Below are 72,089 nucleotides of genomic sequence, written 5' to 3'. Positions count from 1 at the left end.
TGGGAGGATAAAAAAGATTTTAATTTCCTGGTTAGGAGTGGAAAAGTGGAGGGATGAAAAAAGTAAGTTTGTATAAATTTACTAATATACCCTTGTTAAAAAATGATGCCCAATTAGAACAAAAAAGTGGCAAAAAAAAAAAAACAATCACCCAAATTTATTAAAAAAAAAATCATGTCCTGAAAAAAAAAAATCACTATCATCCCACGACCCTAGGAAATCAAAAGAAAAAAAAAGGCATCAACGTCCAAGAAAGCAAAAAAAAAAAAAAGAGAAAGAAAGAGATTGAGCACAAAAAACACAAAAAAAAAAAACTTAAATCTGGAACTGAAAAAAAAGAAAAAAGAAAAAGAAGAAGCAACATACTAGATGAAGCCCATATGTAGGTACAAATGGGCATTTTCTTCATTTATCCATCAGACTTCCCTCACCCAATTTTTTCTTCATTTTGGGAAGAAAACTTTTCGGTGGACTTAGGGAGAAAACACGTGGATCCCACCATCTTTTTCCCTTCCCCACTTCCCAACCAAACACCCTCCAAAAAGTTCTCTCATTTCTCTCTCTCTCTCTCTTAATTTTTTCATCCTCCCTAAAATTCACTCTACCAAAAACACCCATGTTTGAGCTACTACATGATGACAACAAATCAAGGGACAAAGCAAAACTACTAAATTTTTTTGATTAAGAGATGACGACAAAAATTTGCAAGATCTAAATTCCATCCTAAAAAATTAAATGCAAGATCAGAATTCCATCCTACTGGAAGTTAAAATTTAAAAACCCTACTTCCAAATGTATTGAAACTCTAATGGAAGTTAAAAATAAATGGAATGTTAAAACTCTTGCTATGGAATATGTTGGAGGTATAAAGCCCAATTGTAGTGTAGGACCAATCCCAATCCTTGATGTGTAATCCAATAATACTACTTGGGCTAATATATCTTTAACTGTCCATATTCAGATATAAGAAACAATTTGAACATGAATTTTCCATATTATGTAGCAGATGCAATAATAAACTTTAATACATTTTTTGTTCTTTGATGGATGCAAATAGAACATAGATTTGACATCTCCAAAATTTTTGATGTCTCTATATAGCAGCCGAGACTTGAAACCCAGTAGTGTTGAGGGAGTTATGGATTCATGTTGGTGTAATGAGGGTTTACTGGGGTGAGCTTTTGATAAGTACTATAAGATTATAAATTCATTGAAGAAGCGAGATATAGAGCTATCCTTGTACATAGGGTGTATGCATAAGTACTCACTTAGATGGGGAAAAGCTTTAAGTGTTCTCTTGCTTTTGTTGCTATTGTGCATCATATCCTGTTACAAAGAAATCCTCATGTTCTAAGGGGAATATTAATTTTTTTTATTGGTAAAACACACACGCCTAATAGATTTTGAACCCACAATCTCACCCTACCTTTAGAACTTGTAATGAGAAGAGTTGCCAGTTGAGCTAAAGCCCATTGGCTTAAGAGCAATATTATAACTGAAGAAACTATTCTTCAGCAAATAAGGGGGGAGATATTAAAGCTAGAATTGAGTTTGGCATGAGTGAAGAAGTCTCTAATCAACAGAGAAATTTGATGCAATTGGGGTACTAGCTTATCTGTTTTTAAAGATCATAAGAGCAGTATTGTGTTGTATCTAACCTTTAGATCTCTGGTGTAGTTGCTGTTGGCCAAATTTTTGTCTTGTTAGCAGGCTTTGTATAATGTATAGTGACTCTAAAGGGGATTCTTTGTTGTCTGAAACTCTATTTTGTTCACATTAAAAAAAAAAAGAAACTCTATTTTGTTGAAAACTTCACAAACGAGATGTAGGACAACTTCACCCATTTTATGAAAAGGCAAAGCTCTATAAGGCAAATTGTAAAATGTAAGATGAGAATCATTTGAGATGGCTTGGACATATAAGATGACTGTGCTGCTGGCCAGGGATATATTTTCATTTACATTGGAAGGTGCTACAAGGAAAATAAATACAAGATTGACTCATAAACGAAACAGCCCTGGTGCCTCATGATTTAACCTGCATTACATGGTCCTCAGAATTCTCTGCATGTATGGAGCCAACTGTTGAATTCACCTCTTTAGAGATTTTACACCATTTTGGTCTGAAGCCATTTGATTATCTTTGACATGCCACTGCATATACATGGGCATGGCGTGTTCGACCATAGGGTTTGGGTAACGCAGGATTACAGGATTTTAAATGAAAATATGGCCGCAATTAAATTCGATTGTTGAAAATTGACACGTTGCCAACCCCAAATAGTTGTGTTCATCCCATAGTATGCTGCAGTTGAATCAAGAATTTTGGCTAATATGTCACATAAATCTAGAGAGCATCGCCATGCGTTTTATTGATACCTTATTTTTGTGTACTTTCTATTATTATTTTGCTATCTTTATTGTGGTGGTTCTGATATACATTCATTGTTTTTGCACCAGATCAACTTCAAGAGCAGGGGAAATTGTGATTGCCTGATTATTGGAAATCTCAAAATAAATTTAAGATGGAGAAACTACAAGTGGAGACATGTGCACGTAAATTATGTACACAATACCTTTTTGGTTAGTACTTTCCTGATATTGTATATGAAGATCTTCCAAATTTAAGCAGAAAAATAAACTTGTAATAATTCATTTTTCGACCGGGAAGTGTTACTTACAAGGGGGGATAGACTTGGATCCGAAGCAAATACACCCCATATGTTTTTGTTTTTGTTTTTAACGAAGAATACACTCCACATGTGAAACAGTTAAATAGGATTACTGACATTGAGCTAGGCCACCATTCACGTTCAGGGGAGAAGTAATTATATGATTTTTATATTTTTGCCATTGAAGAGTCTCTTAAGAGATGACTTAAAAGAGTAAAACTATTAGTAAAATAAAGTCTGATAAAGCAGGCATATTTTTACTCATTTTCTGTGCAATGAGATCATGGTCTCAGCCTTGATGCTAAAAGATCTGTTGGCACAAGCTTTGGCAATTTGGAAACTAATGATTGTTTGTCAAGGGATTCTACATTTGTGCCATGGAATTAGGGAGTCTGTGCTACAATTTATTTAACACGGCAACATCAACAAGTTGTCTGTTGGCTTAAAAAAACAGTTCTGATAGAGGTGAGAAAACAAAACCAATAGTTTAAGTGTGAGAGAGAGAGAGAGAGAGAGAGAGAGAGAGAGAGAGAGAGAGAGAGAGAGAGAGAGTATTTTATTAGTTCAATGAAATGTGTAAAATGTAAATTACAATCAGTACTAAAAATTAAGAAGTAGAAAACATGTGTGAAACCCAAAATAAGAAAAAAAACTAAAAAATCTTAACCAACAGAATTTTATTGATGTATTCACCATCAGCATGGTGATATAACATGGACAACAACACCTTTGCCACTAGCCATGGAGGCAAAAATCCTTGCGCACAAATATCCTCCAATATAAATGACCATTCACCATCCTAATCACATGGTCAAGGAATGAAACATTGTACACCATCTTTTTTTTATCTTTTTGCTTTTGAATATGCAAGAAATTTGTTGCATATATTGGGTTTATATAGGCCTCAACAAAAGTTGGAATATTTATGACTCAAACTTTCGAATGACAATTCATATTATCACAACCAATATATTATGATATGTTTCCATACTAAGCAAACGTAGGGAGTACACAACCTTTAGTATTCACATTGCCCTTCTATATATTGTAAGTACCAGATTGTCTAGATAAAATGCTAAAAATGTCATGGTATAAACATGATTTTCACATTTTTTTTCATTAAATAGGTTCCCATTAAATAGCAAATATAACTAATCTAAAAATTATATTCTCAGTTGGCTTTTTTATCCTAGAAAATTGTTCATAAATGTGTCCAAGTTCCTTTGCATTCATAGTTGTTATTGAATTTTCATGTTAAACTCTTGCCATTTCAAGCAAACTCTGTGAGCAAGTAACGAAAAAGTTAAACCTCATGAATATAATATTATTAATAAACTACTAGATTTTAGGATATGAATATTTATAAAATAAAAAATTAGGATAGAGATGTAAAGTTTTGTTGTAAAATATGGGACCTTCCGACCACCACCAAAGATTTTTCCTTTTTTTGATGGAAATTGTTAAAGAAAATTAATCACATTTTGCCTTGTTGCTGTAAATTTCATAGGCTACTAAATGGAAATATCAATAGATTATGAAAGATTTACGACCATAAATACTTGGCCCCTCAAAAATTTAGAGGAGAAACATGAAAAAACTAAAATCCATTACATATCCGAGGTCATACCTCTGTATACCACTAAGTTCATAGTTTTTACAAGATTAAAGTATAATTTTAGTCCTTAAAGTTTGGTTTGAGGTTATTTTTATGTTTGATTCCATTTTTTTTATTGGCTTTTTATTGTTTTTATATAAGAAAACCAAAAAAAAAAAAAACTTTTGACATACCTAATACAGTTTCTTTTTAAAGAAATAAAATATTTGTTTATTTGAACTATAGCTTTTTTGCATCTTCCTCCTATCAATGCAAGGGGATGACAATATTTAAAAACTATATTATATATATGACAGTTGTATGTTATTTTTGTAGAATTTATACAATAAAATCAATCTCTCTCTCTCTCAATTTTGATAATTAGTCCTCTAAATAATAATACTACATACATAAGATTTTTAAATAGTTGACAACTTTTCATTTTTCTGTGAAATTCGTTGTGTCGTTTATTGATAAAGTGACACAACAAAAGGAAAAGTCTTTTTGAGACAAAATGATTTACCGATTTTCTCACATCTTCCAATCGACAATATTTTTTCAAACGGTAAATTAAGGGAAATACTCAATTTCATAACATACTAAAATAATGGATACTTTATGCCTACTACTTTTTGCATGGACTTACAATTTTTTCTTCACCGCTGTATGTCGTAAAATCAGGTGTCCTATGCACCTCTCTTTTGCTCATTCCAAGATTTGTTCAACAAAAAAGTGAAAAATCTCTCTCTTTCTGAGATTTTCTTCTTCCTTTTGGTGGCTTTTTAATGTTGTTTCTAAAATCTTTATGGTGAGTTTTTATTTTTATTTTTAATGTTGCTTTGTGTTAGTCATTTGAACCAAGTTTAAACCATAAAAAATTTTTATTATAATTTTATTCCTAAAAAATGCATTATGTTACACTCACCGACAAAAAATATAATAAAAATAGATAGATAATGGACAATAAATTTTTTAGAAACAGGTATACATCCAAGCCTTAGTCCCCAATTTTTTGGAGTCATATATCAAACCAAAAAGAATATTTTTACCAAAAATATGCATTAGCCATGAGTTTAAATCATCTTCATTTCTTTTTTTTCACGGCTAGAATTATACAAGTAAAAAAGGTTAATGTTTTATTATATTTGGCATTTTTTTTTATAAAGATGGATTGTAATTAGGATGTTCCATTGTAAATAATAATAATAATAATAAAATAAAAGCAAATAAAAATCTATCACTTAATATCTATTGTAAAAATAATATATTTTAATTGTTCTAAATAAACTAGCCTCATCACCTGTTTTTTTTTTAGTCTAGTGTCATAATTTTTCTTTTTTATATTTAATTTTGGATAAGTTTGCTTTGAAGACATTTTAAAATATATTAGTGGAGTTGGATATATATAGGCATTTTAAGTGGAGTTGGATATATATTTTTGAGAAATGACATGTCCACAATATTTTCACAACATTTTTACATCAAATTTTAATTAGCAGATTGTTACTGGTTATTATTGTTGGGGTAAAAAAGTAATTTTAGTATTAGGTTCAAATTTGAACCAATAATAACTAATCACCTATAATTTGTTGTGAAAATGTTGGAAAAATGTTGTGGACATAGCATCTCTCTATATTTTTACCAGATTGTCCTCAAGTTTTTCCCTAATTAAAAGTAAAATTTAAAGGTATTTTTGAACCACATAAAATAATTATATAAAAATTCTTGAACCCATGCGCGTGTTTAGAAGATACTAATAATTAATATAGATTCTTTGACCCATGCGCGTCCTTAGAAGCTCTTCTATTTTTCTTTTTTTCTTTAAAGATTAATAATTTCTATTCATTATGATTCGGGGTTGGGTTGCTATTTTTTTGAAAAACCTAAGGGGTGTGGTGAAATGTAATACAAAAACAATCACACCCAGAAATGCAGAAATCTCACCACTCCTAGATTTTTTTTTTCAAATAACGGAAAATGTAGCAATCCAAATTAAATTAAATAAAAATTATTAACTTTTGAGAAAAGTTAGAAGAGACAAACTAACAAAAGTTGTAGTTAGATAAAGCATCCGCTATGTAAGTCTCATTGCTTTTGAACTTAAGCTTAGTTTGGATAGTGCGTTTTGTGGCCACGTTTTGAGATTCTGTGTTTTTTTTTTTTTTTCAACGTGCATGAACAGTAATCGGTACTGTTCATGCACGTTATTTTACTGTGCGGGAGACCATTTATTACTGTTCACGCATTGTAGCTGCACTGTTTGCGCACTGTTCATGGGACCCACAAGCACTTTATTCAGAAAAAAAATATTAAAAATAGGTCACACAACACTATTCACACATTTAAAAATTATTTTGCTACAGTGTTTTCAGTTTTCAGTTTTCAGTAATAAGCTCTATCCAAACGGACCCTAATTAATATGCTGTAAACATCAAATTCCAAAAGTAATAGAATAGTGGTATTAAATAGAATTTGGTGACAGAGGTTCCAAAAACATAAAAGCTTTAATTATTTAACATGAATGGAAATTAAATGATGAGTAAATACCTTTTTGAGTCACTTATCACCAAAATGCAAAAATGTTTATTCTTCTTAGTATAAAAAGAGGGGACTTGAGGATGGAGATTGAAAGAGATTTGATAGCATTATAATACCTGCTTAATGATAATTGGGAGTTTTAAGAAACTTGTGTTTGTTTTAATTTTTAATTTGAATTTTTTTATAAGCAGATAAAGTAATTTGAAAACTAAGAAAGTGATCCTATTTTGGAGACAACGTTTTTTTTTTTTTTGAGAAAGTTATAGACAATGTTCTAGTGGGAGTTAAAGATGTATTTTTATCGAGTTGTCTTTTAGTTTTGTCTTTACTTAAACCTAGGGATGTAGGGGTATTTTTGTACCAACAAAATGTGCATACCAAAACTAAGGGAAGCCCCTTAAATAGCAGTAAATAGTAGTATATACTGCTATTTAAGGGGCTTTCCCGGTTTGGAGGAGATATTGTTTGGTTCCAAAATAGTCTTACACCCCTAGGTTTAAGTATAAACAAAACTGAAGAATAATCTGGTAAAAATACATGTTTAACTTGCATGATTGTCTACAAAATAGAAACATTCTCTCACTAATTCATTTCTTTAAGCAACTATACATTTTGTAAGTGCACAATTGCACCTGGACCCAAAGACAATCACGGGCTCAGGCCCAATGAGCCTTAAACAATAAGATTTGTAGAGGGTGGGCTTGAAACCTAGGTTAGAAATGCTGGGAGCTTGATAACAGGCTTTTATAGGCAAACACAAGTAAATAACGAACGATAATGACAAATGGATCTCCTCGGACTTGAGCCGAGGACTACTTCTTTATTATTTCTCTTTCTTCCTTCAAAATTACAAGTTCTTAATTTCTTTCTTAGTTTCCCGATCCCCATTTTCTTTGGCCTTTACCCCCCTTTTATACTTCCTTCCCTAATACTTTTTGAACAGTGACTAGAAGTTTCCATCTCACTGTTCAGGGGTCACCTCCCCATTAATGCGGCCAGGGAGGTAGGTGCAGAGCCTTTAATGCAGAGGTGGCAGCCTTTATTTTTGATATTTTCTTTAATACTGGTGCATCTAGAAGATTCAGGATGTCCCCTTTTAACCACTGGTCTTTCCAGAGTTGTGCTTTGACCTTCATAATGAAACTTTGAATTCTCTAAGGCTTTTCCGAGGAGAAGTTCGTCCTTGGCTGTATCCTCGGACCCTCGGCGTATGGGCCAACTCATAGAGTTTTAACTCTGGAGCAGGTCGGCCCTCCATGTTACAGCCCAAAGGTCCATATGCCCACTTGGGTCCTTTTACCCCCCACAATAGCCCCTCAAAACTCTATTTTTCATCATCCGAGGAGAAAAAATAGGGTTTTGATCCAACGAACACCTCCTTCATACTTTCTGCAAATAACCACACGTGTGAAAACCGTTTCGCGTTCCGGATGGTGACACTTGGCGGTTTTATTTTAAAAAACGCGCGCATTTATTACCATAAGTTACGCCTTGTCCCCCACATTTAACGATGAGATGAACATCCAACGATCCTTATCATTCCATGAAAATTTGGGCGGGACAAATATAATTTTGAGGCCGCTTCTCGCACGTCGTGACGCTTCGGGAACCTGCGCCTTCATTTATTTCTCCAGAGACTAATCCCATCAAAACATCAGCAATCACTTTTTGTCAACACAACTCCGTGGAAACTCGCACAACTTCAAGTCTGTAAGTTCTTATTCCTTTTTTCTCTTAACCCTTTCTCCTCGGACCCTGTCCTCGGCTCTTCTTATAATCATTCCCCCTTTTAGAATTTAACCTTTCGTTCACATTTGATGGGAAAGTTCAAGTGTCTAGTTGATACCGCCGCTGGAATGGAAGGCTTCAGAGCCAAGTATCACATTCCCGGCGATATAGGTTTAAAATATTGCCCGGCAGAAGCCGTGGCTGGCTCTAGAAAGGAGGGAGAGGTTATCATCCCAATGGTAGCCTTTGTAGAGGGTGGGATGACCCTCCTAATGAAGCCTGTAACTAGGGAGTACCTTCGCAACCACCGGTTGTGTCCTGATCAGTGCCTCCCAAACGTGTTTAGAGTTTTAGGTAGCGTCGATGCTCTAAACGAGCAAATGGGTCTAAACCTCACCTGGCACGATGTCGTCTTTCTGTACGAGTCCCATAAACTTACCAATTTAGGTTACTACATTAAATCTCGCTCCAGTGTCGTTAGGCTAATCTCCTGTCTGCCCAAATCCAACAAAGGCATGAAGGACGACTACGATCGTCTCGGGAGGCACGACGGCCTCCACGCCCTTGATTGAGTGGGGAGATCCGGAGTGCGACACCTTAGGATTAAACTCCCCACCGCATAACTTCCTCTAACATTCACAAAAATGCGTATTCACATGTATTCATATCTATTTAAGTTTATTATACATTGTGTGAATCTGACCAGGTTCGTTTGCTTTGACGTCTTTCTTTGCAGATAAGCAACACATGCGCCCACGCTTGAGCCACTGCAACATTGCAGATCTAAACCGGGTACTGAGATCCGAGGTGTTTGTCAGCGAGGACCTACAACTCAGGGCTGCTCACTTGATTCTAGGGTACGACCCTGTATCCTCGGACTTCCAGGCAATAGAGAACGCCATTATTGCAGGTGACCGGCGGCGTAGGAAGATCAACGTAGCCAGACCTCGCTTCCTGGACGATCGCGACCTCCCTGACAGCCCTAACACCATACTGTATTTACAACCGATTGCTGCGGTCCTTCTAGCTACACACTCCCAGGCAACTATTGTCCCAGAGGAGCAAGTGTCTTCTTCAAACACGCTAGACGAGGAGATAGAACAGTTCCAACTTGAAGACACCGAAAGACCTCGAGGGAACCAGTTCGTTGTACTTTCTGATGAGGAAGAAGAAGCCACTGAGGCCTCTGGGATTGCAGGGTTAGTCGTTGCCCGACGAGAGGACGAATCCGAGGAGGACATGGACGGGATGGCGGGTCTCCTAACTACGAGTGGCTACGAAGGTTCTTGAGAAGAAAGACGGGGGTCCCAAGCTCTTTCATCTTTTACCTCCTCCCTCCTCAGTGAGAGCCAAAACTTCCGGTAGGGGATCCCAAAAAAGAAAAGAAAGGCGGAGGCCGAGGAGACGAAGCCAGCAAGGAAGAAATCGCGACAACAACCGCCACCCGTTCGAGCGGCGAAGGCCGGATAAAGGCAAAGGCAGCGGGGGCCCGCTCGGTTGAAAGCGAGGAGATCGGGGAACGTGGCCGAAGTGCGCCGAGCACGGTCACACTGTCCCCCGATTTAAGAGGCCGGACGGCGCACCTATCTCTGCCGATCCGGTATCGGCAGCGGCCCGGCAAGGTCATGCCATCACTTGGCGAGAAGTGTTGGAACGCCCTCTTCGTGCCGAAAGATATGGAGACCTTGGAGAGGATGAGCCAACCTCAATTATTCCTGTCTCTAAAAAGGGATCTAGCCCTGGTAAGTTTAACTTTTTAGGAAGATTACATATTTAACAGCATTGGATTATTCATGAGTGTCCTGCTATACCTAATTTCCTCATACTTTATTGCAGGCCGTTCAGGAAGTCTTCATGGCCGAGAAGTTTATAGAAGATACTAGGAAGAAGGCCAGAAAAGAACTTGAAATTCGGATGGAGACTGAGAAGTCCTTAGGCACGGCCATTGCTGAAAATGAGAAGCTTATCTCTGAGGTGGCTGAGCTAAAAAGAGAGAGAAATGGGGTCGAGGCAAGCCTGAAGACCATGAAGACCCAGATAAAAGGGCAGCGCAAGCTCCTTCATGAAAAAGATGATGAGCTCTCCCGAGTCCAAAGGGAACGCTCGGATTTGGAAAAGGAACTTGCGCTGATGAAGAAAGAAGTCGGCGCATTTCAACGCTCTTTAGAAGCTGCCAAGCAGGCGAGTTACGAGGAAGGGGTAGCTGCTACCGAGGAGCAACACAGGAGGCTTTCGCGGCCTTGTGCGAATGCGTCGAGAAAGTCCGGGGGAAGCTCTAAACATAGCAGGAGTTCCTCTAGCCTCGGAGCTGAGGAAAGCCAAGAATGTTTGGCTTCCCCTGGAGATACAGGAGATTGAAGAGGCTCCTGTTGTTGTTCCTACCCCTAAAACAACTCTTCCTGCTCTTCCTCCTATGGTCCCAAAGCTAATTCCAGATCCTACAGAACCTTCAGGTTCCAATAAAGAAAAGGAAGGAGGCGGGGGTGCCGAGAAGGGCCTGAGCCAAACCATAGAATCCAATGTCTCTCCAACGAAGGCAGCGGACAAAGGAAAGCAAGTTCTGTCTCCTTTTGAGTTGGAGCTGAAAGAGACCGAGGCCACCAGCACTTCTCAGCAAGACCCTCCTCCAAAAGCTTAGGACCTAGCTTAGGACTTCTTTTTCTCTATATTCAGACTTAATATGTAATGTATATCTAAATGATTAATGAAGAACAATTTTGTTTGATTTTGATTCGTGTTGTATTTGTTTTTACTTTATTCTTTTTGTACTTATCGCAAAAGTTTCCCATTAGTACATAGCTAAAAAAAAAAAAAAGTCAGAGTAAACAAATCTAATTCCAAGGATTGCACAATCATAACCTCCACGCAGTCATACGCATGTTTTAGTATTAAAAACTTAACAGCAGACGACATGGTTGAGATATTTTAAACAATGCCTTGGTTAAAAAAGAGAAGACCTCATATAACGATTAAACCCTTATAATGTGTGGTATTGTTTTCAGTAGGACGTAAGATCCGAGGACCATTCCTTGTATAAATTTGCTTAACGCTTAAAGATATAGAACTTAAGATCCGAGTTAATGACCAGTAAGACACTAATTTTCAGGCACAATAAGAAATTAACTTTAATCAAGTTTGTGGTCCGAGGACAAGACTTAACCAATTTCCTATTTGATTCTTAAGATCAGTAACTTTAAATGTTAATTTTCCCAAAGTAGGAGGTCCGAGGACTCGGCATAACTAAGGTTCTGTTTAACAAATGAAAAGATATCAATTTTCACAAGGTTTGTGGTCCGAGGACGATACTTAACCAAGTTTCTGTTTGATTCTTAAGATCAGCAACTTCAAATGTTAATTTTCCCAAAGTGGAGGTCCGAGGACCCGGCATAACTAAGGTTCTGTTTAACAGATGAAAAGATATCAATTTCCACAAGGTTTGTGTTCCGAGGACGACACTTAACCAAGTTTCTGTTTGATTCTTAAGATCAGTAACTTTAAATGTTAATTTTCCCAAAGTAGGAGGTCCGAGGACCCGGCATAACTAAGGTTCTGTTTAACAAATGAAAAGATATCAATTTTCACAAGGTTTGTGGTCCGAGGACGACACTTAACCAAGTTTCTGTTTGATTCTTAAGATCAGCAACTTCAAGTGTTAATTTTCCCAAAGTAGGAGGTCCGAGGACCCGGCATAACTAAGGTTCTGTTTAACAGATGAAAAGATATCAATTTCCACAAGGTTTGTGGTCCGAGGACGACACTTAACCAAGTTTCTGTTTGATTCTTAAGATCAGTAACTTTAAATGTTAATTTTCCCAAAGTAGGAGGTCCGAGGACCCGGTATAACTAAGGTTCTGTTTAACAAATGAAAAGATATCAATTTCCACAAGGTTTGTGGTCCGAGGACGACACTTAACCAAGTTTCTGTTTGATTTTTAAGATCAGCAACTTCAAATGTTAATTTTCCCAAAGTAGGAGGTCCGAGGACCCGGCATAACTAAGGTTCTGTTTAACAGATGAAAAGATATCAATTTCCACAAGGTTTGTGGTCCGAGGACGACACTTAACCAAGTTTCTGTTTGATTCTTAAGATCAGTAGTTTCAAATGTTAATTTCCCCAAAGTAGGAGGTCCGATTACCCGGCATAACTAAGGTTTTGTTTAACAAATGACAAGACATCAATTTCCATAAGGTTTGTGGTCCGAGGACTACACTTAACCAAGTTTCTGTTTGATTCTTAAGAACAGTAGCCTCAAATGTTAATTTCCCCAAAGTAGGAGGTCCGAGGACCCGGCATAACTAAGGTTCTGTTTAACAAATGAAAAGATATCAATTCCCACAAGGTTTGTGGTCCGAGGACGACACTTAACCTAGTTTTTGTTTGATTCTTAAGAACAGTAGCCTCAAATGTTAATTTCCCCAAAGTAGGAGGTCCGAGGACCCGGCATAACTAAGGTTCTGTTTAACAAATGAAAAGATATCAATTTTCACAAGGTTTGTGGTCCGAGGACGACACTTAACCAAGTTTCTGTTTGATTCTTAAGATCAGTAACTTTAAATGTTAATTTTCCCAAAGTAGGAGGTCCGAGGACCCGGCATAACTAAGGTTCTATTTAACAAATGACAAGACATCAATTTCCACAAGGTTTGTGGTTTGAGGACTGCACTTAACCAAGTTTCTGTTTGATTCTTAAGAACAGTAGCTGCAGATGTCAGAGGTACTCATAACTTTGAAATATTAACTGACAAAAGCCCATTTTATTAATAATAATACATTCTAAGATTATTTACATTCCACGGACGTGGTACAATTCTTTCGTCTAGGTCAGCTAGCCGATATGACCCTATGCCTGCTACTAAAACAATGCAATAGGGGCCTTCCCAGTTGGGTCCCAGCTTACCCCAAGCTGGGTTCTTAGAAGTGCCTACAACTTTCCTTAGTACAAGATCACCAGGTGCAAGTGGTCTTAGCTTCACGTGGGCGTCATATCCCCGTTTTAGCTTCGTTGATAATAAGCCATTTGGACCATAATGCCTCGCGTCGTTCCTCGAGTAAATCAAGACCTTTCTCCAGGGAGTCCATTGTTATTCTCGGGCTAAAGGAGCTCGTCTTTAGGGTGGGAAAACCGGATTCCGGAGGTATCACCGCCTTGGCTCCATAAGTCATAGAGAATGGCGTTTCTCCCGTGGACTGGGGCGGTGTGGTCCGATACGTCCAGTAGAACATGATGGAGCTCTTCTACCCATCTCGCCCTTCGCATCGTCCAACCTTTTCTTAAGCCTTGACTATGACCTTGTTAATGGCCTCGGCTTGCCCATTTTCTATAGGATAAGTCAGGGTGGAGTATCTCGTTTATGATACCCATGTCACCACAATATTGCCTAAAAGGCCTTATTGTCAAATTGAACGCCATTGTCGGAGATAAGTGTGTGTGGTATATCGAATCTAGTGACAATATTTTTCCAGTACAAACTTCTTGGAATCAATATCTGCGATATTTGCTAAGGGCTCGGCCTCAACCCATTTGGTGAAATAGTACGTTTCACAAGAAGCCATCTTTTATTTCTTGCTCTCGGAAATGGCCCGCTATGTCCAATCCCCATTGCAAAAGAGCCAAGAAGCTGGAGAGAGGTTAAGAACCCCACCAAGTTGATGAATATTAGGGGCGAACCTCTGGCATTGATCACATTTTACGGCATAGTCACGGGCCTCTCTCTGCATATTGGGCCACCAATAACCCTGAGTTAGAGCTCTATGGGCTAAGGACCTTCCCCCAGTGTGGCTCCCACAAATTTCCTCATGCAGTTCCTCCAGTAACGCTTCCGTTGATTCAGGGTGCACACACAACAAGTACGTTCCTGAAAAGGATCGTTTATACAGCTTCTGATCCTCGGATAGCCAAAAATGTGGTGCCTTTCGACGCACCTTCTCTGCTTCAAACCTGTCCTCAGGGAGGATGTCGTTCTTAAGAAAAGATACGACTGGGTCCATCCAACTAGGTCCAAACCTTATTAGATGGACGCGAGCCGCTCTGGCGGGGATAAGAGTGGGCTCAGAGATCCTCCACAAGGATAATCCTTGGGCAAGTCCCGAGCCGAGGGACGTTGCTAACATAGCCAAGGAATCGGCATGAGTGTTCCCACTCCTAGAGATGTGAGCTAAGACAAAGGAGTCAAACTACGCTGGCCGACGCTTGACTGGGCCAGATATTCTTGCATTCTTGTGTCCACTGGCCTCCATGGTCCCCATGACCTAGCCGACCACTGGCGAGAGTCCGAGAACGCATGGACTTCCTTTCCACCCATCTTATGTAACATGTTCATGCCTACCGGACGCCGTGCTTCGTATTCGGCTTCATTATTAGTAGCCGAGAATGATAACCTTAGAGATTTTTCAAAGTTAATTCCCTCCGGGGATATCAGAACAAGTCCCACACCAGACCCTCTCTGATTAGCTGCCCCATCCACATACATTTTCCAAGGCGAAGGCCCTGCGGCCGTGATCACACCAACTGATTTTCCATCCATGCGTGCTTCTTTTAGAGTCTCTTCTGGCAATGGTTCAGTAAACTATGCCACCAAGTCAGCGAGGACCTGGCCCTTCACCGAGGTGCGAGGTTTGTATTTAACATCAAAAGCTCCTAATATGGTTCCCCACTTTGCTACCCTATCAGTGTAGTTGGCGCTGCGTAACACTGCCTTGAGAGGCAATTGGGTCAGAACTACCACAGTATGAGACTGAAAATAATGAGGGAGCTTCCGCGTGGCATGAACTATGGCCAGAAGAGCTTTCTCCAAGAGCAAGTAGCGCACCTCGGCCTCATTCAAAGACTTACTTACGTAGTAGACCGGTCTTTGCATCCCATTTTCATTCCTGATAAGGACCAGGCTGACCGCGTGTACGGCCACTGCCAGATAAGCAAACAAGACCTCGTCCGCCTCGGGGCGAGACAAAATGGGTGGCCGAGAAAGATATTGTTTAAGCTGCTGGAAAGCTAACACGCAGTCCTCAGTCCATTGAAACCCTTTCCACTTATTCAACAATTGGAAGAAGGGACGGCATTGGTCAACTGACCGAGAGATAAACCTATTCAATGCGGCAATCATCCCGGTCAATTTCTGGATTTCCTTTGGGTTGCGAGGAGGCTGCAAGTCCTGAATAACCTTCACCTGTGCTGGGTTTACCTCTATGCCTCTATGAGTGATCATGTACCCCAAAAACTTTCCAGACCCAACGCCGAAAGAGCATTTTGAGGCATTAAGGCGCAGCTTGTACTCTCTTAACACCTGAAAGGTGTCAGCCAGGTCTCTCACGTGTGAAGGTATCGTTTTGCTCTTTACCACCATATCGTCTACATACACCTCAATAGTCCTCCCCAACTGCTGTTCGAACATCCTAGTCATCATTCTTTGGTAAGTAGCCCCAGCATTTTTCAAACCAAATGGCATGACCTTATAATGATAATTCCCCGTCGGAGTAATGAAGGCAATCTTCTCTTGGTCCTCCAATGCCAAGGGAATCTGGTGGTAACCTTGGAAAGCGTCCAAAAAACTCATCCGAGGATGTCCGACAGTGGCATCCACCAGTTGGTCAATACGCGGCATTGGGAACGAATCTTTGGGACAGGCCTTGTTCAGATCAGTAAAGTCCACACATACCCTCCACGTTCCATTCTTCTTTTTAACAACAACTGTATGGGCCAACCACTCGGGGTAGAAAACTTCTTTGATAGCCCCAGCCCTCTTGAGTTTAAGCACTTCTTCCTTCGCAGCCTCGGAATGTTCTCTAGAAGAGCGCCGAGGTGGCTGCCTTCTCAGAACAACAGCTAGGTTGACATTTAAATGATGAAAAATGAAGCTCGGATCGACGCCTGGAGCTTCGTAAGGATCCCACGCAAAAATATCAATATTGTCCTTCAGAAATTCTAACAATTCGATCTTCTCTTGGTGTGGCAAAAGTATGCCGACCTGGAAGAACCTCTCTGAGCCATTGGCTACTGGAAATTTCTCTAACTCCTCACAATGTGTCTCCTCTCCTGTCACCATTCCAGATGAATCAGGAGCTGTTAACTGCTATATGTCTTTGGTGATTAAAGCCGAAGACTCGGCTGTCGATGCGATCGCAGGCCGATATCACCGCATGCCCGGCTACCGATTGGCTGCCGAGGATTTCCTCAACACATTCCCCCGAGGGGAATTTAACTTTAACATGTAAGGTAGAGGAGACGGCTCTAAGCGCGTGCAGCCAAGGCCTGGCGAGGATGGCTGTATATGGAGAGTACGCGTCAACCACAATGAAATCCACCTCAACCGTTTCTGAGCCGGATTGAACGGGCAAACAGAACTGTCCCTTCGGCACAACGGCTCTCCCTTCAAAGCTTATAAGCGGCGAATCATAAGGAGTAAGATCTTCCAACTTCAACCTTAACCCCTTAAATAGATCAGGGTATATGATATCTGCACCGCTGCCCTGATCTATCATCACCCTCCTCACATCATAGTTCCCTATCCTAAGAGTAACTACAAGGGCATCGTCATGGGGCTGGATAGTCCCTACCTTATCCTCGTCGGAGAATCCTAAGACGGGCAAAGTGCCCTTCAACCTCTTCGGCCTGCTGCCCGCATCCTCGGCCTGAGAATGGGAAACCGCCATTACCCTAGTGGGACCCGAGCCGGTCCTACCAGCGAGAAGATAACATTGATTGTTCCCAATGCCGGCCGAGACGAATTATTCCTCTGATTGTTTGAGCCGGACCGGCTGCCCTGCCACCGCAGGTTGACACAATCTTCGTTTTCCTTCAGCGACAAGGCCGCTCCAAATGGTTCCAAAGGGTCGGCAGGTTCTCGGTAGTGTGGCCCGCATCCCGATGGTACCGACAAAAAGAGGTTCGATTCCTCTTCGCAGGGGTCCCCTGACATCTTGCAGGCCATTTGAAGAAGCGGTTCCTTACGAACTTTCTCCGGCGAAATTTCGATGTCTTGGTTCTCGGAATACGGTGTTCACGGCGAGGTGCGGCGAGGCCGCCGTCCAACGTAATCCCTTCTCGGCCTGTTATTGTGGTATCTGTCCGACCTGAAATCCCTTCTCTCCTGCGGGATAACCTTTTCCTTACCCTTTCCTTGATGTTGGTCTTCCTCCACTTTCTTATACTCGTCAATACGGTCCATGAGACGACGTACACTGCGGACTGGCTTTTTAGTCAAAGACTTTCTCAGGTCGTGATCAGTAGGAATGCCTACCTTAAAGGTATTAAGCGCCACCTCATCAAAGTCGCCATCTATCTCATTAAACATCTCCCAATAACGGTAGGAGTATGCTTTCAACGTCTCTCCCTCCCTCATAGTCATGGATAACAGCGAGTCCAATGGCCGAGGGACTCTGCTACACGTAATGAACCGCGAGGCGAATGCTCTAGTAAGCTCCCCAAACGAACCTATAGACCCCGACTTAAGGCCGTTGAACCACCTCATAGCAACAGGTCCCAGGCTAGGGGAAAACTTACACATCGAGGCTCTCGTTGTGAGAGTGCACCGCCATCCTCTGGTTAAAGTGACTCACATGCTCCACGGATCGGTCGAAGCCATTATAGATGGTGAAAGTGGGCTGGGTAAACCTTCTGGGAAGCCTTCCTTTCTCAATCCTCCGTGCAATTGGAGATTTGGAGAGTTGGTGCAACGCCCTACTCATAGCATCATTGCCTAAGCCCCTAGAATGAAGCTCTTTCGTACGCGAGTTGGTAAAAATTCGTCCTCACCGGAGGATGTTGCAGCGGTGGGAGAGCGCGACCTTGAGCTGTAGCCACCTCCCCCTATCCTCCTCTTCCGAGGAAGAATTAGATGAGGACGGTGAAAACCTACGCTTAGCACGGCGTAACCTTCTCTTCAAACGATTGATTTCCTTGCCATGGATTTAGAACCCTCGTCGTGGGTGGTGCTACCCCTAATGAATATGGCTAGCGCTGGGTATTACGTATGGACACTTCCCTCACGATCCCTTCGACGTTCAAGACGTTCGAAATGATCTTCCGGCTGTGATCCCTGTGACTCCGCAAGCTGAGCACCTAAGCACGCCATAGTATCCCTACCTCTTCTAGACTAGATTTCCCACGACGGCGCCAATTGTAAGTGCACGATTGCACACCTGGACCCAAAGACAATCACGGGCTCAAGCCCAATGAGCCTTAAACAATAAGATTTGTAGAGGGTGGGCTTGAAACCTAGGTTAGAAATGCTGGGAGCTTGATAACAGGCTTTTATAGGCAAACACAAGTAAATAACGAACGATAATGACAAATGGATCTCCTCGGACTTGAGCCGAGGACTACTTCTTTATTATTTCTCTTTCTTCCTTCAAAATTACAAGTTCTTAATTTCTTTCTTAGTTTCCCGATCCCCCTTTTCTTTGGCCTTTACCCCCCTTTTATACTTCATTCCCTAATACTTTTTGAACAGTGACTAGAAGTTTCCACCTCACTGTTCAGGAGTCACCTCCCCATTAATGCGGCCAGGGAGGTAGGTGCAGAGCCTTTAATGCGAAGGTGGCAGCCTTTATTCTTGATATTTTCTTTAATACTGGTGCATCTAGAAGATTCAGGATGTCCCCTTTTAACCACTGGTCTTTCCAGAGTTGTGCTTTGACCTTTATAATGAAACTTTGAATTCTCTAAGGCTTTTCTGAGGAGAAGTTCGTCCTCGGCTGTATCCTCGGACCCTCGGCGTATGGGCCAACTCATAGAGTTTTAACCCTGGAGCAGGTCGGCCCTCCATGTTACAGCCCAAAGGCCCATATGCCCACTTGGGTCCTTTTACCCCCCACACATTTATTGTTTTTTAAAAAAAAAAAAAGAATAATAAGCTAATCAAAACTAAATATCAATAAAAAAAACTAGCTTATGAGCATGAGCATGATCACTCCTCTAAATTATTTTTTTTTGTAATTGAAAAATGTTATAATCTCAAATTATAATTTATTCAAATTATTAATATTTACTTAAAAAAAATAGAAGAGCCTTGGCATACTAGAAGATATAAATAAAAGTATTCAATTTTTTATTTTGCAAAATACACTTTTAGTCCCTACATTTTGGGTCAATTCTCATTTTGGTCCCAAAAATGATTTCGTTACTAATGTCATCCCTAAAAAAAGAAAATCGTTTTTAAAATGGTCCTTGCCGTCAGCCAAATAATGGAAAAATCATACGTGTCTAACAGAATACTCTACTTGCTGACATAGCGCTGACGTGACTATTAAAATATTATTAAAAAAGATTATTTGACATTTTTAAAATACCACGTTAGCATTTTAATTTTTTAAAAAAGCCATGTCAGAAAATTTAAACAAAAAAGAAATTAATTTTTTTTAAAAGCCTTAAATCTAATTTAATTTTTTTTTATACTTTTCATTATTTTTTTCGTAAGAACATAAAAATTTGTTCTTCCTAACTCAAGAAACAAACCCAGCAACCAAATCCAATTCCCATCAATGCTAGGAAAACAAGAAATAAATCCAACAAACCAACCAATCTCCAGCGAACCCATAAACTCATAAATTTCACATTCAAATTATAAAATTCCTATTCCAAATTCATATTGGTCATGAACACACAAGAACGACAAACCCAGAATATTCAATCCCAAGAACAAAAGAATGGAAACCCAAAATATTCCAAAATTTGTATACAAATTCTTCTACAAAAATCTATTATACATTCAACCAAAAATTATTATCCTAATACAATATTTCTCATTGTGGTAGTGTTGCAGTGGAGCCAACGGCATTATTGAGCCTAAGAGAGGAAAAGAGAAGGTGAGGTAGAGAGAGGTTTCGCCATTCATGGTGGCTTACATGGCAGACGAAGAAGTAGAGAAGCCGAAGTCGAAGAGGGGTTCAGAGGTTCCTTCCCCCCATGATCTGCTCCAGACTACCGCCGGCCTCATCTCTTTATCTCCTCATCTCCCTCTCTCTCTCTCTCTCTCTCTCTAAACCCAGATCACGGGTTCTCTCTCCCTCTAAACCCAGATCACAAGTTCAAAATGGGTCTTTGGCCATGAGTTCTTGGGGTCTTTGGCCATGAGTTTCTAAGTTTGGGATTGGTGTCTTTGGCCATGGGTGTCTAGGTATGGAGCAGATCAAAGAGACAGAGAGTAAGAGAACAATGGGCAGAGAGAGGGATTAAATTGATGCTTTGATGTTGGTGACTAAGAAAATTTGACGTTGGGATGGGTAACTTGGGTTTGTGGGGTTGGGATTGGGGTTTGGTGTAGAGGATTGTGATAAAAAAATTTTAAAATTTCAATTTAAATCAAATTTGTATTTTCAGTTTAAATTAAAATTAAGAAATTAAAGGTTTGTGTTTTAAATAGATTAAAGGTTTGTTTTTTTATTTTAGTTTAAATAATTTGATTTGGCTTTTTTTATTAATTAAAATGTTGACATGACATTTAAAAATGCCAAATAATTTATTTTAATTATATTTTAATGATCACGTCAGTACCATGTTAGCAAACAGGGCATTCCATTAGACATGTAGGATTTTTCCGTTGGTTGGCTGATGGCAAGGATCATTTTAAAAACAATTTTCTTTTTTTAGGGATAACATTAGTAACAAAATCAATTTTAGGACCAAAATGAGAATGAACTCAAAATGTAAGGACCAAAAGTGATTTTTGCTTTTTTTTTTGGGTACGGAGAAGATATAAAAGTGCTCACTTTGGAAGGAAAGAATTGGTATCGTGGCGTTCAGTTGTTAAACGACGCCGTAAGCCCGTAAGAACATTATTAAACGGTACTCTTCTCTCTCTTTTGCAAAATTTCACCCTCAATCTCTTTTCCCTCTCTCTCTCTCTCTCTCTCTCTCTCTCTCTGTGCAAAAACACTTAACAATCTCAGAAAGTGCTTGGTATAGAGTCTATAGACTAACTGTTCAGTGGCAGCAATGGAAGCCAACGGTTGTGACTAATGCTTAGGGGCAGAGAACGACGCCGTACAAGCTATGGTGATATCCTGAGAACACTTTCTCCTTTTTTTTTTTCACTGAAAATGTTCAAATTTTCTATTATAATCATTCAACTATTGGTAGATTAGAGACAGCATTTGAATTTGGATCTGGATTACTGTTCAAAAACTTTGGATTTCTTGTTTGTTCTTATATTCACTGTAAATTTAATTTTTTTTTTTATAAAATTATTAGTAGAATAGAGATAGGATTTGAAATTTTGATTTGGATTAGTGGGAGGCTTTTGCAAGAGTGTAATGTATATTTAAGCCTAAACACATTCTTCATAGCTCCAATGGTACTCACTCTCTCTCTCTCTCTTCATATATGTATGTATGAAATGTTTTTTGTGCCTTGATGCATATCATATGCTAAAGTTTTGATTATTTTTTTTATACAATTTCTATATCCCAATGAGGAAGAGTTTAGTAATCTGAAAATGGTGCATGAGATTCATACCACAAAAATAAATAAATAAATAAATAAAAATAATGGGGCTCCCTTTTGCAAGCTTTTTGTAGAGGTTGAGGAACCACAGTTCCACTTCCATGCACTGCCAGGTAGATACTAGGCATTCTGAGGGATATTTTGATTTTAATCATGATTTCTGATCTGGGTTTTCTTTTTTGTCAATCTCTAGGAACTGGTTTTTCCTTGAAAATTTTACAAGGGTATAGGTTGGTTAAATAATTATACTCTTCCTTTTTATTTTATCTTACTTGCATTAGCATTTCATTGAAATTACGAAACAAGCAACACCAAAATCATTGTTTTGGCACATGCAAATGCATGCATACTCAACTAACAAGGTTTTATGTTTGCTTCACCTCATTGACTGATGCTTGTTGGGCATTCATTTTATCCTTGTAGCTTCTTCTACTTGTATATGCTACCCTGTCATTGCAATATAAAAAGTGGTCCTGGCCGCGTAAGAACTTGCCTTCTTAAACACTTTCCTATTGTCTTGGGTTTTGATTTGTGCTACCTCTTTGTTAAAATTTTATATATTCTGATTCTGGAGAACATGGTTGACAGATTGACCAATTATTATTATTATTTTTAATTTCTTGATACTTCAATGAGCATCCTATCATGCCTCTTTTGCCAAGGACATAAAATTTAAAATATGTCTTCCAGGAATGCTTAAATGGAGAGTTTGTCAGGGTGGGTCCTAACCCAAAGTTCATCCCTGTGGCTGGATACCACTGGTATGTCTCTTTTTTCTTTTCCCCTGTTGAACTTTTTACATTGATGACTTAATCCTAGGTGAAGAAACACGTTCAACTATATTCTTTATATGAAGTTTAAGATTTTTTATTATCTTGGTCCCTTATTTTTTGTAGGTTGCTTTTTTTTTTTTTTGGGGGGGGGGGGGTCTTTATTTTTGTACTGTCCCTTATTTTTGTTGGGCTTCCCTCTTCGGGAGCCTGCGTCCTGGTTTTTTTGCTCGATAAACCCCTTTGGCTGAAGACTAGTGGTAGGTGGTCCCGTGGAGCTTTTAGAGAAGGGTAGCCTAGTGCGACCGGTTTTGTCGTTCTTGTTCATGTAGTGTGCAAACAGTTTTAGTTACTTAAGTTGTTGCTTCATGCATATCCTTCACATCAACATAGTACCTTCTTCTTCTTCGTCTTCTTTTCCCAGCCATTCCTTTGGTCATTGTTTATGCCTATTGGTCACTTATTGATAATCCGTGGTTACCTCTCAGGATAAGATCATGAATTTCATTACAATCTTAGCTGTATGGATTTTAATACTTATAACACCATACATCTTTATGGTTGTGGCTTATTCCTCAAACATCTTAGAAACAAGAATTCTTGATACAAGCAATCAAACTGATCAATGTGATGGTATCTGGATGTTTGTCTGAGCAAAATATATTTACAATATGGACATTGGCTATACACTAACATGTCAATATTTGATTGAATATACAGATAATGAATCAAAACTTATACAAGCCTCACAAATACAAGCCACACTCAAACCTCAAGACATCAAACTAAGAACAAGCCCTTTTATATAACTATCTTTGCATCTGACTTCTTTCAACTGCCAAAATAATCTAATTTTGTATTTTATTTTGGTGATGTTGTCTTTGGATGAGAAGACTTTCCAGTAATAGCCTTCTTCACCTTGGAAAGTGAATGCTTGACCTTTGAGCCAACTCCTGATAGGATATTATGTTTCTTGTGCACAACCTTAACATCAATGTCTTTAGCAGCTTCTACCATGACTGGAGCATCATAGCCTGGGTCTGTCCTTTTGTGTTCATCTCCTTCCTCTTCATCTGTTTTTGTTTCATCAACTGTGGTTTCTGCTTCTTGATTTTGCATTTCTTCTTTGCTAGGGACTGGTTCTCTTTCCTTGGTCAAGTCTTTAGTCACTTGCAAATTCTCTTTCTTGGATCTATGCATGAGGTTGGATAATGAAATCTTAGCTGAATCCTCTGATGTAGACTTCTCAGATAATATTTCACCCAAATCACCGATTCTCTTTTCTCCTTCACATTCAACCTCTCTCACTTCTGCATCAGCCTCTGTAGATTTTCCAGGTCTTGTATCTTTTTGTTCAACTTTCTCCAAGGCTTTGTCAATTGGGTGCTGTAACACTGGTTGAACATCTTCATGGGCTGTTGTAATGATTGTCTCTGTGTTCTCACTGGGGCATTCTTCTCCTGGAATCTTTGTTTCAGATGCTGCATAAGAGGTCGTCTCTAACTGCTGAATGTTTTGAGTGATTTCTTTGACTTCTGCAATGCCCAATGTGCCTTCTTTCTGCAATATCTCTATGCCCGCTTCCTGGATATAAGAGAAATCAAAAGGCTTCTCAATATGATCCATTCCATGCGAATTTCTATTTTACTTTGATCTTTAGGCCCTATTCAGATTTTGAAATGATTAAGGGGATGGTCAGGGACCATTCGAAAAAGACTCAATACTGGCTTCCATTATTCATGCTCTAGGCATATCTTTTTATTCTTTCAAAGGTCAATATGGCTGTTGAAGATATTTCCTTGAGGTTGATCACAAACCTCAAATTTAAGACTCTTAGTGTTTATAGAAGCAGCTTATTGGCAGTGAGGCACCTCATTGAATAAGGTAATCTTGTTTTCTTAAAGGAAAAAAGGAAAAGAAAAAAAAGGAGCAAGGAGATTTTGAGTGCATTAGTCCATGTGGTTGGGTTCTATAGATATTTAATTATTCATCATTTTGATCCATCTTCAGGGAAAAATAAAAAAGAAAGAAAGAAAGAAGGAAAAAAGCTATTGTCTAATTGATTTCATCAGAAAACATTCCTTTTTGGGATAATCAGCCAAAATTCTTCCTGAACATTTTGTTTAGAGCAAAAATGTATGCAAGATCACTGTATGCATTTGTCATTTGTTAAATTCTGCAGAGATTTCATACCAAAAGTTAAATTTATAACATTAGAGTCCATTTTGTTTTCTAACATTTTAAACCTTTTAAAAAATTTATGTTTTGATGGCAAGGAAGGAGGAGAGAATTGAAGGTCACTGACCTTTTCTTCGAGAGTCATGACTTCCGTTGTTGCCTTTGTGAAGTTTGTGTCATCACTCTGATTTTCAAGGTCCAGTTTCATTGCTGCCTCCTTGACAGTCTTTCCCTGTATTTTATCTAGATAGCTCTCTGCTGCATTCTCATTCTCTACAGTTCTATCTTCAACTTGAATTGTCTTGGCAATGTCCTCACTTACATTGCCCTCGTCAATTATTTCAGACAACTATATAATAGAAAAAAGCTTCAGCTTTACACTTCAAAAGAATAAGGATAAAGAGAAAGAAAAATAAAGAAGTACCCTGAGTGCTTCATGCTGATGTGCATCTGTTGTGGCTTCATATGTTCTGTTTGTCTCCTCTGCTGGATATTCTTCTGATCTTGATTCATATCCTTGATGGCTCTCTATAATTGTTTCTTCACCAAGAGTAACTGATTTATCATCTTTGGTAAATTCCTGTTCCTCTGTGCCCTGTAATATTTCCCACGCTGATAACAGTTTCTTACTATAGAAATAATAACAGAAAATAAGAAGAAGGAAAGCTTATGAATTATTAAATCACAATTTAATTCTCTGACCTCTTCAATAAAAACTTTGTTCTTTAATATTTTATTTGCTTCAACTGTTTTCTTGCATTGACTCTCACTTTCTTCAGTGTTCAAATGAGGTATTGCTGTCTGGAGATGCTTTTCATTGATATCTTCTGATTTGGTGAGTACTTCATGACTCTGGACCTCTGACACACAATGGTCAGCAATGACTTCATCTTCACTAACTTCTACTAAACCTAGAGCCTTAGATTTAGATGGTATTTCAGAAGTTTCTTTCATTTCTTCAATATCAGCTGCATCCAGCTTCTCCACTTTCAGGCTTTCCCCAGTTTCACCAGTTTCTTTAATACCCTCATATTTGGACTCAAAAACTGCATCAGAAGCTGTTTTTGTTTCCTCAACTTCATTTGCATCTGGATTTTTCAGAGTTTCACTTTCTTTCTCTTCATTTTTGGTAGCCACATTTAGGAGTTGAGATGGCAAGTTAGAGGAAGTTTTTTCAAGCTTCATGCTGGCAACTTCTTCAGCTGGTGGATTAGACTCCCTTATACTTGTTTCGACTCTGTCATCTGAGATAGTATCCTCTGTTGACTTGTCATTCAGCTGAGCTTCCACTGAACTTGGTTCTGCTGTTACTACTTCTGCAGTTGCATTTTCAGTCTTGTCGCAAATATTATCCACTTTGATTTCCTCTTTAATATATTCAAATGAATCTTTAGCCACTGTGATGGAGACACCCTCAGGCTTCACAATACCTTTATCCTGTATCTCTTCTTCTGAGTTAATGAGTGCTTCACGACTGTGAACATCCAACATAGTTTCCAAAGCTTTCTCACTTGTCTCAAAGCTAAGATTGGAAGCGTCCTCAATTGGACTTGTTAGTTCTTTGATTTTCTCGCATTCTTCTTTGTCTGCAGTCTCTAATTTTGAAGCTCCATCTAAAAGCCCCAATTTGGAGACTGCGAACTCCTTGGGCTCTTCTTGCTCCAAGCATGCCTCTTCTGCTGCCTTTATTGCTGAAAAATTGTTGATACCCTTCTCATCTAGCATCTCCACTTCCTTTATGTTTTCCTCTGCCGTCTTCTTGAATGTTGTTGTGGTTCTATGCTCTTGTTCTGTCGAAAGGAATGTAGAAGATAGTGTTTCAGGTTGCTCTTCCTTTTGTAAGCATGTCTCTTCTGTTGCCTTTGTGGCAGAAGAATCACTGATATTCTTATTATCAAGTATCTCCCCTTCCTTTGTCTTTATTGCTTCTGTTTCCTTGACAATAGTTGTAGGTCCATGCTCCTGTTCCCATGAAACCGATTCAGAAGATGGTGTTTGAAGTTGCTCTTCCGACTTCCCTGCAGGGAGATTCTGATCAGCAGTGATTTCATCAATGATAACTGCTTCAGTGCCCAGGGATTTGGATTCCAACACTGATCCAGAAGCTTCTTTGATTCCTTCTTCTGTTCTGTCTGCATCGAAATTTTCCACTCTTAAACTTTGCCCAGTCTCATTCGTTTCTTCAACACCATGATATTTGGACTGGAAAACTGCATCAGAAACTGTTTTGGTTTCCTCATCTGCATCTGGTTTCTCCGGAGTTACAGTCTCTGTCTCTATATTATTGTGTTTCATATTTGGGAGTTGAGACACCAAGCTAAAGGAAGTTTTTTCAGGAGTCATGCTGCCAACTTCTTCAGCATGTGGACAAGGCTCAGCATCGATTGTTTTCAAACTCTCGTCTGAGCTGGTATCCATCACAGGTTTGTCATCCATCTGAGCTTCCCCTAAGCTTGACTCTGCTGGTATCACAATTGCATTGTTGGCATTTTCAGGAAAATTGTCCACTTCCACTTTGATGTCCTCTTTGATCTTTTCCTCTTCATCTTCAGCAACTGTCATGGAGACATTTGTTGGCTTAACACGACCCTCATCTTGTATCTTTTCTTCTTCTTCTTCCAGTGCTCTTGTTGCAGCTACTTCTGTTTCCTCTATTGGATCTTCCTTAATAGTTGTGTTTACTGTTTCTATATCTTCTTCAGAGTCTGTTGCCTTAAGATATACAGTGGATTCTGGGCTACAATATTTCACCTGTTTATCAGAAAAAGTTTCAGATTGATGTTCACTGAAAGAAGATTAAGAAGTAGCATATGACACGCAAAACCACACACACACATGCATGATTCGTATTAATATCCATATTGTATTGACTTGGGATGAAGTCCCTTGGTATATGTTTTTTGTAGACGATATAGTTTTGGTGGATGAAATTAGACATGGTCAAAACCAAGTTGGAAATTTGGAGGGGCGCGTTGGAATCTAAAGGCTTTAGGTCAAAACAGAATATATTGAGTGTAAATTGTGAACTTTAGGAAATTTGGAGGGATGGTTTGGAATCTAAAGGCTTTGGGATAAGCGATAATTAGCATGGTACCATAGTAGGTGATCCTGAGTTTGAACCATGTCTCTACTCTACCATCCTAACAGCTTAAGGTTTTGTCTTTGTTGTTGTTTAAATGATGTGTGTGTATATATATATATATATAGAATTGCATACTGATTAAAGCTAACCTTGTTAAGTGTATCATCTCGAAGAGATACTTTATGAATTTCCTTAAAGTCGCTTTCTCCATCTATCACCTGTTCTCTATTGTTTGCGCTTCCATCAGCTTTCTCAACTCCTTCATGTCCATCTACTGCCTTAAGACTACCTTCATCTTGTATCTTTTCTTCTTCTTGTGCTTTGGTAACAATGGCCTTTGTTTCCCCAATTGGATCTTCTTCAATATTTGTTTTTATAGTTGCTATCTTCCGCTCGGACTTTGTTTCCTTGAGATATTTGATGGATTCTGGGCCAAAGTCTTTGTCCTATTTATCAAATAATGTTTCAAATTAATGTTCACTAGAGAAGAAAAAGAATCGGCAAGCTAGATATGTATCACACAGTATTTCTATACTAATTAAAGTTCACCTTCTCAATTATTCCATCTCCAACAGAGATTGTATAGATTTCCTTTAAGTTGCTCTCTCCATCTATGGCTTGTTCTTCAATGTTTTCACTTCCATTAGCTTTCTCAACTCCCTCATGGACATTTGCTGGCTTAAAGCTATCTTCATCTTGTATCTTTTCTTCTTCTGGTGCTTTTGTGATAGGTGCTTCCATCTCCTGTATTGGATCTTCTTCAATATCCGTGTTTACTGTTTCTATTTGCTCCTTGGAATCTGTTGCCCTATGATACTCGGTAGATTTTAGGTCAGAGTCTTTCACCTGTTTATCAAAGAATATTTCAAATTAATGTTCATTGCGAGACAAAAAAGAAAAAAGAAAAAAGCAGCTGTATATAACATAGAATTTCTTTAATATTTAAAGCTCACCTTCTCAAGCATTTCATCTCCAACAAATTTTGTATGAATTTCCTTTAAGTTGCTCTCTCCAGCTATGGCATGTTCTCTGATGTTTTCACTCCTATCAACTTTCTCAACTCCTCCATGCCCATCTGTTGGGTTAAGACTGCCTTCATCTTGTATCTTTTCTTCTTTTGGTTCTTTTGTAAGAGATGCTTCTATCTCCCTTGTATCTTCTTTAATATCAGTGGATTTTGGACCAGAGTTTTCCACCTGTTTATAATTAATTTTTTTAAATTAATGTTTACTGGATGAAGAAAAAGAAGCATCATATGAGATATATAATTAAAGCTCACATTCTTAAGTATTTCATCATCAGTAGATCCTGTATGAATTTCCTGGCTGTAGTGCTCTCCATCTGGGTTTTGTTGTATGATGTTTTCACTTTCATCAACTTGCTCAACTCCCTCATGCATATCGGCTGTATTAAGACTTCCTTCATCTTGTATCTTTTCCTCAGCTGGTACTTTTGTAACAAATGATTCTGGTTCACTTGATGAATTTTTTTCAAAATTTGTGTTCAGTGTTTCTATATGCTCCTTGGAGTCTGTTTCCTTAAGATATTCAATGGATTCTGGGCCAAATTTTTTTACCTGTTTATCAAATTACACTGTAAATTAATGTTTGCTGGGAGAAGAATAAGAAGTGCTTTATATATATATATATATATATATATATAACATATAATTACTATACTATTTAAAGCTCACCTTCTCAAGTATTTCATCTCCAATAGATTTTTTTGTATAAATTTCCTTCAAGTTGCTCGCTCCATCTACTGGCTGTTCTATGTTGTTTTCACTTTCATGGATTTTCTTGACTTCTTCATGCGCTTCTGTTGGATTAAGGCTACCTTCATCTGGTATATTTTCTTCTTTTGGTTCTTTTATAAAAGGTACTTCTGCCTCCCACGTTGGATCTTCTTTGATATCCATGTTTTTGGTTTCTGTATGCTCCATGGAGTCTGTTGCTTTGATATATTCACTGGATTCTGAGCCAGAACCTTTTACCTGTTATCAAATAATGTTTCAAATTAATGTTCACTGGAAGAAGAAAAAAGAAGCATCATATGGGATGTATAAAATTAAATTTTTATGATAAAAAAAACTTACGTTCTCAAGAATTTTATCTCCAGTGGATATTGTATGAATTTTTAACAAGTCACTTTCTCCCTCTATCGCTTGTTGTCTGATGCAGACACTTTCATCAACTTTCTCAAATCCCTCATGCACATCTGCTGGTTTAAGAATACCTTCATCTTGCATCTCTTCTTCTTCTGGTGCTTTTGTAACAAGTGCTTCTGTCTCCCCTGTTGGATCTTCAATATTTTTGTTCACTGTTATTATTTGCTCTTTAGAGCCTGTTGCGTTAGGATATTCAGTTGAATCTGGGCCAGAGTCGTTCATCTGTTTATCAAATAAGATTTAAAATTAACATTTTCCCGAAAAAGTATAATAACTAGCATATGATAAATATAACTTAAGAGTTCCTATACTAATTAAAGCTAACCTTCTCAAGTATTTCATCTCCAGTAGATCTTGTACGAATCTCCTTCAAGCTGCTTTCTCCATTTTTGACCTGTTCTATGGTGTTTTTACTTTCATTAACTTTCTCAACTTCTTCATGCACTTCTGCTATATTAACAAGTCCTTCTGCCTCCCCTGTTGTATCTTCTCCGATATCCATGTTTACTGCTTTTGTTTGCTCCTTGGAGTTTGTTTCCTTGAGATATTCAGTGGATTTCGGGCCAGATTCTTTCACCTGTTTAACAATAGCACTTCAAATTAATGTTCATTGGAAGAAAAAAGAAGAAGCATCAGATGATATATAGAACATTAAATTTCTATTCTAATTAAAGCTCACATTCTCAAATATTTCATCTCTAGTAGATCCTGTATGAATTTCCTCCATGTTTTTCTCTCCATCCTTGTTTTGTTGTATGATGTTTTCACTTTCAGCAACTTGCTCAACTCCCTCATGCACATCTGCTGTCATAAGACTACCTTCGTCTTGTATCTTTTGTTCTTCTGGTGCTTTTATAACAGGTGCCTCTGTCTCCTCTAATGAAACCTTTTCAATATCTGTGTTTAGTGTTTCTATTTGCTCCTTGGAGTTTGTTTCCTTAAGATATTCAATGGATTCTAGGCCAGAATCATTTACCTGTTTATCAAATTACATTTCAAATTAATTTTTGTGGGAAAAGAACAAGAAGTCACGTATACTATATATAACATAGAATTACTATACTATTTAAATCTCACCTTCTCAAGTATTTCATCTCCAATAGATATTGTATGGATTTCCTTCAAGTTGCTCACTCCGTCTACGGGCTGTTCTATTATGTTTTCACTTTCTGTAGCTTTCTCAACTCCTTCATGGACTTCTATCAGCTTAAGACTCCCTTCATCTGGTATATTTTCCTCTTTTGTTGCATTTGTAACAGGTACTTCTGTCTCCCCTGTTGGATCTTCTTTAATACCCTTGTTTTCAATTTCTATATGCTCCTTGGAGTCTATTTCCTTGAAATACTCAATGGATTTTGAGCCAGAATCTTTAAGCTGTTTATCAAGTAACATTTTAAATTAATGTTCACCAGAAGAAGAGAAAAAAGAAGCATCATATGAGATGTATAATGTAAATTTTTTTTATACTAATTTAAGCTTACGTTCTCAAGCTTTTCATCTCCAATAGATATTGTATGAATCTTTATGTCACTTTCTCCATCTGTGGCTTGTTTGATGTTGTCACTTTCATCGACTTTCTGAACTCCTTCACGCACATTTGCTGGTTTAAGAGTTCCTTCATCTTTCATCTCTTCTTCTTCCGGTGCTTTTGTAAAAGGTGCTTCTGTTTCCCTTGTTGGATATTCTTCAATATTTGTGTTCGATGTTCTTATTTGCTCTTTAGAGTCTGTTGCCTTAAGATATTCAGTTGATTTTGGACCAGAGTTGTTAACCTGTTTATCAAATAACATTTTAAATTAACATTTTCCTGAAAAAGAAAAACAAGAACTAGCATATGATATATATAACTTAGAATTCCTGGACTAATTAAAGCTAATCTAGGCTAGAATCATTTATCTGTTTATCAAATTACATTTCAAATTAATTTTTTGTGGGAAGAAGAATAAGAAGTCACGCATGCTATATATAACACAGAAGTTCTATACTATTTAAATCTCACCTTCTCAAGCATTTCATCTCCAATAGATGTTGTATGAATTTCCTTCAAGTTACTCACTCCATCTACGGGCTGTTCTATTATGTTTTCACTTTCTGTAGCTTTCTGAACTCCTTCATGGACTTCTAGTGGCGTAAGACTCCCTTCATCTAATAAAGTTTCCTCTTTTGGTGCTTTTGTAAGAGGTACTTCTGTCTCCCCTGTTGGATCTTCTTTAATACCCTTGTTTTCAGTTTCTATATGCTCCTTGGAGTCTATTTCCTTGAAATACTCAATGGATTCCGAGCCAAAATCTTTAACCTGTTTATCAAGTAACATTTTAAATTAATGTTCACCAGAAGAAGAGACAAAAGAAGCATCATATGAGATGTATAATGTAAAATTTTTTATATACTAATTTAGGCTTACGTTGTCAAGCTTTTCGTCTCCAATAGATATTGTATGAATCTTTTTCATGTCGCTTTCTCCATCTGTGGCTTGTCCGATGTTGTCACTTTCATCAACTTTCTCAACTCCTTCATGCACATATGCTAGTTTAAGAGTTCCTTCATCTTTCATCTCTTCTTCTTCCAGTGCTTTTGTAAAAGGTGCTTCTGTTTCCCCTGTTGGATATTCTTCAATATTTGTGTTCGCTATTCCTATTTGCTCTTTAGAGTCTGTTGCCTTAAGATATTCAGTTGATTCTGGACCAGAGTTATTAACCTGTTTATCAAATAACATTTTAAATTAGCATTTTCCTGAAGAAGAAAAACAAGAACTAGCATATGATATATATAACTTAGAGTTTCTGGACTAATTAAAGCTAATCTAGGCCAGAATCATTTATTTGTTTATCAAATTACATTTCAAATTAATTTTTTGTGGAAAGAAGAATAAGAAGTCACGCATGCTATACATAGCATAGAATTACTATACTATTTAAATCTCACCTTCTCAAGCATTTCATCTCCAATAGATGTATGAATTTCCTTCAAGTTACTCACTCCATCTACAGGCTGTTCTATTATGTTTTCACTTTCTGTAGCTTTCTCAACTCCTTCATGGACTTCTAGTGGCGTAAGACTCCCTTCATCTAGTAAAGTTTCCTCTTTTGGTGCTTTTGTAACAGGTACTTCTGTCTCCCCTGTTGGTTCTTCTTTAATACTCTTGTTTTCAGTTTCTATATGCCCCTTGGAGTCTATTTCCTTGAAATACTCAATGGATTCTGAGCCAAAATCTTTAACCTGTTTCTCGAGTAACATTTTAAATTAATGTTCACCAGAAGAAGAGAAAAAAGAAGCATCATATGAGATGTATAATGTAATTTTTTGTTTATACTAATTTAAGCTTACTTTGTCAAGCTTTTCGGCTTGTCCAATGTTGTCACTTTCATCAACTTTCTCAACTCCTTCATGCACATCTGCTGGTTTAAGAGTTCCTTCATCTTTCATCTCTTCTTCTTCCAGTGCTTTTGTAAAAGGTGCTTCTGTTTCCCTTGTTGGATATTCTACAATATTTGTGTTCGCTGTTCCTATTTGCTCTTTAGAGTTTGTTGCCTTATGATATTCAGTTGATTCTGGACCAGAGTTGTTAACCTGTTTATCAAATAACATTTTAAATTAACATTGTCCTGAAGAAGAAAAACAAGAACTAGCATATGATATATATAATTTAGAGTTTCTTGACTAATTAAAGCTAATTTAGACCAGAATCATTTATCTGTTTATCAAATTACATTTCAAATTAATTTTTTGTGGAAAGAAGAATAAGAAGTCACACATGCTATATATAGCACAGAATTACTATACTATTTAAATCTCACCTTCTCAAGCATTTCATCTCCAATAGATGTATAAATTTCCTTCAAGTTACCCACTCCATCTACAGGCTGTTCTATTATGTTTTCACTTTCTGTAGCTTTCTGAACTCCTTCATGGACGTCTATTGGCTTAAGACTCCTTTCATCTAGTAAAGTTTCCTCTTTTGGTGCTTTTGTAACAAGTACTTCTGTCTCCCTTGTTGGATCTTCTTTAATACTCTTGTTTTCAGTTTCTATATGCTCCTTGGAGTCTATTTCCTTGAAATACTCAATGGATTCCAAGCCAGAATCTTTAACCTGTTTATCGAGTAACATTTTAAATTAATGTTCACCAGAAGAAGAGAAAAAAGGAGCATCATATGAGATGTATAATGTAAATTTTTTTTTATACTAATTTAGGCTTACGTTCTCAAGCTTTTCATCTCCAATAGATATTGTATGAATCTTTTTTATGTCTATTTCTCCATCTGTGGCTTGTCTAATGTTGTCACTTTCATCAACTTTCTCAACTTGTTCACGCACATCTGCCGGTTTAAGAGTTCCTTCATCTTTCATCTCTTCTTCTTCCGGTGCTTTTGTAAAAGGTGCTTCTGTTTCCCCTGTTGGATATTCTTCAATGTTTGTGTTCACTGTTCCTATTTGCTCTTTAGAGTCTGTTGCCTTAAGATATTCAGTTGATTCTGGACCAGAATTGTTAACCTGTTTATCAAATAACATTTTAAATTAACATTTTCCTGAAGAAGAAAAACAAGAACTAGCATATGATATATATAACTTAGAGTTTCTGGACTAATTAAAGCTAATCTAGACCAGAATCATTTATTTGTTTATCAAATTACATTTCAAATTAATTTTTTGTGGAAAGAAGAATAAGAAGTCACGCATGCTATACATAGCATAGAATTACTATACTATTTAAATCTCACCTTCTCAAGCATTTCATCTCCAATAGATGTATGAATTTCCTTCAAGTTACTCACTCCATCTACAGGCTGTTCTATTATGTTTTCACTTTCTGTAGCTTTCTCAACTCCTTCATGGACTTCTAGTGGCGTAAGACTCCCTTCATCTAGTAAAGTTTCCTCTTTTGGTGCTTTTGTAACAGGTACTTCTGTCTCCCCTGTTGGTTCTTCTTTAATACTCTTGTTTTCAGTTTCTATATGCTCCTTGGAGTCTATTTCCTTGAAATACTCAATGGATTCTGAGCCAAAATCTTTAACCTGTTTATCAAGTAACATTTTAAATTAATGTTCACCAGAAGAAGAGAAAAAAGAAAGCATCATATGAGATGTATGGTGTAAATTTTTTTTTTATACTAATTTAGGCTTACGCTTTCAAGCTTTTCATCTCCAATAGATATTGTATGAATCTTTTTTATGTTGCTTTCTCCATCTGTTGCTTGTCTGATGTTGTCACTTTCATCAACTTTCTCAACTCCTTCATGCACATCTGCTGGTTTAAGAGTTCCTTCATCTTTCATCTCTTCTTCTTCCGGTGCTTTTGTAAAAGGTGCTTCTGTTTCCCCTGTTGGATATTCTTCGATGTTTGTGTTTGTTGTTCCTATTTGCTCTTTAGAGTCTGTTTCCTTAAGATATTCAATTGATTCTGGACCAGTGTTGTTAACCTGTTTATCAAATAACATTTTAAATTAACATTTTCTTGAAGAAGAAAAACAAGAACTAGCATATGATATATATAACTTAGAGTTTCTGGACTAGTTAAAGCTAATCTAGGCTAGAATTATTTATTTGTTTATCAAATTACATTTCAAACGAATTTTTTGTGGAAAGAAGAATAAGAAGTCACGCATGCTATATATAACATAGAATTACTATACTATTCAGATCTCACCTTCTCAAGTATTTCATCTCCAATAGATGATGTATGAATTTCCTTCAAGTTACTCACTCCATCTACAGGCTGTTCTATTATATTTTCACTTTCTGTAGCTTTCTCAACTCCTTCATGGACTTCTACTGGCTTAAGACTCCCTTCATCTAGTAAAGTTTCCTCTTTTGGTGCTTTTGTAACAGGTACTTCTGTCTCCCCTGTTGAATCTTCTTTAATACTCTTGTTTTCAGTTTCTATATGCTCCTTGGAGTCTATTTCCTTTAAATACTCAATGGATTCTGAGCTAGAATCTTTAACCTGTTTATCAAATAACATTTTAAATTAACATTTTCCTGAAGAAGAAAAACAAGAACTAGCATATGATATATATAATTTAGAGTTTCTGGACTAGTTAAAGCTAATCTAGGCCAGAATTATTTATTTGTTTATCAAATTACATTTCAAACGAATTTTTTGTGGAAAGAAGAATAATAAGTCACGCATGCTATATATAACATAGAAATACTATACTATTTAAATCTCACCTTCTCAAGTATTTCATCTCCAATAGATGTTGTATGAATTTCCTTCAAGCTACTCACTTCATCTATAGGCTGTTCTATTATGTTTTCACTTTCTGTAGCTTTCTCAACTCCTTCATGGACTTCTACTGGCTTAAGACTCCCTTCATCTAGTAAATTTTCCACTTTTTTTGCTTTTGTAACAGATACTTCTGTCTCCCCTGTTGGACCTTCTTTAATACCCTTGTTTTCAGTTTCTATATGCTCCTTGGAGTCTGTTTCCTTGAAATACTCAATGGATTCTGGGCTAGAATCTTTAACCTGTTTATTAAGTAACATTTTAAATTAATGTTCACCAAAAGAAGAGAAAAAAGAAGCATCATATGAGATGTATAACGTAAATTTTTATTTATTTTTATATTTTTTACTAATTTATGCTTACGTTCTCAAGTTTTTCATCTTCAATAGATATTGTATGAATCTCTTTTGTGTCGCTTTCTCCATCTGTGGCTTGTTGTATGATGTTGTCACTTTCATCAACTTTCTCAACTCCTTCATGCACATCTGCTTGTTTAAGAGTTCCTTCATCTCTCGTCTCTTCGTCTTCTAGTGCTTTTGTAAAAGGAACTTCTATTTCCCTTGTCAGATATTCTTCAATATTTGTGTTTGCTGTTCCTATGTGCTCTTTAGAGTCTGTGGCCTTAAGATATTCACTTGATTCTGGACCAAAGTTGTTCATCTGTTTATCAAATGACATTTTAAATTAACATTTTCCTGAAGAAGAAAAACAAGAACTAGCATATGATATATAACATAGAATTCCTGGACTAATTAAAGCTAACCTTCTCAAGTATTTCATCTCCAACAGATCTTGTATGAATTTCCTCCAAGCCGCTTTCTCCATCTATGGCCTGTTCTATGATGTTTTTACTTTCATTTACTTTCTCAACTTCTTCATGCACTTCTACTGGCTTAAGACTATCCTCTTCTGGTGTTCTTGTAACAAGTACTTCTATCTCTCCTGTTGTAACTTTTTCAATATTCATGTTTACAGTTTTTGTTTGCTCCTTGGAGTCTGTTGCCTTGAGATATTCAATGGATTTTGGGCCAGAGTCTTCCGCCTGTTTATCAAATAGCGTTTTAAATTAATGCTCATTGGAAGAAGAAAAAGAAATGTCAGATGAGAAATGTAACATAAAATTTCTATAGTAATTAAAGCTCACATTCTCAACTATTTCTTGTCCGGCAGATACTGTATGAATTTCCTTCAAGCCAGTGTCTCCATCTGTGGCTTCTTCTCTGATGTTTTCTCTTTCATCAGTTTTATCAAATCCCTCACGCTCGTCTGTCGGCTTAAGAATACCTTCATCTTGTATCTTTTCTTCTTCTGGTGCTTTTGTAACAGGTGCTTCTGACTCCCATATTGGATCTTTTTCAATATCTGTGTTCACTGTTTCTATTTGTTCCTTAGAATCTGTTGTCTTAACGTATTCAATGGAATCTGGGCCACAGTCTTTCACCTGTTTCTCAAATAACATTTTAAATTAATATTAGTTGGAAGAAGAATAAGTAGTGTGTGTGTGTGTGTATCAGACTTTCTATACTAGTTAAAACTGACCTCCTCAAGTATTTCATCTCTAGCAAATATTGCATGAGTTTCCTTCAAGTTGCTGTTTCTATCTTCGGCCTGTTCTATGATGTTTTCACTTTCACTAACTTTCTCAACTCCCTCATGCTCTTCTACTGGCTCAAGACCATCTTCATTTGGTATCTTTACTTCTTTTGGTGCTTCTGTAATAAGTACCTTTGTCTCCCCTGTTGGATCTTCAATATTCGTGTTTACAGTTTCTGTCTGCTCCTTGGAGTATGATGCCTTGAGACATTCAGTGGATTCTAGGCAATAGTCCTTTTCCTGTTTATCAAATAACATTTCACATTAATGTTCACCAGAAGAAGAAAATGAAATAACATATGAGATATGTGTAACATAAAATTTCTTTACTAATTCAATCTCACCTTCTCAAGTATTTCATCTTTAGCTAATATTGTATGAATTTCTTTCAAGTTTCTCTCTCTTTCAATGGCCTGTTCCCTGGTGCTTTCACTTTCATCAACGTCCTCAACTCCCTTATGCACATCTGCTGGCTCAAGTCCACTTTTATCTGGTATCTTTTCTTCTTCTGGTGCTTTTGTAACAGGTGTTTCTGTCTCTCCTGTTGGATCTTCTTCAATCTTTGTATTTGTTGTTTCTGTATGTTCCTCAGAGTCTATTGTCTTAAGATATTCAGTGGATGCTGGGCCAGAGTCTTTCTCCTGTTTATCAATCCTCAGAAGATTAAAAAGAAGCAACATTTTTTTTCCTTATGGTTTATATGGTGCTTTCCATATTCAATCTTATATTTCTGTCTACATGACTTGTGATGTGTGTGATGCAGGTTACTGATCATACAAGAGATCTTGAAGAGATGCAGAATGTCTCAAAGAGAAGAATACCTTGCATCTCTGCATAGGTGTGTGCATTTTAATATGATTGGTAATTGCATGTAAGTGAGATATATAACATTTTCTTTTCATGTTCCAGAGGATCGGTTAGTACATAAATAATGTTTTTACCAAGAAATGCCCACTTTGCTCTCTTATAACCGGTCCAATTGTTGAAGTTAAGCCTGAAAATGCCTGACTTTGAAGTTAAACAAGTTTTACCCATACCATTTTTGGGCAGTTCTATATAATCCACTTGAACATGAAGCTCATGTTCTGCAAGTCCTATATTTCTTCTCTTTGAAGTCAATTGGTGCCCATGAAAATTTCTTGCTAAGCTAGTGATAGTATGATACAGGCCCCATTATGATTAATAAAATACACACACACACACACAGAATTCTATACTAATTGAAGCTCACCTTCTCAGCTATTTCATCTCTAGTAGATACAGTATGAATTTCCTTCACATCACTACCTCCATCTATCTCATGTTCTCTTATGTTTTCACTTCCATTGACTTTCTCGACTCCATCATGCACCTGTTCAACATATTTTAGTAATAGAACCTCGGGAAATCACTCATGTAAAAGAAAATTATGCCTACATAGGAGTTGATCTCCTGACCTTTTCAGTAGTGCTGACAGCAGTAATGGTGTCTTTTGCCTTCTGTGATTCATGAATATGATCTTCGGCTTCCAATTTGGGCTCCATTTCCATTTTTCTCTCTGTTTCACCTTCAATTTGGACTATATTCTTTTGCTCAACAGATTCCGGATTCCTCTCCTGAACATCATCTTTGTTCTCCTCAGTTTGACTCTTGTTGGTTTGAGGAAGTGTATCATCAGTTTGATCTTTGTTCGTTGATTCGGATACAAAATCAGGCTTTTGACCCAGATCAGCTGATTCTAGATTCTGTTCCAGACCAATATATTAGTAAAAAGCTAAATGTAGTTCACCATAAAATAAAGATATATTGTTAGTGATTTGAATTTCATGGAGAAAGAGAAAAGAAACATTAGAACAGAATCTGGATGCATTAGTTAGTCCTGTAATATGGTTGTTCATCATGAATAATGATATCATAAATTGAAAGATTGCGTTCTTCAATTCCTATGTAAAACTGTGAGACAAATCAAGTCTCATGGTTATCATCCCATCAGTGGTTTCATCTGTAGTACTTACAGTATATGAGTTAAAAACTGAAAACCATTTAAGTTAAATATTTGTTATTGCTGTTACCTTTTCTGCTATTTGATCATTGTCTTGGGTGTTTGTAGGCTCACATTCGTGGCTATGAGCTCCTGCATTCAATTCAGCTGTTCCTTTCTCTACTACATCTACATCGCCTTTTAAGCTACCTTCCAAGTTCTGAACAGAATCCTCTTGTTCCAGGGTAGCCTTTTCACTGTCTTTACACGTACTAATTGCAATATCCTTTGAGGCCTCATTAGATAGATTTTCATGTGTGAAAGTGTCCAATTTGGATACCTCAGTTTGATCTGCTAAATCACTGCTTTCTCCCTTTTGTGAGATCTCCAAATCTTCTGTATCATAGCTATTCTTTTCACTGTGTAGCTCTGGGGGCATTTGTGACTCTGCATCCTTGAGCTTTTGGACTTTTTCATTTGCATCCTCCTTCCCATCGTCTGAAGAGAACAATTCAGAAACATCTTTTGATTTAATGGGTTCATCTTCCTTCTGTATTAACTTCTCATCTGTTTCCTGCACACTGGAAGGAGTTTTGGCATTTACATCTGCGATAACATCTTTTTCTGGAGTCTCTTCTACTGTCTTGCTTACTACAATTGTTATGGGCTCATGGTCTTTCAATGGCATTACATAAGAATCTCGAGAGCTATCTTCTGATATGCTATCTATGGGTTTCTCAGTGGCGGTCACTTCTACTTCATGGCCAACTCCTCTAGGAGGTTCTTCTTTTTCCATTTGATGCTCAATTTTTTCTCCTCCTCCATCTGCTACAGTCAAAATCTCCTTGTTCCTATTCTCTTCTAAGCCAGAAATTTCCTCTGGTTGGACATCAATATCTACATTGTCTAAGTTAGTTTCTTCTGTTTCAATGGTTGCTGGACCCTTCCCTTGAGGAGCAGTTTCAGAGCTTTTGACTTGCTCATAATTTTCTGGTTTGGCTTCTTTCAAGCCCGTTTCTTCACACAAAACTGTGACAGATGCAGAGTCAAAATCATTATTGGTGTGTTCTTCTTGCTTCAGGATTTCTTCTTTGGTCTCTTTCTCAGATACCTCAGGCACAAAGGAAGAGTTTCCTGCAGAAGTCAAAGTTATGAAGACCTTATCTGGCTCTGGACTGTCCTGTAAGGTCCCTGATTTTGATTCCTCTGTCAAATCTTTTACCCCGATCTGCTCTATGAACTCCAAATCTGGGCTTTTGACCTGTTGAACAAATTAAATAGTAAGTCAACAAATGAGAGTAGATATGGAAGATTCTGGAAACAGTTCAGATTTTTTGTACAAGCTGACCTCCTCTTTTAACTTCATAGCATCACTTTCATCTTCCTTTAAGTTTTCCTTTACTGTTACTTCTCCAACTGATAAAGAAGAGAGTTCTGTGATGTTTGGTTCCTCCAAGTTTGGTTGTTCTGTTTCTATACGGGAAGCTGTTGTCTCAAATCTACTAGATTCCTAATTAAAAAAAGAAGGGGGGGGGGAGGTGAGAAAGGTTTGGTAATTAGATAAGAGCACAGAGATGAATTTATTTTTTCTGAAGCTTAAAATTTTTAACTAACCTGATCATCTTTGGAGTTCTCTTCAGTTGTTTCTTTCTCATTGAATGCTGGAGACTGGTCCTTAACAATATCAGTTTCCTCTAGTATATGTTCCCTATTTCCTTTGCTGACACTAGTAGTATAAAAAACCTACATTGCCGATGAAGTTTTGATTTAGATTACATTGTTTTGATAGAAAAGAAAATCAGTAAAGTGTACATGTGATGTTAAATTAGGATGTATTAGTTGACTCTTGATGGTGATGCACAAGATTGAAACAAATGGAATATTTTTAGCCAGCACCCTCATTGTAAATATGAGGAACTTGCTTTCCTTGTTTTGTGAATTTTAGGTTTCCGTCTGCAAACTATCAATCTCGCTCCTAACAGCTGTGCAATGAGAGTCCTAATCCAAAAAATATATTTTGTAGCAGCTAGATACACTGAATTAAATGCATTAACATTTAAAAAGGAAAACAAAATGAAAAACTATGATGTATTTAACATATGGTGAGTCAATATCATAATTATGCCTTAAGTGTTTTCGTATCTCCCAGTGACTCATTCTTCAGTTTAAGATCCTCCTGCTTGGTGGTCAACTTAATCTACGTGGGGAAACAACTTCTCACATAAGTAACCAAATATAAATGAGATATGAATTTTGTTAAAATAAGGGTTAAATAATTGTTAATAATCTCCCCATTTTTTAACACATTAAAGTTTTGGGACAAGTATTAATTTGTCATGGTATCATAGCAGGTAATGTTACATACCTCAGTTTGATCCGCTGAATCACTGGTTTCTCCCCTTTTTGAGATATCCACATCTTCTGCATCATAGCTATTCTTTTCATTCTGTATCTTAGGGAGCATATGTGACTCTGCATCCTTGTGCTTTTGGACTTCTTCATTTACACCCTCCTTCCCATCATCTGAAGAGAACAATTCAGAAACATCTTTAGATTTAATGGATTCATCTTCCTTTTGTGTTAAGTTCTCATTTGTTTCCTTCACCCTGGAAGGAGTTTTGGCATTTGCATATGTGGTTTCGTCTCTTGCTAGAGTCTCTTCTACCATCCTGCTTAATTCAATTATCATGGGCTCATGGTCTTTCAAAGGTGTCATATAAGAATCTTGAAAGCTATCTTCTGATACGCTATCTAAAGGTTTCTCAGCAGTGGTCACTTCTACTTCATGGCCAATTCCTGCAGTAGGAGCCTTATCCTCCATTTGATACTCATTTTTTTCTCCACCTCCTTCTGCTATGGTCAAAATCCCATTGTTCCTATTCTCTTCTAAGCTGGAAATTTTCTCTGGTTGGACATTAATATCTACATTGACTAAGTTAGATCTGTCTGTTTCAGTTGTTGCTGGCCCTTCAGTAGCAATATCAGAGCTTTTGACTTGCTCATTATTTTCTGGTTTGGCTTCTTTCGAGCCTGTTTCTTCACTAAAAGTTATGACAGATGCAGAGTCAAAATCTATATTTGTGTGTTCTTCTTGCTTCAGGATTTGCTCTTTGATCATTTTCTCAAATATATCAGGCACAAAAGAAGAGGTTTCTGCAATAATCAAAGTACTGAAGTTTTTATTTGGCTCTTCACTGTCCTGTAAGGTCCCTGATTTTGATTCCTCTGTCAAATCTTTTGCTCCAATCTGCTCTATGAATTCCAAATTTGGGCCTTTGACCTGTTCAACAAATAAAATTGTAAGTCAGAAACTGAGAAACACAAAATGGTAGATTTGGAAACCAATTCAGATTCTGTGTACAAGCTGACCTCTTCTTTTAACTCCTTTACTATTACCTCTCCAACTGATGAAGAAGAGAGTTCTGCAATGCGTGGCTCCTCCAAGTTTGGTTTTTCTTCTTCTATACTTGAAGCTGTTATCCCTAACCCCCTACATTCCTAATGAAAAGAAAGGGAAGGGAGAAAGGTTTGGTAGTTAGAGAAGAGTACAACGATGAGTTTAATTTCTTTTAAACTTAAAATTTTTATCTAAGTAGAACCTGTTGATCTTTGGAGTTCTCTTCAGTTGTTTCTTTCTCATTGAATTCTGGAGACTGGTCCTTAACACTGTCAATTTCCTCTAATATCAGTTCCCTATTTCCTTTGTGGATACTAGTAGTAGCATCAAATGTCTACATTGCAAATGAAGTTTTGAATTAGACTCCATTGTTTTGATAGAAAAGAAATCAGTAAAGTGTACCTCTGACGTTAAATTAAGGATGTATTAGTTGATACTTGACAGTAATGCACAAGATTGAAATAATTGGAATATGTTTTGATAGTACCCCCATAGTAAATATAAGGAACTCAGTTTCCTTGGGTTTGGTGAATTTTAGGTTTCTTTTGCAAACTATCAATTCTCTATTCTCCTAACAACTGGGCAGTTCTAATCTGCATAAAAATTTTGTAGTAGCAACACACTTTGAAGAAAATGCATATTGTTTAAAACGGGAAAACAAAAGAAAAACATGTTAAGTGCTGAACATATGGTGAGTCAATAGCACAATTGTGCCTTTTATTTATTAATTTATTTTTTTTCCCGTATCCCCCAGTGACTCATTCTTTAGTTTAAGATCCTCCAGATTAGTGGTCAACTTAATCTCTGCAGGAAAACAACTTGTCACGTAATAACCAAATATAAATGACATTTGACTTTTGTTATAATAAAGGTAAAATAATCAAATTTACTCTTTCCTAACAATTTATACTTTTGGGAGAATTAGTAATTTGTCATGGTGTTAAAGTGGTGGTCCTAAGTTTGAAGCATATCTCCTCTTTGTCCCATCTAAAAAGTTAAAAATCCTGTGTCTGGCCCCACTTATTTAGAGGAAGTTTGAGCCCATATGAGAGGAGTGTTCAAATATTGGGTGAATGGTTAAATTTACCATTTCCTAATAGTTTAAGCTTTTGGGAAAAGTGAAAATTTCTCAACTATCAATATTTTATTATAGCATTTACCTTTTCTCTTGCAGCTTCTTTTTCTTTTTTATCATCAATAGTTTCTGTTTCTTCTCTCTTTTCTGTTTCTGAAGTTTCTTCAAGGTTCTGAATGATTCCTTCCTCTTTCATGCAGGTAGTCTTTTTCATATTTTCACCTGAAGATTCTGCCTCCATTTCTTCAGGTGTTACATCTAGAACTTGTTCAAGCTTCTCATTTGCATCTCTCTGGAAGATCGGTTCCAACTCTTCTTCACCTTTTGCTGTTTCCTTCACACTATTTCCTTCAGCCTCAGCAACCCTGTTAATGCCATCATTGCCTTCAGGTATTTTCATAGAAGACATTTCCCCTTCTCTTTTCTCTATTGAAGCTTCTGTTGGAATCATGTTCTCATCTTGTCCCTGCAGACATTCCTCTTGTTTAGCTAGTGGAGTGTTAAGAGCTTTTTCATGTTTTTCAACTTCATGATCTGTCTCACATGCGATGCTCTCATCAACTGCATCTTTCTGTAAAACATGTTCTGAATCTTCTTCACCTTTTGGTGTTCCATCGGCATTGTTTATTCTGGCATCATCTTGCCTATTATTGCCATCTTTGTGTTCAGCCACTTTGACAAGAGACGAGTCCTCATCTTTATTCTCTATTGAAGCTTCTGTTGGAGCTAAGTCCTCGCCATCTACATGGAGGTCTTCCTCTAGATTCAACAATGAATTATCAAAAATATTGTCTGGGCTTTCAACATTGTGATATTTCTCTTGTGGGTCATCTTTCTGCAAGACGTGCTCTGAATTTTCTTCACCTTTTGGTGTGACCTTTACACTGTCCTCCATAGTCTCAGCTAATCTATTATTCTCATCATTGTTTTCAGCCACTTTGACAAAAAATGTGTCCTCATCACTATTCTCTATTGAAGTTTTTGTCAGAGCCGAGTTATAACCTCCCTGTAGAACTTCCTCTTGTTTCACGAAAAAAGTATCAAGATTATTTTCAGGGCTGGCAACATTTTGATTTTCCATGCCTACAATGTTCTGTCCTGGTTCATCTATCTGTAGTATTTTCTCTGAATCTTCTCCACCTTCTGGTGTTACCTTTTCACTGTTTTCTGTAGCTTCAGCTTGTCCATTGTCATCGTTGTCTTCAACCACGTTGATGGAAGATGTGTCCTCATCTCTTTTTTCTATTGCAGCTTCTGTTGGAGCCTGGTTTTCAAATTCTCCCTGTAGGCCTTCCTCCTGTTTCACCAATGGAGGATCAGAAATAGTTTCTGGAATTTCAGCTCCATTATCTGTCTCATGTGTAATGCCCTCTCCTGGTTCATATTTCTGTAAAAAAATTTCTGAATTTACTTCAGCTTCTGGTGTTGCCTTTGCACTGTTCTCTGTAGCCTCAGCTAGCTTGTCATTGTCATCATTGTCCACAGCAACTTTGACAGAAGTAATGGCTTCATCTCTTTTCTCTTGTGAAGTTTCTACTTGAGCCAGGTTTGTACTTTCTCCCTGCAAACCTTTCCTTGGGTTCACCAATGAAGTATCAAGAATTTCTCTAGGGCTTTCAAACTCATGATTTGTCTCTTGTGGTTCGTCATGCTGTAAAGCTTGTTCTGAATCTTCTTCACCTTCAGGGCTTTCAACATTGCGATTTTCCGTGCCTACAAGGCTCTGTCCTGGTTCATCTATCTGTAGTATTTTCTCTGAATCTTCTCCACCTTCTGGTGTTACCTTTTCACTGTTTTCTGTAACTTCAGCTTGTTCATTGTTTTCGTTGTCCTCAGTTACTTTGATGTAAGATTCCTCCTCTCTTTTCTCGATTGCAGCTTTTGTTCTTGGAGCCAGGTTTTTAGATTCTCCTTGTAGGCCTTCCTCCTGTTTCATCAATGTAGGATCAGAAATATTTTCTGGGATTTTGGCTCCATTATTTGTCTCATGTGTAATGCCCTCTGCTGGTTCATCTTTTTGTAAAATTTGATCTGAATCTTCTTCATTTTCTGGTGTTGCCTTTGCACTGTTCTCTGTAGTCTCAACTAGCTTGTCATTGTCCACAACAATTTTGGCAGAAGATGTGCCTTCATCTCTTTTCTCTTGTGAAGTTTCTGCTGGAGCCAGGTTCGTACTTTCTCCCTGCAAACCTTTCCTTACCAATGAAGTATCAAGAACTTCTCCAGGGCTTTTAAACTCATGATTTGTCTCTCGTGGTTCATCATGCTGTAAAGCATGTTCTGAATCTTCTTCACCTTCAGGGCTGTCAACATTGTGATTTCCCATGCCTACAATGCTCTGTCCTGGTTCATCTATCTGTAGTATTTTCTCTGAATCTTCTCCACCTTTTGGCATTACCTTTTCACTGTTTTCTGTACCTTCAACTTGTTCATTGTCATCGTTGTCCTCAGTTACTTTGATGTAAGATGTGTCCCCATCTCTTTTCTCTATTGCGGCTTCTGTTGGAGCCAGGTTTTCAGATTCTCCCTGCAGGCCTTCCTCCTGTGTCACCAATGTAGGATCAGGAATATTTTCTGGGATTTCGGCTCCATTATTTGTCTCACGTGTAATGCCCTCTCCTGGTTCATCTTTCTGTAACATTTGATCTGAATCTTCTTCACCTTCTGGTGTTGCCTTTGCACTGTTCTCCGTAGTCTCAGCTAGCCTGTTATTGTCCACAACAACTTTGACAGAAGATATGCCTTCCTCTCTTTTCTGTTGTGAAGTTTCTGCTAGAGCCAGGTTTGTACTTTCTCCCACCAATGAAGTATCAAGAACTTCTCCAGGGCTTTCAAACTCAAGTTTTGTCTCTCGTGGTTCATCATGCTGTAAAGCATGTTCTGAATCTTCTTCACCTTTTGGTGTTACCTTTACACTGGTTTCTGTGGTTTCAGCTGGCTTGTTATTTTCATCATTGTCTTCAGCCATTTTGATGGAAAATATTTCCTCATCATTGTTCTTTATTGAAGCTTCAGTTGAATCCAGTTTTTCACCTTCTTCTTGCAAATCTTCCTTTTGTTTCACTGATGAAGCAATGATAATATTTTCTGGGCTTTCAACTACAATGCTTGCTGTTTCATCTATCTGCAGTCCCTCTTCTGAATCTTCTTCCCCTTGTGGAGTTACCTTTGCACTGTTTCCTGTAGCTTCAGCTAGCCCAATATTGTTATTGTCATTGTTATCCTCAGTCACTTTGACAGAAGATGTGCCCTTGTCTCCATTCTCTGCTGAAGCTTCTGTAGAAACCAGGTGCTCAACTTCTCCCTGGAGACCTTCCTCTTGTTTTGCCAATGATACATGAAGAATTTCTTCCGGGCTTTCATCATGATTTGTCTCATGTGCAATGCTCTCACCTGCTCTGGCAGGCTGTGACTTCTCTAAAATCTGTCAAATTAAGTATATCCTATACAAGTTAAAGTTTGGAAAAAAAAAAAAAAAAAAAAAACAATTAGGTCATAATTTTGATAAAAGCTAACCTCATCTTTGTAGGCTTCCTTTTCATCTTCTTTGAAGTCCTGAATTGGACCTTTTCCAATGGACTCTGGCGAGAGTTCTTTGACTTGTCCTTCTTTCATGATCTCTAAACTGCCATCCTCCTCTCTTGTTTCCTTTTCACTGTCTTGGTATTTTTTTGTTGTTTCCTTTTCAATTGGTTTTGATGTGAAAAATGTATCATTGGCTTCAAAAATCTGTTCGTTATTGACATCTCCACTACCTGGAACTGGAATCTTATGCCCATCATGCACCTGTTTTAACAGATGAGCTTCAGAATGAAAATGAGTTGAATAGAATAAAACTATAGAAAATGAGAATTTTTGTGTGAATAAATAGACACACATATAGAAGTGTGCATGCATGTACAAACATATTGATAAATTACTAAATGTCCCAAAAGTTTAAACTATTAGGAAATTGTGAATTTAATCATTTAATAATAATTCTAACACTTCCACCTCACATGTGGGCCTAAATTCCTCTTTAATAAGTGAAGCCCAACACTTGGGATTCTTAACATGTTAAATGGGAGGTACAGTGGAGATGGGGATCGAACTTAGAATTTCCTGCTTTAATACTATGATTAATTACCGAATGTCCCAAATGCTTAAGCTATAAGGAAATGGTAAATTTAATCATTTAATAATAATTCTAACATATATATATATATATATATATATGTATATATATATATATATATCCATGTACATGCGTATTCATTTAATTATAAGTTCTAAATTGCAGTCAAACCTCTTCCAGTATTATATTGCTCCTCTCATCTTCACCGCTCAATGTTGGTGCTGGTTCTGTAAGACTTCTTACTGGTAAGCTTTGCTCAGCAGTCTTGTCTCCAGTGTATACAGAGTGGTCGACTTTAGTTCTGTCATTTTCAAGTGAGCCTTCTTCAATGTCATTACCTGCATTGGATGTTTAAGGTTCATCATCCTACAAACTCATTGGAGTATACATATATGTTGGCTGTAATTAAATATTTGACTTTGTTAGCAGTTATAGTAACTAGTGAGTTATCTGTGCGATGCACGGATAATGTTGTAATATTTTATATAAGATGGTTTTGGAGAATGTTGTATAAATACTATAACATAATTATTATAGAACTTTATTTGTAACGAGTCTATTATAAAAAACAACCGTTATAAATTTTACACATATATCCATTATAAATAGTCAATTGCAATGATGAGAAATAAAATAAATAAGTAAAACTTTGGAGGAATATTATAGAATAAAAGTTGATATAGAATGTGTCTTTCTCTTTCTTCTTAATTCTAAAAACAAATACACATACTAAACACCTACAGTCAATTACATCATTTACAAAAACCACAAATTCACAACGTCTAACCTTAACATCAAAGTAGTAATTGCCGTATGTTATCACCCAATATAAAATGAAAGCCCCCCTTTCCTTGGTTGTAGGCAACTCATACGGATTATGATTAAATGAAACAACAATGTTAGAGCTAGGTAGGTGTCATCGAAAGATTGAAGGTAAATGACATCGTTTTTTGACTGTGCATATTCGACATGGGATGGCTTAAAGGGCCATGACTAGGTATATATAAAGAGGTAGAAGTGCAAGAGGTGAAAATTGTGAATTAAAATGCAAAGAAGTTTGTGTGTATGTGTGAGGGATAAAAAGTCTTGAAACATTGAACCAAATAATATTTATTTTTTAATTAGAAAAGTCTTAAAACATTGAGCCAAAAAGTCAATAATTAATTTATTCTTATCTTGAGAATATTTCAATTCTCTTTGCATAGAATGCGCCACTTGGTAGAACCTTATTACTATTAGTTCTTACTTTAAAAAAAAAAAAAAAACTAAAATAGTGGGTATGCTAAAATAGTGTGTGGTGTATGCTTAGGCAATTAATAAGATATTAATGAGATAATAGTAAAATAAGTTAATGTGAACTTTTGGGTGACAGTAAAAAAAATTAATGAAAGAGGTAAAGAAAATGCTAAATGTAAAAGTAGAGCGCCACTGGGCAGAACCTCATGCATTCCCGCATGAGGTCTCTGCTTTTATATATATATATTGATTTGTGGCCGTACTGAAGTGTTGGTGAGCCCGTGAGCTTTTTCGAACAGTAGCTACTTGCTTGTTATCATGCACTAGTTTTGTTAATGATGATCATGGATTTGGTGTAATTCGTTTTTCCTTTTAAGAAGAAGAATTCCAGTGAAGAAGAATGGTGAGAAAATTGAAGGAATTGGCCACACAATGTAAAATCTGTTAGTTTGGATGGAAAACTAACAATTTCAATTAGTCGAAACTTTAGTAATAATAGATGTAGCAATTGAAATCTTTTGGACTAGATTGTGAAAGTGCCAAACCAAAGGGGGTAATTTGTGATTCATAAAGATGGAGAGATTGAAGATTATGTGAATTTTAGGATAAGAGTAAGGTGGATAAAGTAGAAAAATGCATCAAAAGTATTATATAATTGTAGAATAATTATTAAGTTAAAGGGGAAATTTATAAGACTGCTCTAAGACCGATTATGCTCTATGTACTAAATGTTAGGCTGTTAAGAAGTAACATATTCATAAAATGAGTGTACTTAATATGAGAATGTTAAGATTATATAAGTGGATATACACAGAAAGATAGCATTCGAAATGAGTAAATTTGCTTAAAGGTAGGGGTGACCCCTATTGAAAAAAAGGTGAGGAAGAGTTGCTTGAGATGATTTGGTCATGTTTGGAGGAGAGAGATTAATGCACCAATGAAAAACAGTGAGTTAATTTAAGTTGAGATAATGAAAAAAGGTAGAAGAAGAAGAAAAAAAAAAAAACATTAACGAAAGTTCTAAAAAATGACATGCCAATTGCGGAAGTAATGAAGAGTATAACTTCAGATAGAATAGAATGACAAAAAAAGAATATATGTGATTGACTCTAAGTATGACTTAGTGATCGAGTCCCCATATTTTAGTGTTCAGTACCTGTCTACAGGGCTCCTACCCACTGCAACCAAAAGCTCGTAATACATTTCCTTGTTTTGTTTGAACTTTTAAAGTTTGTTTTAATTACTAGTAATATGAGCATGAATTATGCAAAAGGGAAAATTTTGGTTGAGGTTTTCAATTGAAACTACTCACTTTTTGCAATTTTATGTATACCTGTAACAATGGCTTCTTCCTTTGGTGTCACCTCTGGTTTGTTAGCCTGAGCATCACTGACCTCTAACTTCTCATCAGATTCCAATCCATAAACTGTTTCAAGTTTCTCAGTAATGTTTGTTTCCATTCTTACAGTACCTTCTGCAGATGAATGCTCTATTATTGTGCCTTCTGTGCTTTTGTATGCTTCAGATGCATTTGCTACTTGATTTTCCTCATCTGTAGAGGTACAAGTTGACTTTTGTATTTCTTCTTCAGGTTCAAATTCGAAGACTTCATCAATCCTTTTGCCTTGCACTTGTCCTGTCTCTTCAACCAATGAATGTGTAACATGTAAATTGTTGGCATTGTTGTTTTGAATTTCAGCTTCTGAACTTTCAGTCTTCTCATTTGAATCAATCAGTGGGGGATTCTGCATCAGAAATAAAGAATCAATGAAATCTTCAGTATTTATGAAAAAAAAACTGTTTACCTCAGCGACCTAAAAATAGATTTTCAAAACCAGGATATATGTTCCAATCAAACAAATTGGAGAATAATATCTAAACTTTTTATTTGGAAAAAAAGAAGAAGAAGAAGAAGAAGAAGAAAGAATATCTAACCTTTTGCCCAGGAATGTCAACACTAGTGGTATCATAAGTAGCAGTTGATTTGTCATGCTTTTTTACCTTGAAGCTATCTTCTGGATTTTCAAATCGAGTGTTTTCCCTTGAAGCTCCTGTTTCAATCTCCTCAGAAATCTTATTCGAGGGTCTTTCAAGCTCCTCCTTTTCTGGTTCATTTTGCTGCAATAAATTATGCTCAGGGCCTCCCACGTGCTCTTTTGATTCCAATTTGCTAAGCTTCATGGCCTCAATGAAATCTGTTTTGCTGATGTTATCTTCATTCACCATGACTGTAAACCCTTCTTTCTCTCTTGTCTCCCCTGCTGAAGCTTCTGTCACATCCAGGTCCTCAGCTTTGCTCTGCATACCATCCTCACATGTCCCGGAGGAAGCATCAAGCTTTTTGTCATAATTTTCAACATCCTTACTGTTTTCACTTGCAGAGCTATCAGCTTGGGAAAATTTCTCAAAGATTTCATTTGGGTTTGTGACTTCTTTTGTACTCTCCATGACAATATTCTCTAACCCAATTTTGGGGTCTACTTTGAATATCTCAGAATTGTCTACTTCCTGCTGGCTCGTCTCTTCTGTGACAAAGGGGGTATCTAACCTGTTCTTATTTTGCATCTCATCTTCAACTGAAATTACATCTTTCTCTTGCTTGTTTAATTCAGTTGCATCTTGTTTTTTCTCTTCGCATTCAGTGCTGCAGGCATCTTTTATCTTCTCTCCTACTTCTGGTCCATCTTCTTGTTGGCTTGCCCTGCATTGTTCTAGGATGACAGATGACTTTTCAGGCTTGTCCTTATCTCCATCTCCAATATCCAAGGTTGTGCCTTCATCATTCTGAATGTTTGGACTTTCTTCTTTAGTTGAAAAGAAGGCATCTTCAATTCTATCATACATGACCTTATCTTTCTCATCCTTTTTTCCTATCTCTTCACTAGGCCTAATTGTTTCAGGACCCTTTTCCTCAGCCACCAAATCAGAGTACTTCTCAGTTTCCTTGTACTCTACTCCTTTCAAATTTGTTTCTCCAAGCCCTTCTTGGAAGAGTGTGGTGTCAGCGGTTGAGGATTTGTCTATAGTTTCATCTTTGGTACATAAGTCTGTCACTGTTTCAACATCATTGTTTAAGTTGTTGACTGTCAAATCTTTGGTATGAACTGAAGCTTTGCTAGTTTGAACCGCAGTTTCCTCAAGTATGCTGATAACTTCTTCACTTGATTCTACCAAAGTATCTTTGTCCACCACTGTCTCTCTTTCCTCTTCTTTCTGTGCATCCTTCGTCTCTTTCTCTGTACTTTGTGGGATTTCTTCAATGGAAGCCTGTTGATTTGAAATTACTTCAACATGTTGATCATAGACTCTCTCATCCTTTAAAGTTTCATGCCCTTCAATGTTGAGGTTTTCTTCTTCAGCCTTTGCTATCTGTGAACTACTTCCTGTAACATTTGCTGTGTCATGGTTTTTGTTACCTGATATTGCCCTTTTGTTTATCTCTTCCACTTCTGTTATCTCTATTCCTGCCTCTTCTACAGCCTCAATTTTTTCACCTTTTTGAAGCTGCTTTTCGTCATCTGAAATCACCATTTCTGGTTGTCTTGTTATCTCATCAGCCTGACAAATTCTTCCATCTGCAGTTGATTTAGGGATAGACCATGTTATGACCCAGGTATTGGATAAATTATTTGAATTTAGTTTAGAAATAGAATAAATCTTCCTAGATAGATTATTATTGTTATCTATTTGTATTCAATTTAATTCCTATGTTTTAGGATTTGTTGATGAGGTTATCTCATTTTTTGACTATTTATGTACATTGAATGCATTAATGAGAGAATTAAGCAGAAAATTAACAAATAATGTCTATTTCCTCTCTCAAGTTCAGGAGATTTGTCATCTTGAATTGACTACACTATCTTTTATTCTCAGTTTACATTATATTTTGCATGACATATATCTATGATGTCCATAAAATATCATATTCTCCTTTTCCCTCATCTCCTTACTCTAATTTTGTGATATTATTTTCTCTACAATTATACGCTTTATTTGGATTAAAGGAGACAACTTTGTTCCAACCATTGTGTGTTTAAAACTTGTTGATCATGTCTCTGTCATGTGAATGATTTTAAAAGAATTTATTTTAGAAATCTGGGCAGGTCTGTGTGTAATTTCATCAATGCATGTTAAAAGGTGCTATTTCAAACGCACACAGGTCATCTTTGGTTGTGCCTCTTTATGAAATTGATAAGTTTAGCAGTTAAGAGGAATATCACCAAAATATACATTTATGCATGCAATATTCTGAGAAAATTTTCTTGGAAGGAAAAATATCCTATATTTGTCTCTTTGTCCAAAATCGTTACTTTCCTAGAGTGCCAGTTTGTGATGATACTGAAGTCACACAACTTTGCTGAAAAGGCACTTGTGTATTTGCACATTCCTATTTACTTTTAAGGGAAAGGTTGTTGCACAAGAACTTTTGGGTTCTTTATGATGTAGGAGTCTAATGCATTACAAGGATGATGATGATGATGTGGCATGGTGACATGGCATGAAAGAGTGACAAGGCACAAGGCCAGCCAAGCCTAAGGGTTCAATTCACTTATGCCATATTGTTTATTGGGGATTTAACTACAATAACAATATGCCTATAACATATGTGAAATGAACCCTTAGGCTTGGCTGGCGTTGTGCCAGGCTATCATCTTCATTGTAATGCATTATACTCCTACATTACTTATGACACATTTGGTATGCTGTAATAGATCTTGTAATAGAATGATTATCTATGAGAAATAGCAATTTGGTTCATTACAGGAAATAATTATTCCTCAATAGTGTCTTTACTGTAAATATTTGAGATTAGTTTCTTGGGTCGTTGACTGAAATTGGAATATAAAGGTATGTGAATATTTGTTCTGAGATGGTTGTTGCTTTTAGTCTCTTGCAAAGCTTTTGTCCTTCGATTAAAAACGTGTAGTTTTTTTAGTACATATTTGGACGATAAGAGTGTGTTTGGCATGAGCTTATAAGCTCTGCTTTTAGCTTTTAGCTTTTTTTTAGCATTTTTGTATAACTTTTTAAAATCTCACTTTTTCCCTCATTTTCTCACATTTCAAAAAAAAATTTCAAGGTACAAGCATACTTTAGTAAACTTTCAGTAAAAAAAAATTCAGTTTTAGCTAAATAAGCTATTTTCAAACGGACTTTAATTATATATGTTTTGCAGTTATGGTTCTATTTACTTGTGTATACATGTGCATATGTTTGTGTTTTTTTTTTTTTAATTATAAATTGTGGCCAGTATGTACACGTGAGATGCAATATTGAGTTAGAATAGGCTTTGTTGTAACAAAGTAAATCAGGCAATCTTAAAAATGATTCATGGCAAGTTAAGGAAGAACTTATGTGAGTCTTGCCTAATGGATAAACCATTGCTTGCCTCTGAAATTTACTTTAATTATTTTGCATTTCAAGAATGAGACAACATTTTCTAATCATTTCTGTAGTCTTGAAAATTTAAGACTGGCATACAAGTATCAAAATTCTGATCCACTGTAACCCTTTAAATGTATTTTGTGCTAAAGGAGTAATACAACCGTAGATATTGAACTAATTTCTATCAAAAAGGATGAAAAGTTGTATACTGGTAGAAAAGAAAGTAGAAAAGGCCACAATATACAATATATTGATACTTTAGAAGGAAACGATGAACAAACTAAAAACTTAACCACACAATTGAAGGAACATCTGGTTTATAGAATTCTGTTTGTAGCAAACGAACACCAATTTACTTCAAATTCTGCTTGTATGTAAGATAATTTTGATATTGCAGACAGTTAATATTTTCCTATTGAGCAACAGAGTCTTATAAACTTGTATTACTAAAACGCTGTTTCCTAGATGTTTAACTAATCAAATATGCCAACACGAAACACAGATGTGAGATGATATGAATTTATAACAATTCTTGAAAAACTAGAATACGATACAACAAGGACATTTTAATTAATTAATCAATAAATATACATTTACATTTATATAATAAATTAAATTTTCATTTAGAAGATAAAAAATCAGGCACCAAAAGATTATTAATACATCTAAAACTAATATATGAGCAATAAGAGATGGGAAAGAAGCATGTATTTAAAGTACAAAGTAAATATCATCTATGACTAAGCTGTAGCTCAACTGATACTTCATTCTCTCATATATTTTCACCCCAAGTGTGTCTTAACCCTGTCCCAGCCATATCACTAAAGCATCCTACCATGTCACAGAAGTATTCTACTCTAAAATTTATTTTTTCAATTCATGGATATGTATCAGACATGTTTCCGACTGTGCAAGCCGTATCAATATCCATGCTTCCTAGAGTTTCATATAATGTCAATAATCCAGAAATCAACTTCTGGATTAGAGTAAGCCAATCATTACAAAATAGTTAGGTCTACTCTAGGCAGACATATCAACTTACCGAAAAAACGAAAATATCAGTGATCTTATTTTACAAATATGAAGGAAACACAAAGTGGAAACCATGTGATGATGTAAAGGGTAAATGTTAGGAAACATACTGTAAGAAATGGCTTCTGATATATCAGGTCCAGTCTCCATAGTGCATGCTGGGATACTTGAATCTAAGGTGAAATAACATGTAGAAACTTAGTCATGCCCAAACTACAAAAGGTAGATCAACTTCTGTGTTTCCGTCTGAAATTCTTTGTAGCTTTCAATTGAAAATTCTGGATGCTAGCTTATTGCTGTTAAAAAAATTCCCGTGGCTTGCAGTTGAGTCTGTGGATCATTAGATATCTGTATTAATCGCTTGATGGTTTTGTTGCTAAAGTAGGCAAGAACTGACAAAGGGCCACTTATATGTTAATATATTGGTGAGTTGGGCACAAATGCAATGGTCCTACTGATTGATCTGTCACATGCCTTAATAGACTAATACACCTTTAGTGAAACAATGCACTATTTGAAATTTAGAAAAATTATCCTAGACTACAACTTTTATTATATCTCCACTTTCAGAAAGAAGAAACCAGACTTTTTGAACGGTTTCTTTTTGTCAGAAGGCTGTGTAAGTTGTTTCGTGGGGTTATAATTTTTTTCCTTAGTATAATGTTGTATGACAGTGATATTTCCCCCAGGGGGGTTTCAATAGTTCAAGGATTAACTTGTCTTGTGTACATGCCAGAAGACTGTCCTACCCTTAGGAGTTGTGACCAAAGGACCTTGATCTTTCCAATATTTTGGATTGTCTAACTTCAAAAGTATTTGAGGTTGAGTGTGCAGTGTTTACATCTAAATTCATATTAGTGTGAGTTTCTTTAAGCCACATGTTTACTGAACTAAATATTTAAGGAATAAGGATAGATTGAAAGCAAATATACAGGGATGAAAGTTTGCCTTTTTGCTTTGTTTAAAGTGATATCCACTAAAGGGATTGCTCTTTAATACATCCAAACTAATTTGAGGCGCATCGTGGCTTGAGAGGCTCTACTGTGGGAGCTGGACCCCCTGAAGGAGATTCTAAACATTAAAGGATATTCTGTAACCTTTGCATATTATTTTTCTACTTTACAGTGTTGCCTTTAGTATAGGTGATTCTGTTATCTAGTATGATATCTTCAATATGTGGAAGATTACCTTTTGAATTTAGTTTCAATTCTACTAAAGCAATGAATTAGAAGAAGAAAATTTGAAAAAGCAAGTGGGTTTTAATTGGTTAGGTTCTGTATTAGTCTGATAAGTATATTTTTATCATGATAGCCATGGCGATAATGATATTGAAGGCTCATCTAAGCAGAAAATGGTGGAATCTTCTGTAATACAAGAATACTCATATTCTATATTTTGAAGTCAAAATTGGCCAGCACAAGGGGTCCCAAATTTACGTGCCCCATGAATCCATCTTACTAAATTTTAGTTTCCAATTGGAATATTAGTTGTGAATAACAGTGCTGCTTTGGTAATTTAAGGATTGCTTAATCTTTCTAATGATTAATTATGTCAATTTGGTAGTGTAACCAGAATTTGATGGTGTGAGCCTATGACTGAATGACTCACTTTTGATGAGGATAACTGCTTGGACCATCTTCCTAATGATAATGATGATGACATTCAAAATTAGGTAGTCCCTATAATGTGACTATGTGAGAATCAATATAGATCATTATTTCTTAACTTGGTGAAGAAAGTTGTTGATAGGTTTCATTGTTAACTTGCAACATTAATTCATAGATAATCATATCTATTTAATATGCAAGCAATAACCAAAACAAAAATGGCCCATGTGTGAGGATCAGAAGCCAGTTGTGTAACATGGTTTAGAGTTTAGAAATTGAAAGTTTTCAGGAATTGCATTAAGATGGTGGCCTTGCTAAGGCCAAGTGGCTCATCAATGAGTTATTAAACCACATAAATGGGTCCTGATGATCAATGTAAAGCCTAGAATAGGGCAAAAGTGTTTCAAGATCCATGAAAATTATTACTAAAATCCAAATGGTGTGCCTAATTTTTGTATGCATATGAAAAATAAATATTCTCTATATTGTTTGGTGCCATGTCACAAATTGATATTATGTAAGCACATGTGTAAAGTTGCATAACATTACAAAAAATGGATCCCAATCACACCGTCCAAACAAAACATTATTGTGGTCTTGGCCGCCCTTACGTTGATAAACAGAGGAGATTGCAACTTTGGTCCTGCCTTTTCATAAAAAAAAAATATCATTTTCAATTAAAGTATAACTACTTTTAAGAAGACTTGTGTAATAATAAATAATTGGTCAGAACATGCATGAAGAGATTATCTTGTTCACAAGCTTTGAAGCATAAAGAATTGCCAGGGTTGGCAATATAAATGAAACAAAATCATTTCAAGTTTATGCCAAAGTCATCTTTGCATTTTATTTCTTGCGTTGACAATTTGGTATATTAAAAAATAATCCTTGATTATATTTACTAGGAGTGCCTTTAAATTTGTTCAAATAGTGTTTGGTCTTGCTAACTCTTAGGTCGTTGTTTTTTGAGAGTATACAAAATTGTATTTGACGCCTTCAAGGCTTCAACTTCAAAATCTTTTTTTTTTAATTTTAAATTTAGTAAAAAAGAATGATGTAATTTTTGGGAATTTAATATTTCATTGTTTATGGATTTTGATAGGATGATCACCTTGACAGTTATTTTATTCTACCTACTTATTATAATTCTATTCTACCAACTTATTATAACTAGTGTTATGTAATTATATATTCATGTGATGCATAGCTTATTCGAGAGTCACATGTAAACAAATTATGTTTAGCAAAAAAAAATATAAATGTAAACAAAATATAAAATATTTCAATAATAAAATTAAATTTGAATAAAAATAGATAATGAAATAAAATAATTTTAACTTACATGAAAATTGACAAAAGAAAATTGACTAAGTCATATATTGCAAGCATGCATGAATCAAGATAATGATAAAATAAATAATGAACAAAATATAAAAATAGATTATAAAATTACTCGAAATAAGTAATGAAACAAAACATCTTGAAACTCTTGATAAATATATATATATTTTTTCTATAAATGAAACTTTTATGAAGTTTTAATTAGATTAATAACAATAAATAAATTGTGAAAAAACTCGGGTTTTAAAAAGCGGTGACAACTTTATAAAAGTCAACAAAAAGTTAATAAGAATTAAAAAACAAAAGTTAAATTAGCAAATCAATCGATCAATATATATATAGATATATATTAAAAGCCAAAACTTAAAGAAAATCCAATTAAATTTCAATTGGATACTCAATTTTACGTCACGTGTCCCATTTAATTTTTAATTTTTTTGCCAAGTGAATTATTAAGTGTAAAAACTGAAACATCCAAATCTAATTAGATTCTAAATCAGATTTTAATTGGAGTCCAATTTTGTGCCACATCTCTTTTTAATTTTTGTTGTAAGTGAATTATTGGATGCAAAAACCGAAGAGTTTAAATCATATATATATATATATATATATATATATATAAAATGCGAAACCATTACATATCTTCGAAATGTATGGTTTTAAAAATGTGTAAGCTAATATATATATAATTTGAATCATGTAATTGTGATTATTTTTAATTATACCCGTGCATATGCACGAGATTGTACATTAGTAAATATAAAAGCAGAAACCTCATGTGGGAGTGCATAAGGTTCTGCTAAGTAACACATTCTTAATTTAGGCTTCCACCTCAACAAAAATTACATATATGTCAAAATATTAGTTCATTGAATATGTCCATTGTTAAATGCACATATTAATTATTTATAGGTGTGTAGAATATTATATATATATATTTTTTGGTTTTTTTTTAAAATAAGAAAGTAAAAATCTCATGTGGGAAACCATGAGGTTCCGCTATGTGGCACAATTATACCATATAATAAACATCAATAATATGGAATGGATTAAAATGCTTTTATCATTATTTAAATTACAATATTCCTACACTATTCTTTAAACCTTTAATTGCTCTTCATTTTTCATGATGAATTCGTTACTTCAACTAATTTCTATGACATACTCTATTTCTCTATTCTCTTGAGATATTAAAAATATATATATTTATCCCCTTAATTTCGTATTACTTTAATTCAATAAAAACCTATTCATGTTTTCGCGACATTACTTTATGTTATTTCTTTAACATATTTTAAACATTTTATATAATCTTTTACATGGCAATTTAAAGCATTGTCCATGCATCGTGTAGGTTCTTTTATAAAATAGAACTTACCTAATTAAATTAAAATTTGTTTTAAAAAATCAAATCCAATTTAATGAGAATTTTTTTAGTAAAAAGTAACTTACCTAAAAAAGTGGTGATTTTTATTTTATTTTATTTTAAAGATAGAACGATAGTGGGGAAGTGAGATGTGAAAAATATGAACTTTCAAATATTTATGTTACAACATTAGAAGAAGTTTAAATATATATATAATAAGAAGAAGAAGATAAAAGAATATTATGTTATATGTTACTAGTTGGTACCCCATGTAATATATGAGAAAGTTTGATGAACGTATTAATAGGATCTTCTCTCCCTTTTTTTTTTTTTAATTATGAAATTTTATCATTGTGGTAGTTATTAATAAGTATTTATTATGAGGGAAAATTGCCCTCTCCTAAGGTTTTGTTATTACACTCATATGCCTTCTTGTTTGGAATGAGACAGTCATCTCTCTCTCTCTCTCTCTCTCTGACCCAATCGAGATCTAACCTCTCTCACTTGACCTAGCTGATAGTGGTTGTAGGGGGCATGGTGGTATCATTGCAGGTTTTTTAGGCATTGTAGATCATTCAACCACCGCATACATGTTTGAGATGGAGATCGACTCTATGAATTTGGACAATCGGTTTAGTTATTTATCGGGTTTGATTTTAGGCGATTTTGTGATTTCTTAGTTTTGATTTGGTCATTGAGGTTTGATTCGAGCTAACATTTATAGTGATTTTATGGGGTTGGTTTGATTTTGGAGTGCTAAGATGTCCTTCTTTTGTATAAGTCAAATATTTGAAAATGTTTTCTAGATTATTTTCATGAACGCAGTTAAGCACATAATATGTTTTACATTAAAAAAAAACACAACCTAATTAACAATTAACAAAAAAATTTCCAATTAATTGTTCTGAAATCACGCATTCAAGCTTCTGGAAATTTCAAGGGTGAAATTACGCACTGTTTCCAATAAGCTAATCCCTGTGTGGATAGGCACACGCATAGAAAGGGGCTACCTTGAGGCAGAATTTTGTAACCTTTAATAATCCTCATTTGAATATTAGATTATACCTTTTTGTTATTTTATTATGTCCCCTCCAATCAAATAAATTATATTGTACCGTATTATCCTCAAAATAAATAAAAAATTAAGTAATACTACATCTATAAACTATTTTATAACATTTTACAAACAATTGATGTGACAAATTTTTACTAATTCTCATTTGGACCTAACACTAATTTCAGTTTTTACTTACCAATCATTACTCACCACATTAGCAATTTGTAAAATAGTTTTTGACTTTAGCATTTTTCAAGAAAAAATATTCTAAAATGGGGTTCTGTTGAGGTCTCTGTTTACATTCCACATTTGCATTTACCCCAAAACTTTCATTTTCTAGAGAAAGGAAAAATGGGACGCATGGTTTTCATGTCATTATCTAAACTCAAATCAATAGGCTTTTGTGTCACAATATTTGGTAAGAATTCACTACCCCTATCCCTATATACTTAAAATCTAATTCAAATTCAAAAGTAGTTTTGGATGTACTTGCACCAAAAAATAAAGTTGGCTTAGTTGCGTCCCCAGGCCCCTACCTGATAAGAAACTCTCCAATAGCATATAACTTGGTGACCATGGTCCGTGATAAGGGGGCCATGATTCTCTTTGAAAATGTGTGACATATAGTGGGTTATTTCCGTACTATTTTTCAGAATTATTGAGTTAGTAACTAGTAAGTAGATATTTATCTATTTATTACTATAATTATTCTTTATAAATATGGGTGATCAGAACTCTTTTTGAGCTTAATTACTCTCTCAGATAGTCTTCTAGTAATTATAAAGAAAAATCCTTTAGAAATGATCCCAAGATGATTTGCTACAAGTATTAAAATTAGGATTTTGTTAATGTGTGCCCTAAGGACACACAATAATTAATCATTTTTGAAAATATTTTTTCGGGAATTAAAAAAGTATTGACAGCTTTTTTAATTCCTATGAAAATGTTTTTAAAAATAAATGGCTAAAGACACACATTAACCGGACTCTTAAAACTAATACCTTGTATTTTTTAAACCATTAGACTAATTCATTGAGTTGATATAATAAGTTATTGATTCTAATTTAGATTTACGATTGATGTTACTTTCATTATTTGCCTTTAACAATACTCAACAATAGCGAAAATTTTGTGAAAAGAAAGGGTGAGAAAATTTGTAAGTTAAGATATTCGCATTTAATGAGTTGGTTTGAATGTACTTGCTTGGCCAAACAAAAGTTGGCTGAGTTGTGGCCCCAACCTGATAAAACACTCTACGGCAATAACAAGTAAGTGTAACTGGTGACTACGATCAAGGTTCAAGGATGGTGATTCTCTCAGAACTGTATATAAACTTATGATGGGTTATTTTCATATAGCACCGTCCACGATAGAAAAAGGAGAGGCTGAAACACATTGGTGGGCTAAATGAGCACCGGCTTCTATGGTCAGCAATTGGAACTGGTTTTTTGTGGGCTCAGTCCAGATGATGAGACCCACATGATTCAATAATTTTAAATGACAGCCTAACTACGACACGATAAAACTTACATCTAATTTTATAACTTATTAATTTATACGATTATAAGTAGTCTCGTAAGATAATGAGTTGTTTAAGAGGAAAGAAGTGTCTTACTTACCGAGTCAACAAGTTATGAAATTGATTGCGTTGCTAGAATTATTCTTTCTGATCATCTCCGTGGTACCATGTCAGCACTGATTTCAGATTTGGCTTCCTATTGGGTGGCTAGGGATGCCAGAGCCGCCCTTGGACCCCACACACCTGTGCTATGGTCAAGTGGGCCCCACACTAGAATAACTAGGTTGGGGGCCACTTATAGAAATCTGATGAGGCAAGAGTGTTTGTCATTTGTGATGGTGAACATGCCGTGCTGCAGAAATATACTAATAATTAAAAAACACTCAAGTTTGCCGTATAAGTGTGTATTTTTGCTGACATATCTGGTGAAGGATGATTGAATAGATGACTGTTGGTTGAGAAATTCTGTCATACATGTCCCATGGGCCATGCCTTATTGAAAACTTATTTGTATAAGTGAGGTCTGTTTTTTATTTATTTATTTATTTTTTTTTATAGAGGTAATTATAGAATATTATGAAAGTATAATAAATGCATTTTCATTATTAGACTTATTATTTATGTGTGTCGTGTGAAGAGATGAGGTATTAATGACATTTCTGAAACATTCTATAATTTTATATATAGTTATGTTTATTTGAATTAACTTTTTTTATTGAAAACTTATTTGTTTTTTTTTTTTGATGGCCTTATTTGTTAATGTTTACAAATATGGTGTTGTAATTAAAAAATATATATTACGTAAACAAATGAGTTAAAAAAAAAAAAACCAATCCTTAAGTCATTGCTTATTTCAGCATATAGAGCTCTTTTGCTTACTTTCGGAAATAAAAAGTCCATTTAAGATTCTAAAGTAGAATGTAACCTTACCTTACCTCATTGATGTGTACACTCCATCTGCACCTTTTATTTGATTTTTTTCTAAGCATGTTTCATAAACTACATAAAGTTTTAATGGTTTTCAATCTTACATACTGTTACTTTCATTTATTAAATTATAGTAGTACCTTTAAAGTTTGTTGAGTATGCAGATATAAACGCTTATAATTCACCTACTCTGTCGCATGAATGCCTAAGCTACCAAATCTTTTTTAGTGAATTTTAAATCTTCGTACATTCTCCATTATATTATGAGAAGATCCTATGTAGGCTCTTAAATATGTTCATATTTTAGTTCCTGTTAAAAAAAATAACAACAAAACAGTCTTTGTCACTGCTACTATTCTTGGATTCTGTTGAAGTTTTATTTTATTTTATTTCTTATTGAATCAAACACAAACTCAATGAATTTGGGTCAAACCCAATTACTCCCGCAGTAAATTCATTATTCACTCTCTCACAGACTCAGTGGTGCAGTCAATAAATTGGATTCCAAATTCTATGCAAACCCTTTGTGAGTTTATTTCTTGTTGGGCAATGGGTTCCCATTTGTGGATCCTTGGAACTGGTTCAGCATGCATTAAGGTAGTCAACTAGTCATGACGGGCTAGCAAATTAGCAATTACCCTGCAAAGAATAACCTTATTATATAATTTACTTTTAGAGGCCCAGTTATCCAGCCAAGTCTAAAATCAGCTCTGCCATTATTCCATCAATGCCATTTTGAGCCTGACTTATTAGCCCAAACACTGACAAAATTTCAGCCAAATTTTCACATTCCTATCCAAAATTGTAAAACTCAAAGTAAATTTTCACATTCCTTATGTTCATTCACCAATTTACTAAACAATATTATTGTTGTCCAATATAGAATTTAAATTTGAATCCTGTCTATATAGATTTTTTAACCCAATTAAAAAAAAATTCTCATAAATTGAATGTTATAGGTTCAAACTTATTTGTATTTATTATTAAAAAATATATATAGTATCTTTTCCAATGACAATTAAATTCAACCATGTGATTTATTGGACAATATAATTATATGATTAAATTTAATTAAAAAAATTAAGCTACTGAATCTAAGAACTATATTTTAATCCAAGAAATTGCATGTAAAGAATTATATCTAAATTTTATCCTTACCAAGCTTTTGCGGTAAAAAAAGGAAAAAGTCAGCTAAATTTTTCACCACATCAAAATGTACCGAGAAGTAAAGTCCCACAGAAATGGGCCTTAAAAAAAGATTAGGCCCATTCAGAAAACAACATCAAACAAAAAAGATTAGCCCAAGCTCATGCACAAAACGACGTCACTTTCAGATATGCTTTCACCGATGTGCCGGTGATTGTGCCAGATAATGGCAGAGCACAATTCCCAAAAAGCAAATTGAAAAAAATATTTGTCAAAGAGGAGGGGTATAATCGGAAACCCAATAAAAAAATTATATAAAACATGGCGGGAAAAAGAGCCGTTGCCAACTAAAATTCCCCAATTTTGGCGCCAAAATCCCCAAAACTCTTCACTCGGTTTCTGCTGCCCGTGAAATTCACGGGCAGCCCTTTTTCTCTTTTTGCTCTTTATTTATTAATTACATTATATATATAGTTTTTCTTTCTTTCTTTCAAAGAAATGGCTTAAGCTCACGGGTTTGCTTCATTTTCACACTCAAAATCAAATTATTTATAAACATCTTTTGCTCCAAACACAAGCTCTCTTCTCTATTATTATTTTCCCACTAAAACTCTCTCTCTCTTTCTCTCACACACAAAAAGAAAGACCCTTTTCTCTTATTCTCTTCTCTGCTAAAACTCTCTTTCCAATTTGATTCTCAAACCAAGTTTGTTTATCTTTGCTTTTTAACTAGTTCTCTTGGTTTGTTCTGATTCTCTCATCTGATCAACAAAAATCCCATCTTTTATTTTCTTTTGAATCAATCTGATTCTCCTAGTATTCAGATCAAAACAAACAAAAAAAACCCCATCTTTCTCTTCACTTTGGTTTGTTCTGTTCTGTTCTGGGTTTGTGTTTTTTTTTATCAAAACATAAAGGTGTTTCCTTTATTGGGTTTGATTCAGTTTCAGTTCAAAGGGTATTGTTTTGTTTTTGTTTTTGTTCTGAGTTTGGATTCTTTAAGAGATGGGTTTTTCAAAGAAGCCACAAGTGGAAGGAGGGCTAGTAGGCCTAGTAAGAGCTTTGAAGCCTATAAGTACAAAATCCAGAGGGAAAGAGAGCCAAGATGTTTTTGTTGATGATGATGAAGGTTCATGTGCCACAACTCCAACAGCTAAAGCAGCAAGAATACCAGAGATATTGCCTTGCCCACCAGCACCAAGGAAGCGCAGAACTACACCAAGATGTCATTTTAATGATGTAAGGGTGTTCTTTACTCCTCCTGATTTGGAATCAGTTTTCAGAAGCCATGTTGAGAAAGCTAATTGAGCTTTCAGGATGAGAAAAATTAGAGTTGAGAGTAGTAGTTGGCCAAAAAAATTAGAGTTAAGGTTTAGGGGTTTTGTTGTGCTTTTTTTTTTTTTATAACTTTTCTCTATTTGGGTTTTTATTTATTTATAATATAAACCTCTATTCTCTGTTGTGGTTGGTGGAGACTGGAGAGAAGTGTATGTACAAAGATATGATATTTTATCAAATGGGTATTCTAGTTTATCGTTTTTCAAGTTTATTGCTTTTTTAGTGGATACTTTTGGTTGCCAAAGTTGTTTTTAGTTCTGCTTTGTGCTTGTATTTGAATGGAATGAGTTTAATTGCATTGTTTTTTGCTTATATGTCACTATTCATTATCCGATGCTTGTTATGGTTAACATGACTGACACAAAATGACCAGAAATTTTACTCACTTTTTGCACTCTTTGATTTCTATTTCCCTCTCATTGATAGAAATTTTACATAGATTTGAAAATTTGTAAAGCTGAAAGAGAGTTTTGTCAGTGTACCTCTCTGCCCCACTTATCATTCAGCAAGAGTCTTTGCTCATTAATTTGTTTCCAGTCATCAACTCTCTCTCTCTCTCTCTCGCTCTCACCCTCTCTGTGCATTAATCATTATCAAAGATATTTTTGAGGTAAATTGGTCTGAGTTCTGATTTCATCTTTAGCTCCATTCCATTGCCCTCAGCCTCTCACTATTACTTCGTCAGCTTTTTTATTGAAAGCTTCTTATTTACCAAAAAAAGTTAATTGTGGCATAGTGCACTCAGAAACAAACTAAATTACTAAAAGAAATTATTATTGGTAAACACTATAATATGTTTTTCTACTCTTCAGCTCTCTATCCACACATAAATAGTAAATACACACGTGTGGTGTGTGCATAGGATATAGGACTCCATGTACGAGTCAATACCTAGACTATAAGCTGCCCAACACATGTAAAGTAAATCTTTTCCATGGCTGAGATGCTGCACGGATGCTACACAATTGATTGACCATGACAAAGAGCTCGTAAGTCATTTACTTAGAGAGTTAGAGTCCAAGTACCTTTTTTATGCTCTGCCAACCTCTCTTTAATCTTCTTCTAGGTCCCACCTTCATGCCCCACCTCACCTGGAACTCTATGCAAAGCCTAGTTCCTCGTAATGCTTCTCTGATTATAAAAATGACAAACAAACAATGTGATAGAATAGCATCCTAGGTGGGGTTGAGGGATTGTTTGGTACAACCTTCAAATTAGTAAATGTTAGTTCTTTTTGGACACCGTTCGTCACAATTTTTAATACAATGTAATAACATATGCAACTATAATTAGTAAAGCATTATTTTCATTTAAACTCATTTCTTTTTTTCAATCACTTTTAGGGCCCGTTTAGTAGAGGAGTTTGAGTAATGTTGTTTGTAATTTTTTAAAATACGTGTGGGTAAAAAAATATGTGAAAATGTGTGTAATGTTGTTTAAAAATTAAAAATGTGTTGTTTAACTACTCTATCAAATTAGGCCTTAGTCATGCGAATCAAGGAAGCTCAAAAGTTGTAAACTCGTGGCACAAAAATTATATTCAAAAGACTTCTTCGTTAAATGCTTCGAGTACATGGCAGCAAAGACGTTTTTGTGAATTCAGTGTATGATATGGCAAATAGATGTTTTGTGGATATTGTGAGTTTATTGACAAATTTTTTTACAAACAACGAATTAATCTAATACTATATATAATAACAGAAGTTTTTTCCTACAATCAAGATTGTGCTACTAGGTAAGGAAATCTACCCACTTAAAAATCAGCTATGTATACACTTTGAAAGTTACAAAATACCTCACGTTGCACCGTTTGAGACTTCAGATTTTATCCATTTAATACCGTTGTAGGGATCACAACTAATAGCATTACTATATTTTGAAAAAAGTAGTGCTTTTTTTTTTCGATACACATTACTCATGTGGATAAGATTTTAGGCATGTTTATCATACACAAAATGCCAGTTTGTTTATAATGGAGTAGGCAAGATGTGTTCTGCATGATCAAGGGATTTGCCTAAAGGTGATTGATTACATGGAAACAACCTCTTCTCAGGTTCTCTTTGCATATTTAACAATACTTTCTAGGGATTATGTCCCTTTAAAAGAAAGCATACAGTAAAGTAGTAAAATTTTAAGGTCTTTACTTTGTCAGATTGTGGTCATTTTAGATAAGATGAGCAACATGTCACTATAATGGCGAAGATGGAGACCACATGAGATGGACTGGTTTTTTTGTTTTCTTATAGTAGTATATATGAACATTTCTTTAGTAGAATATTTTTGACTTTGCCCTTGTTTCCTTCTGGGAAGCAGCTGATTTTGCGAAGGGAGAAGATTTTGAATGAATATAAACTTAATTGGGTGATACTACACATTGAAAAAGAACTTTGTATTCACAGTCATATTAAACAAGCATTCTCTCTAGCACGCCTCACTTAATTTAATTATTCTGATTCTACAGTTTGCATTTTGCAAAACTATTCACCAAACCGTGTCAAATTCAAGTCATTATCCACATCTTCAAACTTAGTGCCTTTCCCATGATTTCCGGCTTGTTGAGAATCTTCAATAGCTCTGTTTTAATTAGTCTTATACTGTCAATAAGCAGTTACAAACTATTTTTTGGTGGTTGTTAAATATTAGACCAATGAGAGGAATGATGACAGATGAGATCCAAGTCCATCTTGAAACTAGTACATTTTTTTTTTATAATACGTAGGCAGTTGGAAGTGGGGGTATTTAAACTCTAATGTTTCCAATGGTAATATTTGAGCTACAAAATTTTTGGCGAAATGAGTAATTAATGAAGGAATTACACTATAATTTTATTTAATGTCTAAAATATCTTCTTTTTTTTTTTTTTTTTGTTGAGAAACACGTCTAAACCATCTTGAGAGTTAGAATAAACTATTATAATATACTGTATTTCAATTCTTTTTGGAGAGTAATATGATGAAAAAAGATAAAACTAGCTACAATTCTTTAAATGTTATATGGTTAGATTTAGTTGTCATTAGAAGAAGATAACATCGCTTATACTAATGTTGAGCAACACAATTAAAAAGTCGTATTCAATGCACAAAACTCTCATTTTTGCAAAATCTTTGAAAAGCCATGGTAGACAAAATGTAAGAAATTCATGTGGTTAAATTTAACTAGAAATTCATGTGTGTGTGTGTGTGTGTTTCTCAAAAAAAAAATAAATAAATAAAGGTTTTGCCCAATGTGAAAAAATAGGAAGAAATTCATATTGCTTGAATCATCGACATAGAGGGCGTTTGGATAGCACAGTTGCGTCCACGTCTGGCCGTTTTTTTTTTTTTCCACGCGCATGTGTCACTGTTCATTGGCCATGAACAGTGATTTTAGGCCAATGAACAGTACTTTTTGGGTTGAACAGTAATTTTTACACATTAAAAAATTATTTTTGTACAGTGTTTTCAGTTTTCAGTTTTCAGCAATAAGTTCTATCCAAACGGACTCATAGCCATCTTTTAACTAGTAGCAAAACCTTGTCCTAATTGCCAAGTTTAGACAACTGAATATCAAAGACTCATTCAATTCAGCTTAAGGAAGTCGTAAATATGAAAACAAATCATTTAAGTAAAATTGCAATTGGCACATATTTTACAGTTTGTCAGGTATTGTGAAATTTCTTAGTGTTTTTTTTTTTTTTGAGTAAAACACAGAATGTGAAATTTCATAGTTAATGTGAAAGCAAAATTCAACTCATATTGTGCAGGATAAGAACACCAAACAAGCAATCTTTTCAATTGTGAATATGTGATTGACACCTTTTTTTTTTTAATTTTTTTTTTATGTAGTGTTGATTAATGATGAACTTTTTTTTTCACTAAACTAAATCATGGTGAATGACTTCTGCTTGTCGTTTTTGGATGGCTCTAAACTAGTACTTATCGCTAATATATTGATTTGTTAGACGGAGGGGACCCAAAACAAGATAAATCTAATTCGATGATGACAAAAGCATAGTTACATTTCACTTGTATGGTTCAATTGAACTTAAACCAAATTGCCAAAGTATATAAACCAGATCCAACACATTGCATTTGTAACATGTTACTGTAATGGTGTGGTTGACCATTAATTTCTCATCATAGTCAAGCATGGGGACCGTTTGACCCATGCAATGTCCTACTCTGCAAAATAATTGATGTATTTAGACCCCATAATACCATGAATATTGGATGGTCAATCTACAGTTAAAATAACAATTTCAAAGATATTCAGGGTTCCATGTCGGAATTATTTTAGCAAAAGCAAGACATTATTGTTGTCTAAGCATGTGATTACTAATTAGTAGGGCTCTTAACTCCTAATCCAACGCACACGCAATAATTTATTAATGTCTTACTTCGATCTTTTTTTTTTTTTTTTTTGCTAAATGATTTTGAATTTCTTAATACAGTGCTGAGCATCATTCCAGTAGCATGCAATTACTAATCTAAGCTTTGGGTACAGATGATGATTTTTTTTAAAATTTTTTTTTGCATCTCACCATTGTTTAACAAAAAGAGTGATATGATAATACTATAAATTTTATTACATGTACCTTTTAAATTAACGTGACAGCTTTAAAAAAAAAAAATGGTAATTTAAAACTATTTATTATATTATTGATGTGACACTAATTATATTTGTTGTCACGACCGTTTGTAAGACTTTTACAGTAATAGAAGTTTATCATTTTTCTAACAAATATGAAGCAAAATTGTTTCATGAAACCTGTGATTATTAATTGGCAAGTCGATCTGCAGTCACTTTGAGCCAACCAAGGAGTGGTTCACTTGCCTAGTTATCATTCTTGCACAACAAAATACACATGGTCATTGATTATATACACACACAGAGAAAGAGAGAGACTACCGTTGGATACATGAATTAGGGAAATGCAGACATCTATTTGAGATTTAACCAAGTGAAAATTGCTAATTTCATGCTTAAAACAACACTGTTTTCACACCAATTTCACTCACATGGTGAGAACCCATGGTGCAAATCTCTCACCATGTAAATAAAGTAGAGCATTATTCACATGAACCAATAATTCTTGCCATGCTAAGAAAATAGTATTTTCCCCTCAATCAAAAGAATACATGGAAGTCAGTGAAATACTAAGCACCATATAATATTTGGTGCTTCTTCTTGGACTATACATGCACCATATAAAATTATAAATAAAGTATAAACAAACAGAACACACACAAGAGAGAGACCAATGAGAGAAAAGTTAGGAGAGAGAGAGATAATTGAGGGGGTTGGGAACTTGGGATTGGGAGAAGGTTAATTGAGATATTAGGCAAAAAGAGAAAAAGGGAATCCAATGCATGAAAGAAATGGGATTTTTAGGACATGTACACATGGGCCTCAAAAGGAATCCTAAGAAGACACAAAGATTCTCAAAGTTTTTTGGAATAATAACTTTGAAATATGAACAAAAAAAAACACACTTTCCTCGCGGTCTACACGTTAAAAAATCAAATATTTTAAGACCAAGCAATAAATTACAATTTTTATCACACTTATTCTTATCACAAACGGTAAGTGATAGGAAAAAAAAAAAGGTAAATTTATATATAAGTGA

The 72,089-nt window shown here is 35.7% G+C and overlaps 2 protein-coding genes and 1 long non-coding RNA gene across 6 annotated transcripts; 2 read left to right on the top strand and 1 right to left on the bottom strand.

Annotated features, from left to right (window-relative positions):
* The first annotated feature begins 21,437 nt into the window (after positions 1-21,437).
* On the top strand, positions 21,438-44,707 carry LOC142642880 (uncharacterized). Its single transcript, XR_012845757.1, has 4 exons — positions 21,438-21,523; positions 22,661-22,731; positions 38,748-38,822; positions 44,617-44,707. It is a non-coding gene; the product is annotated as an uncharacterized LOC142642880 (long non-coding RNA).
* On the bottom strand, positions 23,269-56,792 carry LOC142642856 (uncharacterized). Of its 4 annotated transcripts, none has more exons than XM_075817292.1 (43): positions 56,294-56,792; positions 51,702-53,341; positions 51,079-51,511; positions 48,702-48,868; positions 47,933-48,202; positions 44,502-47,840; positions 43,544-43,675; positions 43,314-43,442; positions 42,310-43,224; positions 41,559-41,687; positions 41,293-41,454; positions 40,036-41,205; positions 39,421-39,708; positions 39,216-39,335; positions 38,329-38,625; positions 37,931-38,224; positions 37,536-37,832; positions 37,155-37,433; positions 36,755-37,051; positions 36,337-36,633; positions 35,813-36,109; positions 35,292-35,585; positions 34,888-35,181; positions 34,367-34,660; positions 33,965-34,258; positions 33,495-33,737; positions 33,093-33,386; positions 32,572-32,865; positions 32,167-32,463; positions 31,649-31,939; positions 31,245-31,541; positions 30,847-31,143; positions 30,493-30,744; positions 30,096-30,389; positions 29,694-29,993; positions 29,280-29,576; positions 28,954-29,196; positions 28,550-28,846; positions 28,150-28,446; positions 25,621-27,669; positions 25,343-25,513; positions 25,046-25,267; positions 23,269-24,324 (listed from the first exon to the last, which is right to left on the bottom strand). In XM_075817292.1, the coding sequence occupies exons 1-43, from the start codon at positions 56,331-56,333 to the stop codon at positions 23,602-23,604; spliced, it is 19,326 nt and encodes a 6,441-aa protein (XP_075673407.1). In that variant the 5' UTR covers positions 56,334-56,792; the 3' UTR covers positions 23,269-23,601. The 4 variants fall into 4 exon arrangements, with proteins under 4 accessions (XP_075673407.1, XP_075673421.1, XP_075673413.1 ...); XM_075817306.1 differs by having other exon boundaries at positions 43,341-43,442; XM_075817298.1 differs by having other exon boundaries at positions 51,100-51,511.
* Positions 56,793-66,151: 9,359 nt separating this feature from the next.
* Positions 66,152-66,454, top strand: LOC142632509 (cyclin-dependent protein kinase inhibitor SMR6). Its single transcript, XM_075806897.1, has one exon. The coding sequence runs from the start codon at positions 66,152-66,154 to the stop codon at positions 66,452-66,454; it is 303 nt and encodes a 100-aa protein (XP_075663012.1).
* Positions 66,455-72,089: the final 5,635 nt, after the last annotated feature.

This window comes from Castanea sativa, chromosome 1, assembly GCF_040712315.1.
Source record: "Castanea sativa cultivar Marrone di Chiusa Pesio chromosome 1, ASM4071231v1".
NCBI classification, from domain to species: Eukaryota; Viridiplantae; Streptophyta; class Magnoliopsida; order Fagales; family Fagaceae; genus Castanea; species Castanea sativa.
The sequence above is the reverse complement of the archived record's forward strand: the minus strand, read 5'-3'. Positions and strand labels throughout refer to the sequence as shown.

What these genes read in the sequence shown, in the direction of transcription:
- LOC142642856 (XM_075817292.1), bottom strand. Translation starts at nt 56,333, where the DNA reads ATGGAGACTGGACCTGATATATCAGAAGCCATTTCTTACA. An exon ending in GAGATGAAATACTTGAGAAG is followed by an intron (nt 31,144 to 31,244) that starts GTGAGATTTAAA and finishes TTTGATAAACAG; the next exon opens with GTAAATGATTCTGGCCTAGA. An exon ending in ATGATGAAATACTTAAGAAT is followed by an intron (nt 29,197 to 29,279) that starts GTGAGCTTTAAT and finishes AATTATAAACAG; the next exon opens with GTGGAAAACTCTGGTCCAAA.
- LOC142632509 (XM_075806897.1), top strand. Translation starts at nt 66,152, where the DNA reads ATGGGTTTTTCAAAGAAGCCACAAGTGGAAGGAGGGCTAGTAGGCCTA.